Source organism: Haemaphysalis longicornis, unplaced genomic scaffold (genome assembly GCF_048455015.1).
Source record: "Haemaphysalis longicornis isolate Haplotype H1 unplaced genomic scaffold, Haemaphysalis longicornis Haplotype H1 scaffold_2, whole genome shotgun sequence".
In the NCBI taxonomy this organism is placed as follows: domain Eukaryota; kingdom Metazoa; phylum Arthropoda; class Arachnida; order Ixodida; family Ixodidae; genus Haemaphysalis; species Haemaphysalis longicornis.
This window is the reverse complement of record NW_027526295.1, coordinates 134204702-134276577: the sequence shown is the minus strand read 5'-3', so window position 1 is coordinate 134276577 and position 71876 is coordinate 134204702. Positions and strand designations below refer to the sequence as shown.

The 71876-nt window shown below is 48.4% G+C and overlaps 2 protein-coding genes across 2 annotated transcripts; one reads left to right on the top strand and one right to left on the bottom strand.

Annotated features, from left to right (window-relative positions):
- Positions 1-34786: 34786 nt before the first annotated feature.
- Positions 34787-59147, top strand: LOC144167398 (uncharacterized). The gene is made up of 3 exons (XM_077696669.1): positions 34787-35286; positions 54384-56053; positions 58321-59147. Exons 2-3 carry the CDS (start codon positions 54482-54484, stop codon positions 58705-58707), a joined length of 1959 nt encoding a protein of 652 aa, XP_077552795.1. The 5' UTR covers positions 34787-35286; positions 54384-54481; the 3' UTR covers positions 58708-59147.
- Positions 59148-59851: 704 nt separating this feature from the next.
- On the bottom strand, positions 59852-69850 carry LOC144169241 (leukocyte elastase inhibitor A-like). The gene is made up of 3 exons (XM_077698298.1): positions 69430-69850; positions 64162-64925; positions 59852-61948 (listed from the first exon to the last, which is right to left on the bottom strand). The coding sequence occupies exons 2-3, from the start codon at positions 64764-64766 to the stop codon at positions 61300-61302; spliced, it is 1254 nt and encodes a 417-aa protein (XP_077554424.1). The 5' UTR covers positions 64767-64925; positions 69430-69850; the 3' UTR covers positions 59852-61299.
- Positions 69851-71876: the final 2026 nt, after the last annotated feature.

The following is a 71876-nucleotide window of genomic DNA, read 5'->3' as shown; positions in this document are numbered from 1 at the left end:
CGCCGCCTATGTGGAACGCCGCTCAGCTTGTGGAACCTGACCTCGTCGCCGCCTCGGAGCAGGACCAATGTGGTCGAACGTTTGCCTAAGTGACCCGCCAGCAGGACGTCGCTCACCAAGCACGCCCACAAGACCACTGCCGACCCGAAACTCATGCTCCTTTTGCTGTAGCGTACTGTGACTTCACCAAGCGATTCGCTGACAACCCGTTCGGTTTCGTTCGCACGGCTTGCTAGCGCGTGGGGTTTCAATCGGGTTTATGCAATGCTCCGGCGTGTGTAATCCAGTGTCTAATGTTGATGCTTCTAACGGTGCCATACCGACGAAATATAAATAGCGACGTGCAAGTTCATATCGATGTACAATAAACATTCAACTGCTCCTATGAACGTACAGTTCATTTTCGTGTTTAACCGATTGCTATGAAAGAAGAATCAACCACATCTTTTTTTGTTTTTGAAGGGCTTCGAACTTCGAACTACGGGCGTATACGCTCATTCGTAAAACTGCCCTTTCGCGTCCCATACTCCGAGTTCCTCAAAACAGGTTTGACGCTTAGAACAGATTGATTGATTGTAGGGTTTAACGCGCCGACGCAACGCTGGCGATGAGGCGCGCCGTAGTGGAGGGCTCCGGATTAATTTTGACCACCTGGGGATCTTTATCGTGCGCCGAAATCTCGTACACACGGGCGTTTTTGCTTTTCGCCTCCATCAGAAAAGCGGCCGCCGCGGCCGGGAATCGAACCCGCGACCTCGTGCTCAGCAGCGCAACTACGACGCTTAGAACAGTTGTTGCAACTAAACACACGATTACAAGCAATGCCGCTCCCAGTAATTCAATTGGGAGAGCAGGAGGGAAGTCGGAGAAACTCAAAAACAGAGAACTGGGAGAACACAAGAAAGAAGAAGCAAAAAGATAACAAAAACGAAATACCAAGAAAGATTAAACAGCAAATTGCAAATTAAACAAAAACAAATTGGTCGCGTATTTAGTTACTTTGCTTCAAATTTCGTTCATTACGATACTTTTGGAAGTCGCCGCCGCTTAACAACCTTTTCTGACTCCCTTTCACGCTTACGCTCTTTCCCTTGACTGGAACTTCGCATTACAGCTGCAATGAAGGTTTGCTCAATTTGATTCAATTTTCCCGCGTTCGCAGTCCTCCCGCGCCATCTGTTGGGAGCTTTTGGTTCTGTTGGGCGTGGAGACCATCGATAACCAGTTCAAGCTTACTTTGTGCAGTTGTTTTGTTTTTAAGTGCGAATGCACTTCTTAAGCGAGCCTGAATCGTCCGCCGCCGTAGTCCGCATAGCAACAGCTGCGGGTGCGCGCGCTCCTCGTCTTCCTTAGCAACCAACGGGAGGAGATGGGCGCGCGCTGCCTGGCCGCTGACATGGCACATACCCATGTGGGGGATTGGCCAGGAATCGGGCGTGAGAAGGGCTAATGCACCCGTTTAAAGGAGTACTGATACGAAATTTCAAAGATGGGCGCGCGCTGCCTGGCCGCTGACATGGCACATACCCACGTGGGGGATTGGCCAGGAATCGGGCGTGAGAAGGGCTAATGCACCCGCTTAAAGGAGTACTGACACGAAATTTCAAAGCTGAGATCCGCTCTAGCAATCAAGTACAACGACAACACAAATAGGTGTCTGTGAATAAATGCATCTTTTTAAGTGCGAATGCACTTCTTAAGCGAGCCTGAATCGTCCGCCGCCGTAGTCCGCATAGCAACAGCTGCGGGTGCGCGCGCTCCTCGTCTTCCTTAGCAACGGGGGGAGATGGGCGCGCGCTGCCTGGCCGCTGACATGGCACATACCCACGTGGGGGATTGGCCAGGAATCGGGCGTGAGAAGGGCTAATGCACCCGCTTAAAGGAGTACTGACACGAAATTTCAAACATGGGCGCGCGCTGCCTGGCCGCTGACATGGCACATACCCACGTGGGGGATTGGCCAGGAATCGGGCGTGAGAAGGGCTAATGCACCCGCTTAAAGGAGTACTGACACGAAATTTCAAAGCTGAGACCCGCTCTAGCAATCAAGTACAACGACAACACAAATAGGTGTCTGTGAATAAATGCATTTCAAAGCTGAGATCCGCTCTAGCAATCAAGTACAACGACAACACAAATAGGTGTCTGTGAATAAATGCATATTTCTTTGTAGTTGTGTGTGTGTGTGTGATCTCTCTTTCGCGAACATTACCGAACCGCGCAAATTCAACTCGTGCATTCGCACTTTCACATTCTTCCCCTCGGGGAAATGCGGGGAATTTTTTATCCCACCCCACTTCATACAGTTTTGAGAGGTTTTCGTATATGTTGTCCGAAAAACGAATCCCACATCCATTTTTAATCAAAAAATGTCGTGCTTTGCATCAACTATGCCTTACGTTTTCTTTTTTGCTGTGTGATGTAGACAGGTATAGGCGCAGCTTGCTGAATACGCTTCGCAAGGACCAGTAATAGAGAGAAGCGAGAGGACAGGCTCTGTGTCACCCCGAGCCATAAAGACCAGTCCTATGACTAAGATGTCACCATTCGACGAGAACCGGGACAATATAGACGAGTACCTTCAACGATTCGAAAGAATGGCCACATGCCAGTGCTGGGAAAGGTCAGAATGGGCTACAATGTTGAGCTTGCTGCTGGAAGGAGAGGCATTGAGTGTCCTCGAGCCACTGCAAGCGTCAGACTCTAATGACTACGACATAGTAAAGATTGCTCTCCTCCAAAGGTTTCGCCTAAGTGCAGAAGGGTTCAGACAAAAGTTCAGAAAGTGCAAGCTAGAAGATACAGAGACAGGCCAACAATTTGCTGCCCGGCTTAGCAACTACTTCGACAGATGGATGGAGCTCTCTGGCACAGACAGGACCTACGAGGCAATCCGAAATAGGATCATCGTGGAGCAATTTCTGGATTGTTGTAATGCCGATTTAGTGGAGTTCGTAGAAGGTAGGCGACTTCAGTCTCTCGACGACCTGGCCGAGTCGACAGACGCATACATCGAAATGCAGGGCTTGGAAAATTTGGGTGAAATGAAAGTCAAACCAGACAAGAAGCTGGAAATCATTGCAAACAGTCCAGAAACAAGAGATTATCCTACAGGTTCCCACCTTCCTAGAAAATGTTTCTCATTTGATGGCGTTGGGCATTTGCCAGAAGATTGTCGCACTCATAATGTAGGTGGCGAAGCAGACGTTATCTGCAGCGTTTGCTACAAGACGGAACACAGGACTGAAGACTGCAGTTTTAGCTCGAAAGACAAGGCGGGGGGTAATGTGTGTACGCAGATTCGACCAGCCGGTGAGCAGCCGAATTATGAGGGAAGCGAAGAAGGCATTAGCCCTTCTCACGCCCGATTCCTGGCCAATCCCCACGTGGGTATGTGCCATGTCAGCGGCCAGGCAGCGCGCGCCCATCTTTGAAATTTCGTGTCAGTACTCCTTTAAGCGGGAGCATTAGCCCTTCTCACGCCCGATTCCTGGCCAATCCCCCACGTGGGTATGTGCCATGTCAGCGGCCATGCAGAGCGCGCCCATCTCCCCCCGTTGCTAAGGAAGACGAGGAGCGCGCGCACCCGCAGCTGTTGCTATGCGGACTACGGCGGTGGACGATTCAGGCTCGCTTAAGAAGTGCATTCGCACTTAAAAGTTTATGCTCCGGATTTCGTCCGTCCGACAATTAGCAATAACTCCTAGTGAATTGAAAGAATGGCAAAAGCACGATCCATCTCTACGGGGCTGCTATGTGCAAGTAGGAACTCAGTGGGGACGGAATCATACACTATACGAGTTCCAAGTAGTAAATGGACTAATGTACAGAAGGTGCCAATTCAATTCTCGTAGAGAAGCCATGCAGCTGGTTGTACCGCGAGAGGCAACAGCACATGAAAACGTGGTGGCGGGCATCGAAGGTTAAATCCAACTATTACAAGAATCACCGAAGAGTTCTTTTGGCCCAACATACAAAGTGACACAAGGCGCTATGTAAAATCCTGCCAAGTTTGCAAGCCAGCTTTACATAAGGACAATCCTCCCCTTAAAGCAGAGCCAAAGGTTATGGCACTCTTCAAAAGAAAGGTTGCAGGCACTCTTCAATGGCAACAAATTAACGAAGAACGAGAGGTGTTCCCCAGGAGACTATCCAAGTACAGCCGGACTTACAATAGGGGAGTATGCACAGCGCAAAGGACCCTAGTATACCAGAACGGGAACTACGTAACTACGGCAGGAAATAGTTGTTAAGAAGAGTGAGAATGCCGCGTGGAAGATTTCGGCAGAGAACATCAAATGAAAAGATAGTACAGGTGCGGTATTGCACGTGCGGTGGATTTCGTAAAATGGAAGTATGAGTGGGATGACTTGTGGTTCGACGTGTTGCATTGACTGTTACTTCAGTATTGAGCTACATTGTTTTTAAGGCCTCAGAACTGTGAACACGTGCGAACTTCAGAACGCTACGGTGAACATTGTTTGTGAACTGTGTTTCTTAGTCTGTTAGGACTTTGTGGTGCAACCACGAGTGTGAGAAGGTAGTGTACCAGTCAAGCGCATGGATTCTTCACGATCAACCAGGTCGACAGTTTTTGTGGAGTGACTGAGCCGTTTTTTAGGAAAAAACGCTTAAAAGGGGAGGTAATGTCATGAGCAACCTCCCGTCGGGGTAAGAGCATAGATATACGGGAAGAAGAGGAGGAACGAGGCGAGCGTGGGGACAAGGAAGAGGATGCTCTGGCGGGAATGGCATTGGGCGGTCCAGTAGTGGAGGTTCTGCCGCCCATTTCCCTCATAACTTCGACTCGCTTCCGTAGGCTGTGTTTACTCCAAAGTCTGCCTGATTCTACCTACGACGACTCGGAGCTCGAGCACCTCCGGTATTCATGGAAGTGCAGCATAAGCCAGTCGCGAGCTTGTGAAGTAACCCTCACTAGCTTTCGCTGTCGCGTGCCAAATTTAAATTATTACTTGCACCGCTCTAATCTGGCCCTGTCGCCGTTATGCGCCTTTTGCAAAGAACCAGAAACAATCGACCATTTCTTCTTCTCCTGCCGACGGTTCTCCTCGATAAGACGAAGATACCTAGAAAGTACATGCAGCCGGCTAAACCTCCCCCTGTCTGCTACAGTTATTTTGTCGTTCGGGGCGAAGGAACTGGGATTCTGCCACGGGGATCTTTGCAGTGCGTTGCACTCATTCATCCTGGAATCAGGCCGTCTGCCGTGCTAGACAGTATTTAGCTTAATTGGATTTTCTTGTCAAGAATATGCGCGCCAAGCTCACTGCTTCGTCTGTACCACTTTCTTCGTTTTTCTTACTTCCAATTTTCATTAAATGGTGTTCGTTGTTACCTTTTTTTCTTTCTTTCTCTAATCTCCTTACTTTTATTTCTCTACTCATCTACTGCTAATCCATCCTAATAATTAAAATTTTTTCTTTCCCTTCAAAAATTACCTAATTTCTTTCGGTAAGGCGCCCATTTCCTGGCCAATCCCCCTGAGTGGGTACGCGCCATTGAACTGGAACCACCACCACCACCACCACCAGGCGATGCTCCTGGAACCGACCCCAGCGTGATCGGGCCTGACGACGCCTCAGGCATACTGACTGGAGCTCCAGGCTGCGATCCTGGAGGGAGACCCCGCGGCAGCGCGCCGTCGGCAGCTTCAGGTTACCAACTAAGCTACAGGTGGGGACGTCCGGGCTACGCTGCGACGCCAGCTCCACCAAGCAACTAGGGCTACGCTCCCTTGGCTGTTGGCAGCGTCGGCTGGGCCCACGTCCTGCAAGCCTCTTCGAGACGCGACGAGACGCATCGACTGTAACGTGAGGCTGCGTCACAATTGAAGATTTAAACGCGACTCAAACCGCCAGAACGCTTCCATGACTCTTTACCGTTTGTCTTGTGCTCTAATACCGTCGCCATCGATTAAACAATTTTTTCTGTGTGTCCAGTCCGCTGGATGAATTGACGTGACAGCGTACCCGCAAACTTTCCCCTCATTTTTTCGCGGTGCTGCCATGGTTGCAGACCAGGACTGCCCTCCTCTTTACGGACTGCGTTTACGGGCCTCATACGTTTGTAGTACCTCCCCTAGGGATGAAGCGAAAAAAAGAGAACGAACTGCCTTTACTTTTTCTTCAGTCGTTCTTTCAACGGTTATCTGGGTTGGATTGAGTGGTATAATGACAGACAGACTGACACAAACACAGACAGACAGACACACAGAGAGACAGCCACACAGACAGACAGATATTTTGCATTTGGGCAGCCCAAGAAAGACGGTATCTTGCCATCTTTAAAACTTCGAGCTGCCGTTGCCGTCTTCTCGTGACTTTCAGATGGTTGTGTTCATATAAAGTTCTCTTCACGGCCATTACAAAATGGCTGATAGTCTTGGTGGAAACAGGGGTCTAAGCTGCGTAAGTGAGTCATCAGCACATGACATGCGACCTAAAAATAATTATCAATACTCCTCATTTGATGATAGGCCGAGCTAGTGGCCTTTTTCCATCCTCACCACCTTCCCTTTCCCTCTTCTCTATCCCAGCTCTAGAACGTAAGGAGGAACCGCGGACCCCTCCTCTGCGTACGCCGATGGTTTATACAAGCATTCAAACAATTTGAGCCTACCTCCCGCATGGATTCTCTTGAAACCAGAGTTTAAAAACGCAAAACGAAGCACAGCGCAATCATATGTTGAAAGCATTTCAAAGGAGCCAACGACTATTCCAAAGAACCTTTGTTGGTGCTTGAAGAAACCACCGCTGCACTGAATTCCCATAGAATTTCAAAAAAAGAATACGTATATCCGAACTCAGAAGGCGCACTGACGTACTTTCTCATGTAAAGGAGCAGATTTATATCTGCCTCAAACTTTCTATATTATTAGTGTCGAGCTTTTCAAACGAAGACTGGTAGTACAAACGATGTCACGTTGCTTGCAAGAACACATTGGCCGGCCAAGATACTCCTCACTAACGCCAAATGCTGCGCCAAATATAGCAGATGCTCGTAAACACGAGATCTCATCGGAAATTACTTGTTTGTAAAGGAAAATGCCATCGAATGTTGGCCTGTATCACTCGCAACACCGCGACGTAACCGTATCTTACCTTCTAAACTACGTTTCCCCAGATGAAGAGATGTCAGAAATTACGGCTCTAAGTCATTTCGTCCTAACCTATGCAATCTTTCTCATTATCCACTGCAAGTACTTGACTTCCAATGACCTTCGTTTTAACAGCGAAGCTGCTCAGCAAATCTTAATTTTTCCTGTCCCTAATTAAAAATACCAACAAAATGCCAAGCGCGTGTCTTGTGACGACCGCCCAGCAGCTAAAAAACCAAAGAAATGCCGAGCCTCGTTGTGTGCGTGCCTCGCGACGACCGCCCGGGGACCCTGGCGCAAGTTTGTCAAGCCAAGAATTCCCACATGTGGAGATGGGCCAAGACTGGCCAAAAAAAAAAAAAAAATCTCCAGCGTTCGCCGTAATCGTCGCGACACCTGCTCGGAACAAGAAAGACCCCAACGTTCACCGTAATCGCGGCAGCACTTGCGCGGAACGAGAAAGACACGTCATAGCGTTCGCCTCTCCAAGGTGATGCCCAACGATTATCCTTCCAAAAAAATGGAGGAAGCTCAGGCTTATAGCAACAGTGATGGGGTAAATGTCGTTGCGGCACCGAAGAAGAAGCAAATCGGCTGGAATTGTGGACTTATACCGTGGTTATGGTCATGAAGGTTGCGTACAGCTTCGCTACATCTTACGCGTTAGCGTGAGCTTCCTTAAATTTTTTTATAGAGCCACGATTTTTGTGTTCTTTACGATTTTTTTTTTATTTTTCGGCCTTTCATTCATATTTGAACTACCTCGAAACCTTCCTATGGCGTTAGCGTAGAGCAGTGATTGAGTAACTTGCTTGTCTCCGATATTCCTCGCTCTCTAATGTTGCTCCTATTACGATTTTAAAGCGAAAGCTTTCTTAGTGGTACCCATGGCAACCTGTCAAAAAACTCATGCATTTCCCCATAGTCCTGTCGGCCGACCGAAAAGCTCTGATAAGATCTCTGGACACACGACGCGTGCGTAAAACCTGGCTTCTATTGTGTCAAAACAACTACTAGAAAATCGCAAAAAAAAGGTATTGTTCTAGATACGACAATATACGCATTGCTAATGAAGAAGGAGTGCAAGTGTATACCTCTATCTTATAAACTACGTATCGGTATACATTTAGACCGTTCGTATATAGATGCGTGTACTTAGTGCGCTAGAAATGGCCACATGTGTTCGTTCTTCATTTGCGATTTCGGTCGGTTTTAAGGTAGATTTGACGCACTTTCAGCGAAAGGTGGACGCACTTTTAGAGATGATTTTGAAGAACTTTTGACGCGTGCAGTTTTCACGTGAGAATGCTTTCGCGCTCCTCTCAACTTTCCTTGGGAAAGGACAGTAAAGTTTTTTGTTTTTTTTTTTTAAGTTAGATGACAGTGCGCGGCTTGTAGATTTACTTCGCCGTCCGATGAGGACACCGCCAGGCTTTTAGCCTCATCAAACATCTGTCGATTTGGCATAAATAATGGTCACCGGCCGATGTAACTATTTGCTAAAAATAAATTGTCTATACGTGCTCCTGTCTGCTCAGCTTTTCAAAAATCATATTGATGGGGCGTACATGTTTTTCCGTATGCATAAACGCGCCCGTCATCTCCCACCATTGCCCATGTTCTCGCCATTTTATTCGGAAGAGTAATGCGCAGTTAATTTTTGCTAGGCTTAATGATCGTTTCAGACCACTGTGACAAACTTCGTAGCGATCTCACGTTCAGAAGTACAAGAATGTTGCGGGGAAATGTCATTGCGAGAATTTCCTAAAGCGCCATTTTCTCTGCGCCGACGCGGTTTGCGCTACTCTAGCGAGCCGCGAACATCGAGTTCCAGCAATATGCACACGGTGGTTAGCCTGCCGGCTACGTGTGATTCAGTTCTGTAGCTTACGCACGTCCTTGGAGTAGTAATAGCGAAGGACAACGCAGAGACAAGGAAGGAAAGACATAGATAAAGAGAGAGAGAGAAATGCACGCTTTTTTTATTTTATTTATGCTGAATCACACAAGACGTCGTACAAACGTACGCGGTAAGGTACGCCATTCTTCGTTAGGTTCTTCGTGTTTTTGCTTTGGGTTTTCGTTTTCCTTCAACCTTGGTTGCCCTCGAGGGAGGGGAAATTAGCAGCGCTTTTTCGTTCTCCTCTTTGACGGGGCGGGGTGCGTACGACACATTCCAGCATTCATTCCGAGGAAATGGGTTCATTAATGCCCCTGTTGCAAGTCTTGGAAACAGCACGGGACGTCTTCGGGCAGTGGACGGGTAGCACTCGTGTAATTGCCGTTGCGAAATAACTCACACGCAAAGCCTGCCACATTTAGAAGACTCATGCGTCAGTCGCCTACTGTAGTCATTCGGAGCGCGGGAAAGGCAGCTGCCTGTGTGCTAACACCGCGTCTCCCCGCCTACCTCTGAGGGAGGTGTAACCGGGCGATTGGGCTTCATTTTGTGAGCATGCTGAGTTGTGGTTCCTAGCAAACTTATCGCTTCTGGTGCAAAGCTAAGACTGTACGAAATTGTTTTTCTGGGCGTTAGTTCGTCGTGCAAAAAATAAACATGTGGCTACACTACAAAGAAAGAAAACCTTCGTAAGTTTTTTTTTGTTTTGTTTTTTTATGTACTTAATTTTTAAACAAGTTCCTAAGGTCATTGACGAAAATAGATTATCCTTATTTATATTCAGAATACACTCAAGCACCTCTATCCGACGGCCGGAGGCAGGCCGTAACGTCATTGAGCGGCTCTGCGGTGCGTTTGTTTAACCTCCGCGTTATCTGCGATAATACTATGGCCTTGAATAAAAAATATCTTTATTGACAGTTGTTAGGTGCGCGTACAGAGACACTAAAAGATAACTTCGTGATCTACTCCAAATCACAAGTTTATGTTCCCATCAGAACAAGCCAGAAAATATTACTACTTTGTGTATCAGCACCGATTGCTGGTGAAAGGTTGATGAAGGTCGTTTAATGCGATTCTTCTTATCAGCTCAAGATAAGAATCTTATACGGGTGTTAGTTGTCTTTTCACCAACGTCCTCAATACGGATTAAAGAACGAATCCTTTATAAACATCTACCACTTTACCGCTTTGACACGATTGTGCCTAATATTTCAGATGCGTTTTAGAGCGATTGGAAAAAACATGTACACAGGTTTATTTCTCTATCACAAAGGCGGACTATATTCTGAAATCAAGAAAAGTTATACAATATCGTGCAGTTAACTGTCATCGTACGTGAATCTGGCTACGTCGCTATTTTTGTTAGCATGGAATTGTACACTAATGGGCTTTAGGCAGGATATTTTTAAGACATTTCTGGATACCATCTGCACAAATAGGTCAACAATGTGTCGCCGTTAGCTTTTAAAGTAAGAACATCTAAACTTTTTTGGTATACTGGGCCACCTACAGGCAACTAGAGAGGCTAAAGAGCAAATTCCAGAAACAAAAACTAACATCAAAATTTACTTTACCCATAAATCTTCATCATGGGGTTAACTCCGAATGATTTTAATGGAAGTAAAAGTTCGCATATTACCGGGCAGCCCCAAAATCCACTTCGAGTGATACAGTGATCGAGTGACGCATGTGAAACACGAAAACGCCCAAGTGTCGATATTTTCGTGCCCGTTCAATATCCCGAAGTTGTCATACTTATGTGTAGCCATCGGACTAGGGCGCGCCTCGCGACCCACATGAAACCTCGCGGCGAAAAAGGCCAATTTGAACTCGGTAGATGTTGCAGTCATTCAATGGACTAGCACAGGAAAGTAGCGGCGAAAGCGATACAGGCCCCTCGTGTGTTACGAATTACGAAATTGGCGCTAACTGGACATAGAGATGAAGGAAGACAAACAATGCGCATTCAATGCGCATTGTTTGTCTTCCTTCCTCCGTAGGTCCAGTTAGCGCCCTTTTCGGACCAAGGAAGACAAACAATGTGCATACAATGCGCAATGTTTGTCTTCCTTCCTCTGTCCAGTTAGCGCCAATTTCGTAATTCATAATGCACCAACTAGCCCAACAACACATTTTACTAAAGTACCCCTTGTGTGTGCCACTAATTGCGTGCGGAAACCTCACGCAAACACTCGCGGGACTGCAAAAACGCCCACTGAGGAAATTCAGCGTGGCCGTCTGGTCACACATAGACTGCCCTCCCTGCCTGTCCTGCTGGCAGGACAGCTTCGGCACGGCTCAGCCAGCGACGTTGGCAGTTTTTTTAGGTTGAGTTAATCTCTTCACTGCTTTAAATGGCGGAGAATTTTACAAAAAGCAAATACTTATCCGATCGGCTTTTTGTATTTGATTTAAAAAGTTAGTTTCGCATTTTTAGGAACTAGTTGATTCTGCGAGTGGCATTGAGTTTCAGAAAAACGTCGATACAGCTGCTAGTGCAGGCTTTATGCGTTTTTCCCGGTGCAGGAACAAAACTAGCATGGCAGAAGGGCAACACAGACAAACTAAAACGTATCGAGCCATTTCATTCTGCGAAGGTGGATGACCAGCAAAACTCTTTAGCACCCGCCGCGGTGGCTCAGTGGCTAAGGCGTTGCGCTGCTGAGCACGAGGTCGCGGGTTCGATTCCCGGCCGCGGCGGCCGCTTTTCTGATGGAGGCGAAAAGCAAAAACGCCCGTGTGTACGAGATTTCGGCGCACGATAAAGATCCCCAGGTGGTCAAAATTAATCCGGAGCCCTCCACTACGGCGCGCCTCATCGCCTGCGTTGCGTCGGCGCGTTAAACCCTACAATCATCATCAAAACTCTTTAGCACGCAGCACACAGGTGACACCTAGTTTTGAAAGAAGGCACGAACTGATTTATTGTACACTAATTAAGACAAGCAAATGAAACTCGGCGTAGTGACAGAGATGTCTCAGCGGTCAATTCTCCCGTAACTCTTCAAAGCACGTTTTGGTATAAACAAGAGTTTCAGCCGTTTTCTGCTGAGCACCTACCATAATGTTGACTTCGCCACATTTATTGTGAAAAAAGGAGAGTTTAGCAAACGATAATATACAAAGGAAGGTAAGTGTCATGAAAGTAAACTAGCACTGAACAATGTGTTATCATTACCGTGAGCCCTTATGGCCACGCCAAAAGTACTCCACCACCTGATACGACTGAGACGGACTTATTAAGTGACGTTATTAATGCTGTTACGAATCAGCGGGACGCAATGCTTTAGGCTTTGTGCAATACTCCTCGGCTGTGTGGCGAAGCCTCCACTACGTGCGCCTTTCGAGCAGGCCCCGCTGTCGGTGACTCACGCTTGCAGCCGACGGATTCAAACGCGTCGCTACATGTCTGGATCGCAGGCGCCTCGCTATCGGCGGTAGAGTGAACTAGAATACTTGAGTAGTGGAAAAAGCGGCGTCTGCTCCCCACGGCGCCCTTGAAGCCAAACGTGATAACCGCCACGCGTGGCGCTCGTGTGCCCCGCCCGAGGAGATCCCAAAGCGGCGCGCGTTGATCGACGTGCCGCTATGCTGCTGTTCGGTGATTCCCGCTGTGTTTTGACGTTTTTTAACCGCCGCACATGGTCTTTTTTGTGTGTAATTACAAGAGGAGCCTTGCAGGCACTGCACTGATCCTTAAGTGTTCTTGATTCTGTCTTTTATTGGTAATACGGGCAGGGTGTTATGCGTGCGACGGTTTCTAATTGCAGAAGGGTCATGGCTCATGCAGTTTGAAAGGATTGTGCAGTATTGTGGGGTGGGACTGCACCCCTAATAGATTTATGTGATTGCTAGAAATATTTTGTATTTGCGATTTGTTTTACCCTGCTTTTATTTGTTGAGTTCCTAACTGTTCATAATTACCTTACGTCTGCAAGACGTGGGCAGCACGTTTCATGAACTTGTGCATTTCTAAAGCGGTAATTATTTTATGTTAACGTGCAACCAGCGTTCCAATGAACTGTGTACTTTTAAAATGATCGCGCGATAAAGTGTGCCATGTGGTGCTTTTCTTAGAACTACGTACGGTTGCGAATGTTGATGCTTTTCGCTGACTTGAGTGGAGTTTTTAAAACGTATCGTGTGTGTTGCGTGGATTAGTGCACAGCAAGGGCCCGGGGCCAGGTAGCACGCATTTTCTCGGGCCCGGGCCAGGCTCGGGCTTCAACAAAAAATATTTTGGGACGTGCTTGCCCGAGCGCATGCATGCAGTGTCTTCGTGATGGTTGATGCTAAAATGTTTCCGCATTGATCATTTAGCGTAAATTAAAAACAAAAAAATCAAAGTGCGAGGTCACTGCGGCGCCGTTAAAAATATCTTCCGCTGATACTATACTCAAAAAATATTTTCTATGTTAGGATATATATATATGTATATATATATACATATATATATATATATATATATATATATATATAAAAGTTTGTGTGTGTGTTGTACAAAGCTCGGTCCAAGTTTAAGAAAATTAAATGCGATATATCTGTATATATAGTTGCTCTGGGTTGAAAAGGCCGATTTTTTTCGGGCTCATACTCTGTCGGACGCGGGCTGATATTTAGAAACAGTCTGGCGGGCTCAGGCCTATTTAAATGTGTGTGTGTGTGTGTGTGTGTGTGTGTGTGTGTGTGTGTGTGTGTGTGTGTGTGTGTGTGTGTGTGTGTGTGTGTGTGTGTGTGTGTGTGTGTGTGTGTGCAGGCACACTTGCACACATACACACACACACACACGCACACACCCGCGCGCACACGCACACACACACACACGCGCACACACACACGCACGCACGCGCGAACACACATACACGCACACACGCATGCGCGAACACACATACACGCACGCATGCACGCACAGACGCACACAACGCGCGCGCACACGCACGCACGCACGCGCACGCACACGCACTTGTCTGGGGCGGAACTTCACATTCAGCAGCAGCCCGATATAAGTTCAGACAACGCTGCATGCAGCATTGCAAAAAGCGACAAGAGGTTAATCTTCTATGTCTGCGGGTACGTTGCCTAGAAAACTGCCCTCAAGACAGAGTGTGAGGAATGCTGTGCACTGTTACTCGCAGGAAAAGACACCATTTTGAGGATAGGTGCAGCTGAGTACACAAGGCTTCGGGATAATGGATGTTTGCTTTACCCCCATGGTCGACTTTACAGATTCATCGAACAGTTGGAGAATATTTTCACGAGCTGCTTAAGCACTCACGAGCTGCATCACGATAGTGTCATAAATGTGGTGGCTATCATCAAACAAAAACAGGAGAGTGCTATTGGGTGTGATCAGCACTCCAAGTCACTTACAGCCCAGGTGACAGCCTTTTATGTAACCACCCGTTTGCACTTTTTTGTAAAGTCGATCAACCACTCACAAGCTAAAAAGAGGGCGGGTGCACGCTACTTGGAGTTAAGCCGCTGCACATGATCTTGCTTTACACTGCAGGAGGATCGAGCCTAGCAGGCACCACATTTCTTTAAATACTCTCGGTTCTTTTTGCTTGTAATGTAGATGTAAATGATTAAATGTAAATAATGTATTATGTTGTGTTAGCAGGTGTTCACTGCGCCGAAAAAGTGCGCAGTTTTAAAATGATCGCGCAATAAAATTATGCCGTGTGACTTGGTGCTTTTCTGAAAATTGCGGTTGCGAATCGTGTATTTGCGCGCTTTTCGTTGACTTGACTAAAGTTTTAAGACATCTGTCAGGTGTGCTGCATGGGTCAAATTTGAAAAAAGAAAACGGGAGACGTTTGCGCACGCACGACGCAGTTTGCTCGGTATGCAGATCTTGATCGAAAAATCAGCAAGAAAATAAAGAAAAGAAAGCAGAAGTGACGTATGCTGGCTAGCCTAAAGCACGCCACTCTTTTTTCAGTTGACACAATACGATAGCAAAATCATCAAACAACGAAGAAAAAAATATCGGCATGATAGCGAGCTCGATCGCTAAAGCACGGCGCGGTCTGCTCGGTTGGCCAAATGGGAGGAAGAAATGAGCAAACGTTAAATACACGACGTAGTTACCTTTCCCATTAAAACCCTGGTACATTAATCGCATTATCAACGGTTTTTACACGAAAAAAGAACTGTAGCCCCTCGGAGACTGCCCTAACGCACGCCTACCCGCCGTTACCCGAGGTGAAAAAGCGCTCGGGTGGCGCACGCGAGCGCCACCGCGCGGGGTTGACACGAAGTGCCTCACTCGGCGGCGGCCGCTTTTTCCACTACCCAAGTATTCTAGTTCACTCTAATCGGCGGTATCAAACTTCGATGGCGGCCGACGCAGCCACGGATGGGCTAGAGCGGCGGCGTGCGCTGTGTTGATAGGGCTTTCGCAGCGGCGGCGAGAACAATGCAGACCAGTCTCGACGGAAAGTTCCGCCGCTCTCCGCGTGGGGGCTGCGGGTGCCTACCCTTGCCTGGCTCTTGCGCGCTTGCGTTTGAAGGCGGTTTTACGCACGCGCGGGCAGTTTTCGCAGCGTTCGTGCTTATATTATGTATCAGAGATCATATCGGAGCAGAATTTCGTACTCCGTTATGTTATTCCGGTGAAACCTGCATGCTGGACGCCGGACTTCGACCAAATTTTTGTCAGAGACAGACAACGCCGGACAACCAACGATATTGACCACTTATTTGCTTTCAGGGGCGGATTTGTGGGTGTGCCCTAGAAAGGTGGGAGGTTTTTGAAGGGATTACGATGATACACTAGACGATAACACTGATATTAATATTATTAACAATATTTTATTATTCAATCGTGTTTTCATATGCTCCCTGGTATTGCTAATGGACCTTTCTTGCCACCGCCGAAAGATCGTTAATACTTAACATTATTATAAGGATTATGCACATTATTGTATTATTATATTGTAGTAAATAGCGCAGGGCGTCAATTAGAAATGGCAATTCGATTGTTTGAACAGTCTATTACTTAACCAATTAGTCGGACGTGTTCATTTATAAATGGCTTAGTAAGGGGCCATTTTCAATGGTTTTTGCTATTGGATTGTCGATGCTACTGAATACAGGTCATTTTATGCACTCAATGTTAACTCGGCCGTGCAGTTGTGGAGGGCGAGAAATTCGTTGAGAATTCGATCCGACAGCAGGGAGTTTCTTTTTTTGTTGACAGTCATCCCGGCTGTGCGGATCAGCACAGCGGGCGAGCGTGTGTTGAACACACGCTCGCGTTGAGGAAAGGAAGTAAATGGGATTAAAAATGGTGTTGAGATCAGCGGGACGCACAGCAGCCTTTTTTACAATGGGTGCTAGTTTCAGAAAGGAGGGATTTATAGGCATGGCACCCTTATAAGGGATTGAGATTGTTGTTGGCGCTTGGCTCGCCTGGACTTCAACTAATTACCTGATTTATAAACATAATACCGACTAGAACATTAATCTATTAATCGGAAGGTTAATCGACCAATTGCCCACCTATAGTAATAAGAAAAGCCTTTGCTACTATTATAATGTACAAAAGAACGCAGTAACAACATTCGGGGACATGTCTACGAAAACAAAGAGTGAACTCGCGTAGCCACTGCTTCTATCCGTGTAAATAGCAGGGCACAATTATATGTTATGCGCAATTCACGATAGCACGTGTACAACAAATTAGACACAGGAATTATCAAACGGCTCTCATACCAAACGATCATAGTTTCAGACAAGCTGTCATATTGATGCAATTTTCATGTGTTGCTGCGAGTCGCTGGACCTGAATTGGTGGTCAGAATTAACAAACTTGACGGAGCATAGCTTCAAGCAGTCGGCGCTGCGAGGTACCAGAATTCCTCCACGCCAGAGGATGACGACGTACCCGACTCTTTGTGCTGCTCATACTTGCCTCACGTTCAGGGTTAAATCGCGACGCTGATAGCTGGCTTGGGGTGTGAATCTTTCGCCCCAAATAAACTATCCGAACAAATTCATTTCCAGTGTGCCTCGTGCCCTGCAGTTCGCAGGTTGTAAGCCACCGATGCTTTTTTCCGGCATGGTATTTTAACAGCTGCTGTGCTACTTCTAATAAGTAACCTCTGACAATTACAGTATCATTTAAGCAATGTGCTCCCAACCTGCATACGAACCCGAAACATTGAAACTAGCAAAGACGAATGAGTTACCAGTTGAGAGCAAGATTAGTAAGTTTTCTGCGATTAATCTGTTGCACTCAGTGGCGGGTGCCCACAACAGCGAAGTACTCAGGATTTCAGTTCGGGGGGAGGGGGGACCTGAAGGACCACAAAAGCAAATAAAACAAAACAAGCGAAGGAAAATTTGATTGCTGCATTGATGTCGATGTCAAATTTTTCTTCTGAGAAACGTACTGCGCCTTGGGGTTTTCCCCTAAATCTGGCCAATTAATATAAAACAAAACAGCATGAGGCAAAGGTAACAATTTGTACAGGTGAATCCCTGCTCTGTCTCATTTTCCAATAATTTCAATAATTTATTTAAAGAAATTGAATGCGTACATCAGAGCCGCGTATGGCTGGTGCGTAGCGGGCGACACAAAAATAATTATCGGAAGTCATTCGCTGATGAGCATAAAGTTGGTGTCTTCGCCGGTCGCTTCCTACCCCATCACCCTTTACCCTTCCCCTTTTTTGCGTAGGCCCGTAGCCAGGATTCTAGCGAAAAAGAAAAAGAAAACACGAGCAGCAGCGGCGCATAGCTTGCCCGTGGCGTGGGAGACGCGAGCATCAGCAGAGTGGGCTCGCAGCGCCGGCTCCTCGCAGCGGCCGCACGCAGGAACTAGGCCCCTTGGGAAGGCCGTACCAACGCGCGCACGCCGCCGCTGTAGCCCGGCCGTGACGCAATATGCTTCAACTTGTCCGAAGGACGCGGAAGCCGCTGCGGAGACCTCCTTTCTCCTCTCTCTCGGACTCAGCGTGCGCCGCTACTACCGACCGCTCACGAACTCTGGAAAGAGTGTTGTGTGTGTCTGCGCCGTTCCTGTAGTGCGCACAATCCAGAGGGAACGCTTGTTGGACCGTTAGCGTTTTGGGTATACGCCTTGAGCTTCGCGATCGCTGCGCCGCCTGCCGCCGCTCCTCCGCGGCGTTGACGGGATGTGCGCTGCGTGGCTGATAGGGGATCGTGCAGTGTTTTGGTTCTGTTTCGCTTATTTTCGCCTTTCCGCGCCCTAAAAAACTTGTATGGTGACGTCTACAAGCAAAGAATAAATTTAGGTCGCTTAAAAATCAGCTGCGTCTTCGTAGAGCACGCGATCGCCTGCAAGAGCTACCCGGGGACGCGGTTCTGCGCGCATCGTTGCCGCTCTTCTGGGCGTCGGCGACGGTAGCAGCATATCACCCCTGTCACCTCCAAATAAGTAAGGCCCCGATGAATTCTACTGTCGCCTCGTTTAGACCTGATACTAGCACAGTGAGAGGGTGGCTTCATCATGCAGCGTGGTCAACGAATGCGGCTTCGTTTCGAATATATACGTCGCAGAAAAATATGTTTCGGGCATATGATTAGCTAATCCCGGACAATAACTTATGCCTTTTATAATAATATAAACCATGCAAAAATATTAAGTATATTACAAACCTGTACACTGTTAAATATGTTACACGCCTTAAAGCAAGAACCAAGGCAATCTAATATGAACCCACAAAAAGTACATGCTGTGGAAGTACGGAAGAAACATAATAGCTATAACGGAAATGAAAAAAAAAATACGGTGCAGCTTCTGACATGCTAAAGACGTTCGTCGAAACTCAAGCCAGGTAGGGCTCACCAGACCAACTATACGCGAAATGCACTGCTATTTCGCGAGACATAGGGGGGGGGGGGGGAAGGGGCGGGGCGGGGCGGAGGGAGACGCTGTGTACATATTCGGGGCAGAATCAAGCACTGAATGTTTTAGTAATCACACAAATCTCGCGTTCACTGCCGTTTTGTTTTTCGACTTTAGAGAACAGATGATCGTTCGGCGGACGCATTTTTGAAGTATACAGGGTAGGCAGTTCACAAGCGATGAAAGGTGTCGTTGGAAGAGTGTGGTACGTGATAAGGCCCTCTGATTTCAGTTTCTCCTTTATTCTGCAGGCTCCTTGTGCCATGTGACGGTGTTTGGAAGAGGCGTTTAGTCGCGGAAGCTGATTTTTTTCTTAGCCCGTCTGCACACTGCACGCAGAGGGTATATGTAGCAGGTGAATGTTTGCGAGCTCTCACCTCACGACGAGAAGACTCTTTGTCGTGTACTGATCCCCGAGTATAATTCTGCATTATCCGTTGTACTTACGTTGAATATTCCCGAAATTAACACACACTGGCTTGTAAATAGTGGTGATCAATATGTGAGGTATATTATTGGCAAAAGTGACTGGCGTGCTGTCAGTTATGAGTGTTCCGCTGAATATGTAAGCGCACGAAACTGATTTACATCGTAGTGTATAGCCCTATCATGAACATCTGAGGACACGGCGGTTACGGAGACACTGCTAGTAAATTCAGGGCAGTGTACCTACAATCAGGTCCATGCATACGCCGGTTCTGCGACGCTGGCCTGTGACACACACCTGGCGCCTACACAGACCGAATATACCACACTAAGATAGCGTCAGAAACATTTACACTCTCGTAAAGACACCCCATTTGCGAACAGAGTGACTGCTCCACATAAAGATGGATTTCCAACGTCTGCAAACGCTAAATCTCAGTCGTGAACATGCCGCGAAAGCAGCGGCGACAATGGGGAGCGGGACGGAGACTCCCGCGCCTGCTTTCGAAACGGGCCGCTAGGGGGATTTCAGTGGCGCCCCTATAGGCCGCGCTCGAGGCGTATAAACTAGTTTTGTACGGAATGGCGTTCCTGGAACTAGTTCCTTTTTGGAGGAACGAAGGAACGCCACCGTTTCATTAAAGGGCTGGTGGAGAGCTTTTCAAAAAAAGTTTGTTGGGGGCATTACATTATGGTTTTTCTGAGGCTGAATTCGAAAAACATGTGTATTTTAGGTGTCATACACCCAAACCATTTTTTTGGTCAAAGCAAACGAACCCTGCCCGCGGGCACGGTGAGAGCCCTGGCTGCCTTTCGCGATTGGCTGGCGGCAGATGACGCCATATTCGGAAGTGCCGGCGCTGCGGGGACCGCACGGCCTGAAGATATCATTCTGTTCCCGTTCAGATACGGGCTGGAAGGTCCTCTGGTGAATGGAGGGCTCACACAATCTTTCCTTAGAATAGGAGAGCCTGAGGGAAGTATAAACAAAACAGGTTCGCTCGCGGCGAGTTTTATAAAGGGGTTCTCCCCCGACGAGTCATGGCCGACTTTTTTCTCGGGTGCAGGCAAGTTTCGCAGATAATGGTTCGCCGCTTTCACTACCAGCGCTAGCCCCAATTCCTAGCACAATTTTTCAACCCACCATCATCCCCATCCTCGAATGTGGAACTTTGTTTTTACATTGGACAGGCGGCAACAAGCTCTGTGCAGCGGCCTGCGATGCGCACAGGCAGCGCGGCCACCGCCGGTCGCCGCGTCGCGCAGAGGTGCTGGTGCCAGGTCGCTGCTCGTCCGGTCAGCGGAACGTGGCATTGCTGCACATACGCATGTTTTAGAATAGGGGAGTTGAACGTTGGTCGCCCCCCAAAAAGTAGAGGAACCCAAGCGCAGCACGCTGGTCCCCGACGAGCTTCAGAACGCCTTCCCCAACAGCTCCAGCCGGCTCAGGTTGCACGGACGGCCGCTGATGTTGGGAACTTTAGGCTTAGCACCAAGGGAGATAGTTGGTCGCCGCTATCTCTACAATTGCGAATGACTATCCTCACACATTATCATCCCCTTTCTCGCATGTGGAACCTTATTCCCACGTTGCTAGTCATTCTAGCGATCGGTGCTGTGCTCATTCTTGCGCGCAGGTAACGCCATCTATCGGCCTCTCGCCGCATCTCTTGCTCGGGCAGGCCCGTCGACGAGCCTCCGCGACTGGTCGGCGCTCCTCATCGCGATACAAATTCGACCACCTCTTTCGAAATCACCTTGGATGACAATCCCTAGCACAATTTTTCACCACACTATCATCCTCTCTTGCACGTTGACCCTGCTTTTCGCGACGGCCTTGATTCTGGACGGCAGCGAAGAGCGGTCGCAGCCGCGGCATGTGTGGTGCGAGCCGTTTCGTGCGCCGTACGGGCATGCACGACCGGCCAGTGTGCGAAGGGTTTCCGCGCGCAGAAAACGCTTCATGCTTTCAGCTTGCTTGATTTCTTCTTAAAATCTAGCTATTAAGCTAAGCTGTCGTCACAGCCAACAACGTTGATCGGGAAAACGAGCAAGAAGTTAGGGAAGCCCAGAGCGCGGTGGTCCCACAAATTTTCTAATTCCCTTATAATAATGGATCAGGAACTTGGGGTACCTCCGTATTTGTTTGAGCCCGTCGCTTCGCGTATGAAGCACAGAGCAGCCGACGACACGGCCGACCCCGCGACTACTCGTGAAGGCAATGTGGTAGCCACGGGCGCTCGGGTAGGAAATCTCTGGTATCTAGGAGTCGCTTTAGGGAATCGCACAGTAGCATTACGGTTAAAAATCGACGCGGAAGCAACTTAAGACAATGATGATTAATAAAGTGCAGATTACACGCCTGCTTAATTCGGAACTTCGCCCAGAAAACTGGGACACAGCGAAGCGGCGGCGCACGTCGCTGGCTGACTTCGTATATGACGCTACTTCCGGTCGCTGCCTCTCAGGTCCTCGCTCTTCCGGCGATGCGGCAGGAAGCAGTGGGCGGGGCGTAGGGTGAACTTTAACGACGAATACCGCTGTCCCCAAGCTAAATATGACCAAAAAAACTTTACAAGCACAAACTGACCAATGTAATAATTGTAAAAAGTACAGTCTTGCCCGGTTTTAAAAGTGCTTCAGTAGCCCTTTAAGGGTCGGTGGAACTGTAGCGGTAACTCGTTATGTTTATGAAGGAACGGCAGGATCGGGGTTCCTTCTACAAGCGTTACATCGCTAGTATTTGGCTGTTTTTGATGCAAAGGCTCGACAACAAAAATCCACAAGTCGCTACTGTGTTTCTCTTCCTATAAACTGGCCAATTTTCCCAACCTTCAGGGGAACGCGCTTCCTCGAAGGTCAAAGGCAGAAGAATAACCACGCAATGGGCCCCAGCTTGAGCTTGCTTTCATGCCGGTTGGGCTTACTCGGCGTTCGACGGTGAATAGCGCAGCCGCAAAATCGCTTTTCACCTTTAAAGGAGCCATGAAGAGAAAATGCAAGTTGGTTTTATTCGAAAGATTTCGTGTTTTATAGTGCCCCCAGCGCTTGTCCGGATACAAACGGTGCTTTATTCACTGAGAAATTAAACCGTTTAGGTTAAAATTTTGATTGTACCCGTCAATCGTGCGTTTTCTTGGTCCCAAATGACATCACAGGAACCGACCGCTCTGCAGCCTAGAATACCTTCATTCACGCATCCGCCGTACAGGGTAGAGACACGTATACGCTGGCGCCGCCATTTTCGGTTGCTCGCTCGCCGCCGAAGCAAGTCATTGTGTCAAAACCGCGCTAAAATTATCGCCGCAACGCGGTTTACTGAAGAAGTTTGAATCATATTGTCTGTTTCGCTTTGCTAGGTCTCGTGGGAAACGAAAAGAATAACGCGTTGAGCCCGTTGGCCCAATTGCGGCGGCACGGGACCGTTCAAAGGTGGTCTCCACCCTGTACAGCCGTGTTGGTTTGTTCCCGCGTTTCTTTACGTTCCGTAACCTAGATGGCGCCACCATACCGTGGCAAGCGTTTGGTTTGTTTTTGCCCGCATTTAAACCTGGCTTGTTTTTGTTCTGGTAGAAAATATTCGTTCCCTGAAACAGTGCTCGCTCGACAAATGGGGTCACGTAAGACACCGTTGCTTGCGTCAATCGGCCAGTGTCGTCTGAGACAACCCCAAGCCACGTAGTGCTGTGCAGCTAAACCAAGCATGCTGTGCGCAGTACTAACAGCAGAACGCATCAGTACTTCTATGTTTACATGTGCTTTCGTAACTTCCACTGTTTGTCCCATCATTCTTATTGCTTTGTAAAGAATGTGCCCTAAATTTAAGCGCAAATCGCTCGTTCGTCTAGTTTGTAAGCTCTAGCTAATTTGCGTCTGCTTCTGCCAGCCTCCGCCAATCGCAGAGCTTAGCTCATGTGACATCATAGGTTCTGTTGCGGGAAATGAGCTGGTGGGTCGCATGACCATTCCCGTTTTTGCTAATTATGTAGCTTATTTGAGCGAAGTTTACGTTAAAACTGGTGTCAGTATGATTCTAACGAAACAATGTTTTGAATGAACCAAACTTGTGTTTTCTCTTCATGGCTCCTTTAATCGTTTTTCACAAGGCCAGGATGCGCGTCTGGCCGATAGAATTGTTCCCTGCCAGGGAAAGGATGCCTAAGTCCGAGCGGCGCTGCAGGTCCCTTGTGAAACCACCGTATCTGTAAAGTGTCACAAGTAATTACCGCAGTAGTGCGCGCGAGGCCCGGGTGCGTTGTTGTCGGCGGAGTTGCGCTCGCTGTGAGGTTGTTCAAAGAGTTACCGGCCCAAGTACAACACGTCAGCACCCTCAAGCGCTTTCGTGGAACGCTCTTCAACATTGCCAACGAAGTGCTGGCGAAAGCTGACTCCAACATCGATATGCAACTCTTGCCGTGTTCAAACCAGGGACTCTACTAAGTTGCCACTATGCATTCCGAAAGTTTTTTTCTCACTAATTGTTTTCACAATTTTTCATTAATTCTACATTCATTTTCACTTCAGCGATATCCTGTAACTTCGTTATGTGCACAACTTTTTCCTGCTTGAAGAACCGAAAAATCTGTCTTTTCGGTCCCACAGCACAAGTTTTCTTGTTTTCTGAGTACTTTTTATTTATATATTGTTTTTTCTTTTACTTTTTAGTGTCGCGCTTCGTGTCCGACTATATGTTTTACAGTGTAAATTTTTCTTACTCACGTGATTAGGTTCCGCGTTATTTCCTGTGCTTTTCTCTTATGCGCATTCCTAACCACAGCAACTGATTTCTGCGTCGCGTCCACATATTTGGCTGTCTTTGGTTGTTTCCTTTACTACCCTGATTGTGCTCGGTATACTTTGTAATTCTTGTGCGTAGATTTCGTGTGTGACTACACGGTTGACTTTTATTTTTTTCTTTTTATCGGCTTCCGACGTAAACTTGTATTGTGAACCTCGTAGTCATTACTTGTTCTTCTGTGTTGCTTGTTACTCGCAAACTAGTGCTGTATGATCCACAAAGCTTCACTTTTCTAACTCCCTCACTCCATTTGCTGCAAAGGGAGCTGTAAGGTTTTTAAACTAAACTGTGATATTGAATCAGCATTCAACAAAGGCCTGTGTACTGTTCCTTTCGTTGCGGTTTCTTGTGCAAGAAATTAAATTCTGTTCTTGCATGTGAGTAACTTTGTATTTGCACATCTGAAGGGCAGCAACCTCAATGCGCATTTGTAAGACCCAAGTGGAAAGTTCCATATGCGTTGCACCTATAATAAACGAGCACCAAAGTCGCAGTTCTAGACATGTCTGGAGTGTGTCTGGTGCCTCTGGAAAAATTCGTCTAGGAGCGTTTCTTTGGATTATTTTTGTCTCCAGATGATCTGGTGCTGGCCGTGTTCACATTCGTCCAGCCTTGCGCCACAGGACTTACAAGATCGGAGGCAACATTGCTGTATCGCATCCGAACGGGCTCAGCGAAGACCAAGCACTGCTATTCAAGGTGGTCCTCGTGCGATCGCCTGTGTGTTCGTCATGTGCAGTGATAGGGGATGTACACCCCTACGTAATGTGTTGCCCAGATCATGATGTCGAGCGGACTGCAAAGCTCCAAGTGATTCAAAAGCTAGCAGCCCCACACAGCGCTCTGGACCACATCGTATTTCCAGGGGGCATTGGATGTTCTGCAGAGACGTGTCGCGCCTTTTCCTATGCTTCCTTCAGGAACTGGCAAACTCGTGATGAAAGAACACTACCATTGGCTAATATAGGAGGAGCTTGGGATGAGCAATTGCCGGCATATCCAGCCAGGCTAACCCCGCCTGATCCCACACAACAACCACCACTACCACCACCACATTCGTATAATATACGTACTTCCATGTGTCTTAAATTTCGTAGTTTATTTCGTCTCAGGATTGTCCGACACCGTATTTTGATTTAAAAAATTGAACTTAACGTGAATGTAACGGCACGTTCCAATGTTCGAAGTGAAACTGGAACGCGGTCCGTTCGCAATAAAGGAATTTGTAACGGGAACTCGTTTCAAAATTGGGAAGGAACGAGGAACGAGCTTTCGTTCCTGTTTTAGAGGAACGTGTGCAACGCTGGTATAAATAAGACCCCCCAGTGCTGCAGTTAATTCCTGTTTGAGCAGTGAATCAGTGCTGTCACTCTGCTCGAGTCCTGTACTGTAAGCTCACCCGTCGGGGCATTGTTCTTTGGCTTCGGCTTATCTCTCGCCATGAAGTAAACAAGTTACGTTTGCCTTCAGCTTCTGGTCTTCTTCAAGGCAGCAACATTGGCTACCACACGCATGTCGGAGGTGACGGAGCTCGGTTCGCGTACGCCTTCCCGTGTGCAGCAATGGGTTGTCAGCGGTGGGATGACAATGTCGCAACAATGCGTAGCATTCTTTGCCGATTACCCCCACAGTCACGGCCCATGACCGTGTAACGCCCTGCAATTCCACAATAATGCAGATTTTGTGGCAGTTCCAGCGGTAATCGTTATCCAGCGTAAATGTAGATAATTGGTGGAACAGAATTTTGAAAAACTAAAAAGAAATAACAAAATACAAGAAATATGGAACAGTTTAAAGCCCTGTAGTTCAAGTTTAACAATGATGCAGATTTCGTGGAAGTTCCACCTGTAACCGTTATAGTAGCGTAAATGCAGGTAATTGGTCGAACGGAATTTTGAGGAACCTCGCCTGCACTTCAAAATCTCTCTCTTTCTCTCCCTCTCTCTCTGTTTCTGTAGTGGTAGTAGTTTTTACTCTGCCTACATTAAAGGGGCACTGACACAAAATTTTGAAGGCGAGATAACTTCGGAGATAGATTGGTGGGAACACACATACATCATCTGCAAAATATCAGCGGCGAATACAGCCTAGAACATATTTAAAATCAGTTTTGAAGTGTGCGAAACGCGACCGAGCAGCCAGCAGAGGACCACGCGCCATTGTAAATAAACAACATCCAAACACGTCACGAGTTTGTGTTTGCCGCTTCCGCACTACCGGCGTTTTGCGCCGGCTCGCGCGGCTCGCCGCTCCAATCGGAGGGCCGGAGGGCGGAGCTTCTGCTCTCGAGAACGAACAACCCGATCGTTGGCGGCGGAGGCGCCGTGATTTCGTCAGCTAATCGGGCAGCTGGCCGCGACCAAAGTTCTACAGCGATTCCAGGCACTCTGTTTCTATTACTGTTTATTACCATTGGATGCGAAAACGCGCCGGAGGCACGAAAAGCTCACTGAGCTAGCCGCACGGTCGCTGTGCAGGCGGCGGCCACGGCCGCGAAGTGGCCCAGGCCGGCGCAGGTAGCTCGAGTGATAGCTTGTTACCGCTGCACGAATTGTCCCCAAGTCCCGACCATGGTGGCTTACGTGAGAAAGGAGTTAATGATGCGATGGCGGGTTGCATTAAAAATTGTCATCTGCACCGCTTACGAGAGCGGCACTGGAATATCCGCCGCAGTGCTGAGCCGAACACATCTGTAGGCGGACCTGTAGGCAGACGGGCCGGCTGCTCCCAGCGCGCGTCTTGCCACCCACCGTCTCGAGCGTCGCGCGTCGTTCTTTAGCCGCGGTAGCATTTGCACTCGCAGCGCCTGCGTCACATCCACAGTCACTTTTTAATTAAGCGCCTCACGAGATCAGTACGTGGGGGCATTCGCAGAAACTGCCGTCGATGCGGATTCGACAGTGCTACGGCGGCTCTGCTCTGTGATATCCCTCCGACGGTCACGTGGTCAGCTTTGTTCACACAAAATCCACAAAATCCATCGTTTCGCGGCACTCGCTGAAACCGAAACTGCGACTGGCCGCATTGAAAATGCCTCTAATTAAACAACAGTCGCACGCTGAAGCAAATGAGGTTTCTACAGGTTATAAGTAGGTCACTAGCTACTTATCGCAACAAAAAAAACAAGATGCAAAATTTTTGTGTCAGTGCCCCTTTAACTCTTATGCCAGTGTTTCCTTATCATCTGTACCTTCTCCTCAGTGTTGTTTCTGATGATGACACCACTCATTATTCCCTTTACATAGTCACCATCACCGTTTGGGTTGTCCCACTACCCGAGCGTCTCAATAAAAGGAGTGGAGTCTTCGGCAAGACACTCTTCTCATTCTATGGATTAAACAACCTCGTTCATTGATTCGAAGCGAATATTTCATGAATCTAGGAATTGCAAGGTAGTAATAATTAAACTTCGATGTAGAATTTCCCCATTAAATTTTTATCTCTTTAAATCTGGCCTGACTTCATCCCCTCAATATCCTTTCTGCAGTGAACCAGGAACTATAGGACAATTTCTTTTCAATTGCCACAGCTTCTCCTCAATGCGACATACGCATGTAGAAGCAACTTTTAATATACTTCCCCTCTCTCTTTCCACTTGTTAGGTTGTATCATTAGGTGCTGCCGCATTACAGCTTGCCACATGGGTATTGTATTCGCCCTTCATTCTTACGCTGCGGTGACAGGCATGTTTTTGTGCAAGGCAGCTACTTCTTCATATATATGTTTTCCTACCACACTATACTTTTCCATTTAAAAATTCCATGCTCCTGTTTCCCTCATTAAACTGTTATCTCAAATTATTTATGTTACAACCTAGGTTGGCAGACACCTTATTGGCCAATCCCCCGAGTGGGTCCATTATCTGAGGCAACCAACCAAGCAACCTAATTGTCCTCCGAACTGTTCTCTTTCAATAAATATAAAACCACAGCAGCCAGCTCGAGATAATGCAAGAATACCTAGAAAATAACCACCATCGCGCAGATATTGCAGCCATTGGGATGATACAGCAGGAAAGCATTGTCGGCGTGGAGTTGACGAATACGATACCTGCAAACTGATACCTGTCATCCTTAGCAGTCACCTTACACAGTATGGTACTTTCTACAGGTCTTCGGCCATCTGAGCACCTGAAGCTGTATCCTCATCGTAAAGTCTAGCAAAACCTCCCTTGCCCAACCGGCAAAACATCTACCCCGCGTTTTTATCTCCTGTGTTCGCGATACCTCCTCCGAGCTCTTAGAGGATGAATACCTGGCCCAACTACAAATGCCTGAGCTATACATGTCTACACCGATGGTTCTGTGACTGACTCCAGGTCAACCGCGGCTGTGGGGATTCCAAGCCTGGGAGTAACCTGACGTTTCACACTCGACCACAAGACAACCTCTACTGCTACAGAATTGGTAGCCATCCTCGAGGCGATTCGGTTAGACTCTTGTGATCCACCTCAACCCTGGACCCTCTTATGTGGCTCCAATCTAAAAACTAGATTATTGTGACCAAGGCTTCCGTGTGGAAGCCGAAACGTTAATTTCTTTTAAACTCGAAATAGCTCGTGGTCGCGGTCCAGGTCTTTTTTCTTCAAAATGCATCTCGGGCTTCCAGGCGGGCTTCCGTCATACCCTTGACCTCAAGAAGTGGTAAAGCTATGCTCTTTTTCGGTGCAGCAAGGCCGTGTTTTGACAATTCAGTGGGTTCCAGGCCCCTGTGGGTTGGCGGGCAATGAATGGGGTGACGCGGAGGCGAAAAAGGCTTCAGCAGGTGCAGTAGTCGTCCGCCTTCCCTTCGCAAGACCAGACACGAACGCTCTTCTCACCGCTGTTCTCCGCGACGCCATGATGAATTACGGGGCCAACCCTGACCCCCACCCCAGAAGGCTCCATCGACTGGACCACGATTGCAGGTTCCGGATGCCCCCAGAGACTCAGCGAAGCTACGCGTCGTTGTTCCATCGACTGCGGCTCGGCGTAGCTTTCACTCGTCGCTACCAACACCTCATGGGTGGTTCGAGTGAGCCTGACTGTGAATCGTGTCACATACCGGAGACTATTAAACATTTTCTGCGCAACTGTCCCTGCTGCGCGCATTACCGTAGAATTAGCCACGTCGTTGGCTTGGTTAGACAATCGGGCGTTATCTGAGGACGTCCTGCTGGGACCCTGGCCAGACCCGCAGTATTCAAACAACGCCTTCAAGACAGTGCTGGCATTCTTAAAAAGCAGCGGTTTGGCAGCTAGATTGTAGCTCCATATCGTGGTGGTAAACTATTTAAAATAAACTGTACATAGCATCGGCATTTTGCATATACTTATACTATCACCTCCATGTCCATCATCATACCTGTCACCCTCTCTATCAATGCTCTTTCCCCTCCCCCCTACAGAGTAGCAGGTCAGAGACTATACGATCAGGCTGACCTCTCTGTGTTTTCCTCACATTCTAAAAATTACTCTCACTCCTTACGCTCCCTCCGGCCGCATAGCACATCACAATCTGGGATACCCCTCTCTTCCTAAGAATCAACTTCACTAACCCCTGCCGCCTGTTTCTGCCACAAGTTCAAGGTGTCCGCAATTCCAAAACCTATGCATTGCGCATACAGCCAAGGAAACCATGCGCTGTCGAGACCACCGCTTTGGCGCAATCTATCTGCCGCTACATGTCTGTCTCTCACCTGCCCTCCTCAGTCCCCACCACAGCGGCAATGATCTATTCCTCAGGCTCTCTACTCACGGCTGTATCCTACCATTAAGCCTTACCCTCCACGGCATAAGCTCTCTTCGTCACCCATGTCGCGACGACAGCCACTACCTCCTCGCATCTTACTATCTTTACAGACTTACAACACGCCTGTCGTTTACACCAAGTTCTCGCTCTCCTACCCCCGTAGCAATAGGGCAAGCCTTACCACCTTCCCTCGTTCTTATTATTGTGTGGGCAACTCACCGTTCGTTACTTGTATAGTGAGCCAAGTAGCGTACGCTGCCGCCTGCTAGCTCCACTTCCCGGCTGCATTAGACTCCAGAGCTGACCCACACCTTCATCGTCTCATACAACCCTCACCCAACTTCAGCCTACATAAAGTGATACTCTCTCTCACTATGTGCACACTAGCGAAGCGTTTTCTGCCCTGAAGCCTCTACATAGATAAGTCGTCAAACTAAAGCTATTACCACACTATCCTCATAGACCTCGCCTTCATAGACCTCGCCCTCTATTAGACCTCATAAACCCTGACCCTCTATTCCCCAAACTGTGTAGACTGAAACTCTTCACTGACAACATACCACCCACTATTTTTCCTATCGCCATAACACTAACCCCATCCGCACACAATCTCGTGAGCGGCGGGAATCTGCGTTGCCGAGCTCCTCCGCAGAGATACAACGAACCTTTATATCAGCGCAGACTGGCGGCCTCCCTTACCCGTAGGCCCGGCCACAGCGCTCCTCTCCCTTTGTCGCTGTATAGTTCAATAGTGCTAACACTGTCTAAAAACAAGTAGAATACACTCCGGCAGCAGATACGGGCGACAAAGGGCAGGTTGAGATGTATCCATTTTCCCAGAGTGACATTTACCCAGATGCTTCTGTTTCTAGATACAAGAATCCGTGCTGAGCTATCAGCCGCCCAAAAAGATGCGGGGGAACTCAGGTCTGCTCACGTGGCTTGAGGCGGATGATTATTGATTATCAAAAACATTTGAACAGCGCAGCTGTTTAAGTTTGAGCTTGGTCCGGTGGCGTTAGCAAAAAAAAACACCGCCAATAAAAAACTGCGCCGCCTGTAAAGGATGCGCCACCGCAGACACTTATGATAACAGTGAATCTGGCTTTCACACCTGTTCGAGAGTGAGCACAAGGGGCATATTCGTGTACTTACCCCTCACAATACCATTTTAAAGGTGATAGCCTTTTTTAGGCTAAAACGCAAAAACAAAAATTAGCGCAGCTTGCACTATTGGTGCAAGGCCTCAGAAACTGCAGAGCTGTGAGTCGGCCTAGCTTCTTCCCCCTTGGGATCCACTGTCAGTGTGGGGGACCGAACGAAACGGCCTTGTAAAATCCGGCTAAACTTGGCCTCACCATTCAACACTTACCCTAGCCTAGCAAGAACATTAAAGAACCTAATAAAACTCAGCAAAACCTCGCAAAACGCAGCAAAACCAGAAGAAGCTAGGTCGACCCCAAGCTCCTCTGTTTCCCCAGCATTGCACCCCTGGTGCAAGCTGACCCAATTTTCTTCGCTACTTCATGTTTGCATCTCTTTCGTCTTTTTCTTTGTCGTTTGGTGCTAATTATTCGGACTGGTGGAGTTGAAGCACTTTACGGTGCAGCTTCTCCACAGTCAAAGCTTTCCTATGCGTACACCCGGTCTACGCACGTCGCGCCACATGCACCTATCACGGCGCACATATCATGCTAATTCCTATTCTAGTCTGGCCGAATGGTGGTTAAGCACTGTGGTTAGCTCAGTCGGCTGAAGCTCTGACGACCACGGTTCTAATCCCACAGGAATCCAATTTATCGTCTTTTACAGCACTGGCATTTTTGGTGCCCTTGAGACCGACTACGACGACGACGACGACTACTGTCACTTTTCGCGTTTGATGAGACATCCAAAACTTTCTGCTACCACCGGAACAAAAAAAACCCTAGGTTTCGATCGTAACAGTAAAAACAAATTTGAAAATACAGGACCACCTAGTAGTTTCTTGCCCACAAAAAACGAGAAAGTGACAAGCGATCCCCATTGCCATCATAACCGGCGCACGCGCCGCGATCAGCAGCCTTCCGCTTTTGGCGCGAAAGAGATCCAGCCGCACGCGAACTCGCGAGCCGTCTCGAGCCAACGAACGTTCCTGCAGCAGTTCGACAGACCCACAGTCCAGCTATCCGACATACCCGAGCTCCTGCTATAGGACTTCGAAGCGCGCACGGCAGAATGCAACGGCAGAGTGGAAACCGCAACGACCCGCCGAAGCCGACGGCAAATTTTCCCGCGAACCCTGAGAGCGCTGGGAATGGCGGAGCCCCGTCAACCCATCCGGTCGCCACGGCCGGCCCTGCCGCTGCTGCTTCTGCAGCCACAGCCGGAGTTCTCCCCCACCACGGTGGTCCCACGTCCAAGAGGAAGCTGTGTACGCGCTTCACCGGACCGGCTGCTCGGGACCACCACCCTCAAGCCGGCACTGGGGTTCCATTGAGAGCGGGAACCGAGGATAGCCGCGGTGAGCTATAGCGCGACGCAACCGGTTATATCCGGGATAATTCCTGTTTCTTCGCTTTCTGTTTGCTCTAAAGAATGCTGGGGGGGGGGGGGGGGATCAGTGATGCACAATTTTCTGTTACCCGGACCTAATCCGATAGCAATTATTCATATAACATAAACGTTTCCACGTCATTTATTAGAATTACTTACTCTTTTCAAATGCCCCGGATGGCTTTCTAGCTAAACGTTGTTCCAGTGATCAGGACAGTGATCAGGAAAGGGTTGAATGGTGCAATCAAAAGCGTAAGTGACATGCAGTGCTATATTTTCAATCGCACAGCAATAAACCGAAGCGAATATTTAAGATGCCATCCGGTATTAATCAATTCCAAATTACAATCCAGTATGAATTTTTACATGGACTGTGCCGCAGGTAATTCTTATTAATGCTTTTGAAAAATGCAGAGCAAAACTATTGCCTTAAAGTAAGGTACTAAAACAGTACAAATGCGGCCCGAGGTACAGTTTCCTGAATCCTGTTTCGACTTGGTCTGGACGTGTGTGAGTGTGTGTGTGTTTTCGTGTGCGTGTGTGCGCGTGCGCGTGTGTGCGTGTGTGTGCGTGCGTGTGTGTGTGTGTGGGTGCGTGTGTGGGTGGGTGCGTGCGTGCGTGCGTGCGTGTGTGTGTGTGTGTACTAGTGCCCCTCTCCATACTGACTTTTTGCACTCTGTACTTACTTTTTATAGGGATAGAAAAAGCAGTAATTAAAAATGGGTGTGTCTTTCCTAAGTCTCTATGATTCGGTTTACACCTACAAATATCAGACGAGGGTGAAACCACGACTGCTTTATAAATGAAGCCGTTATGGCGCCGTGCCCTGTATACGAGCACAGCCTCCAAGTTTGAGCCGACCCCATTATTTGTATCGTGCTCAACAGCTAACGTCTTTCCCAGTAAAGCGCGAGACACATGGACGACTGGTGCATGCGATTCGCATGCGACTGATCGTTACGACTGATCGTTAAGATTGGTTTTGGAGTCATTCGCTGGTTCGAGGAGGCTCACGACGTTCAACTGGCAAGACGGATGCAGTCGTGCCATCGTTGTGATCGTCGTGCGGCCAGAGCCAATGAGAGTCCGAAGGTGTCATCGCTGAGAAAGTTTCTTTCAGAGTCCCGAGGAGGCGCCATTGGCAATTCCTAGTATTTTATGGGGAGCAGCTCTACGCCGCCGCCGCCGCCGACCCGTGCGCAGATATTTCTAGAAACCATACGTGCCCTTTCCGCACGGGTATGCGCATGTTACCAGCGGCACCTACAGTATGGTCGAGCGGATACATGGGACACACCGGATACATGGGACACACCGCCGGACTCAACATATAAAAATGCAATGTATAACGTAATAGCAGCATTCCTTTTCGCTTCAAGTTGATAAATGTTTTGTTTTCCTACTCGAATTCCTCTTGCACATACCTAAATCGGCCTGAGTGCGCCTAAACAGTGAGGCAACCATGGAGCAAGTACAGTGGGCGGAGCAGCGACGACGGCGTATCGCACGCGCGCATAGGACCAAGTGTCTCAAATTCACGCGTATAGCTAGTCGTGGCGACAGTCGTAACAATCAGTAGCATGCGAATCGCATGCACCAGTCGTCCATGTGTCTCGCGCTTAAACCTCCATTCTGGTGTGAAACTAGCTGGTGCCAAATACAAACAATGGGTTATTTGGAACTCAACCTATTTTTTTTTTTGCGAACCGTAGTGCATGTCGGCATACTCTTACGCCATGAAAACCTAAGTGATGCTAATGCAATACTTCCGAGCGTTCGGCAAGGTTACAAAAACTGTTTTAACACCTCCTTATATACGATTACCAGGAATCGGAATGCCTTCTACCAAAGCCTAAAACCCCGAAGGATTGGAATCTGTTTCCGTCTTGCATTTTTGTTGTTGTCGGTTATATTAGTAGCTGGCTGTTCCCTTTGTTCAAAAGATTGCCCCATACAGAAGCTGACACCAAACTCCGATCCTCGCGCTCAGCACAGATCCGGCTTCTCAAAGAATGGTGCGGCGCCGGCAATGTTTCTTCCGTAGAGTTATCAAAAACTGTACTTTAAATCCCGCCTTGAGCTAGTGTAGGCGATTTTGTCTTTTGTTATGACAAGTTACGCACACGCAAAATCTGGTGCGGACAAGCATGAGAAGTGAACCGGGCGCGAGAGAACAGCAGTGAGAGCCATCCCGAGTGGAACAGACGACGAATGCGAGAACCCCTAAGCCGACGTCACGAAGAAGCGCTTCGCAGCGCCACCCGTGGTCGCGCCCGCAGCCAATACCGGAGGAGGAATGCGAAAATAGGCGAGAGGAAAACGATCACGTGTTCAGCTAACTAATGCGGCCTTGACTGCTCCCTGCTCCCATTAGGTGCCGAGCGAGGGGTTACGTCACGTGAACTTCAGCAATCTCTCCTACCGCCAACGCCTAGCTCCTCCGTTCCGACTCCCGCCGATGCGAGCAGATCTGTTCAAAAACCTGTTCTCTGACCGCCTGTGCGTTCATTACAGCAGCTGGCCCCAACGGTGCGCAACCGGAGTCCCACCAGAACACTGCCTCGCCGAGCTCCAAGGGAGCGGGACGGTCAAAGGGGACCACTAAGAAGCGGGCTCCCAGGAGCAGCGCAAGTCGCCGTCAAAGTGCTGCGCCCCCCGCAGCCGCCGGCGTCGCTTCAGCGTCGTCGCTCCAGCCTCTTGTTCCAGCCGACCCGCAGCAGCAGCCGGACGCTACGCTCAGCACTCCCAGCAGCGGGTGCTCGCCGGCCGTGTCTCCTGATGCGGCAGCGCTATCGCCGGTGCTGGAAAGTGCGGGACCAAGAGCGCCACAGCGTGCTCCCGGACTCCGCCGAGCCTCCAAATCCGCGAGAACTCCTCCGGCTAGCTGTATGCAAGAGCTACAGGTAAATAGAGTGATTGCGGGCGGGGGTCCTTCTATTTAACGAAGGAACTCAGAAGCCTGCAATCGGATGCGAATAACATTAAGTTTACGGTAGCCTTGAAATGGCTGGACGCTGTGTTGGTATCTTGCTCGTGCCTAAAACACTGGCCTTACTACTTACTACGCATCTGAACTGTTTTAAATGTTTCGGGCTGTTTACAAGGCTATCCGTGCTCTTTTTAAGGCTATCTGTGCCATTTGGAAGGATGTCCTAAAACCGACGTGTATGTTTGAGAATTTAGTGCACGCCGATACACGCCGCATACCATGCCAACAGAAAAGCAATATGATAAAATATATTCCTGACTGACGATTGGCGATGGAGGCGAGAAGCGAAAACGCCCGTGTGTGCGAGATTTCAGCGCATGTTACAGATCCCCAGGGGATCAAAATTATTAAGGAGCCCTCCAATACAGCGCGACTCATCGCCTGTCTAGCCTCAGTGCGTTAAACTTCATAATCAATCAATCAATAAATCAACAAAAGAGTGCGCACTATTGTGACGGCTACCTTTTGAAAACACGTTCACCAATTGGCACAACAGCCACGCTATTTTACTGTCCCCCATTCAATTTTATCTTAGTCCACCTTAACCCATGTTTTACACCTCATGCCCCCATAATCTGCTTTATTCCCCCATAAGCCATCTTAATCCACCTAAATCAACCTTATTCTCCCTGCTCTTAGCTCTCTTTAGTCTACTTTAATCCAACCTTACCATATATCAACCACTAATCAATAATTATTCCATCCTAACCCATCCTAATTCTGCGTAATCTAGCTTAATCTGCCTAAATCCACATTAATGACACATTATAACAATTTCTATCAATCACTAATTAATCATTAACTTCTCATTGTCTGTAAGCACATGTCATTACCAAGTCATGCCCAAACACTGGGGCTCCTCGATTTACAGTCTTGAATTCGGCGCGGACAGTCAGCGGGTAGTCCGAGGAGTCTCCGAAGCGGTAGGGATAGATGGCAAAATAGAATGCTGGACTGCTTCTAGGTGAGTCCGCGGTGAATCCGAGACTGTAAATCGAGGAGCCCCACTATTCATCAGTTGATCTTAACAATACAGCGCAGCAGAAACAAAGACATAAGCTGAGGCACAAAGGACGAGCGCTGACTTCCAACTTTTATTAGAGGAACAAGCCATATTTATAAACACACATGCACACACCTGCGATAAAACATTCGACCCGATAAGTAATCTATATCAATTGTGCCGAAAACATGAGATGCAGAACAACCCCAAAATGATTGCCACCCCCCTCGCGCTAAGCCCGTTAAGATGAATCACAAACTCGCCTAATGCTACACTCTGCTCATGGATGGGCATGCACGAGGCTAACTCTTGTTCTCTCTTATGCGAGTGCCGATGACGATAATGGTGATGATTGGTGCTTTATGGCGAAAGCCCGGCTAAGGCAAAGGGCGCCACAAAGAGTTGGCAAAATGCCGAGCTAATGCCGCGGTAGCGCACTTCAAAGCCAGCATTCTTTCTTGCGCTATTTAAGCGCGGATATTTTCGTCTGTCTGTCTGTCTGTCTGTCTGTCTGTCTGTCTGTCTGTCTGTCTGTCTGTCTGTCTGTCTGTCTGTCTGTCTTTCGATTCGGCCGCCAGGCCAAAATTAAGGCGTAAGGCTGTGGCTATACGTTTGTAAAGCCACAGCCATTTCTAGACATCCAAGTCTGGGGATAATGTACATACTTGTCAGCATTTTTGAACAAAAAAAAACATTTCGCATAACCTAGACAAAATATCAGCACATTTCTTTCTTAGAAATACATAAATTCCTGATTTAATAAAAAATAAGCCCAGAAAAACACAAAAGCGGTCTCCCGCGGCCCTCCTGGCGGCATTCCGAGAAGCCAAAAGGCAACAGTATCGAAAGGTACCAGTACGTTGCGCTTGGAAAGCGCATGGAGGTCCTCAATTCATGAACGTCGTCGCCGTACGGTGGCGCTGGTATCGAGACACCCAGCATGGAGCTGGGTAACGCGGTAAATTTAAATCTAAATTGGCGGGTTTACCGTCGGTGAAGCGACACTGGAGAGGAACAGCATGAGAGCTGAGGGGGAAATAAGGGAGGCATTTAGTTGGCAGAGGCGGCAGACGACGATCGTCTTATTGATGCCCGAAAATTCGATTTTTTGCTTAAGTTTGACAAATCATTTTTATGATCAAAAGAACTCCAGACATCACAAATATAAAGTAATGCTCCCGAGCAACACCGGGCACTTGCTGCTTCATACATCAGGTTAAGAACAATGCTACCTTGATCATCATCTGCACACTCATTTTAGGATTGAAGCCGAGACGTTCAGCGTTATCATTTCTAATAACAACGAAATTGCACAATTTCGCTTACCTGTCACGAGCCCATCGAGCCGACGGGCTGGGCGCAAGCCGACACGCATGAACAAACCTAGTTCTTTAGCGCACAAAGGTACAGGTCCACGCTGAAGTAAACGCAGCACGGGAGCGGTGGCCGAACTGGATCGCTGCGCCGCATATGGGCGCCCACGGGAACCAAGGAGCGCTGGTCTGACTTTGTTCGCACTGCCCCCGCCACCCTATCTGATATGTTGAACCGCCGCCATGCTGGCGCGTCATACTGGGCGTGACGGCTTTGAAAAGGCAGCGCTGGGCTGTAGCGGGGCGCTGGTTGCACTGCCGCTCGCATGCATCAGCGGTGACCGAATCCGCCGCTGCTGAGCTTGACGAAGCTACGCGCGCTCGGAAACGAGCCTTGTTGCGCGCTTATAAAATTGTAGGCCGCTGTGGTTTGCCATAACGTGTCCTTGCGATATAATTCATTGTAAGCCGGCAACATAAGTGCCCTGGACAATTTGGAGAGCACAGTCCCAGAAATGTTTGTTGTTCGAAAAAAAAATCCCGCTTCTAACGCTGTTTTTTTTTTTTTTTTTTTTTTTAGTTTTGAGTTTCTCCCAAGTTACTGCTGCCATTCAGTTCAGGTTTGTTCTGAAGGAAAGAAAATGCAAAATGCCTATGCGGTGGAAATTTCCTGTGTTAAAACAGGCCGTAAAGAATTGATACCATCGTTGTTTTCTGTTACAGCTGGCATCATAGGGGGCTTATTTTGTTGCCGCAATAACCCTTTCGCTCCCGTTGACGAGTATAGTCGTCTTGAGATTTTGTACGAAAATGACCAATGACGATTATGGTCGTTATCTGTTATTTTGGAGCTCTGACGGCGCTTTTTTGCAACACAGGTAAAGAAATAAAAGAATGTTATTTAATCGAAATAATGATGCCGTTTTCTTCAGAACAAGGATTTATTTATTTATTTACTTATTGATTGATTGATTGATTGATTGATTGATTGATTGATTGATTGATTGATTGATTGATTGATTGATTGATTGATTGATTGATTGATTGATTGATTGATTGATTGATTGATTGATTGATTGTAGTGTTTAACACGCCGACGCAACGCAGGTGATGAGGCACGCCGTACTGGAGGGCTCCGGATTGATTTTGACCACCTCGGGATCATTAACGTGCTCCGAAATCTCGTACATACGGGCGTTATTGCTTTTCGCCTCCATCAGAAAAGCGGCCGCCGCGGCCGGGAATCGAAGCCGCGACCTTGTGCTCAGCAGTGCAACGCCTCAGCCATTGAGCCACCGTGGCGGGTCTTCAGAACAAGGAGCGCTACAAATTGAGAGAAAAACATTTTTGGTAAATTTGGTACATTTTTCTTTTGTTTTTTTTCGAGGTATGAAAAGAGGTAAAATCAATTTTGTTATTTTGAACGAGCGCCTTCTATTAGTTAAGAAAATTTTACAGCTTTTAAACCCTTTCTCGCTGTTATCTTGATGGCAACTACAAAATATTAATTAGCTGATGCTTCGACACACAACGTTAGAAAAATTCAGTGCTCTTTCACTTTGTGAAGGATGCCAAGAGGAGCTGTGGTGTGTAATATTAGAGACATCTTAGCGGCTAATTGTTATATAATTTATTTCCCGATAGTGCCGATAAAACAACAGTCCCCGCTATTTTCTGAAACCAAACTTCCTCGGTAGATGGCCATTTAAGCACAGCAGACACTTTTTCTGTGTCGTTTACAACTTCACTGTTAACTCAGTAACACCAAATTTTGAGCCGTTTCCTGTAGTAGTACTTAACCGATGCGGCCAGACCGCGGTGCTCGGTTGGCTCGCGGTCGACTGCTCTTGTTCCAAGAACTCACGGAGTATAAACGTCTCGCCCGGTGCCCCTATCCCCGTTGACCACACTTCCCTCGCCAACGCTCAGGAGCGCCTGTAACAAACCCCCCAGACCAACTCCCGCGTCAGTCGTTGCCTTCTCCACAAAATCCATCCGTATCCATTCCATTCCACCTAACTGGTCCCCTCTGTGGCTCCCTTGATACTCATCCTCACCGTGTGGCCTGTCCTCTCAACACAACCCCCAATCTGCAACATCGAGACGTTAGAGGACGCGCTGGACAGCTCGCAACCGGAGGTGCAGAAACTTACGGTTTACCGAGCCGCCAGCATCGGCGCCAGCCATCGGCCGGCGGCCACCTTGCTTTGCTAAGCCACCTTGCTCGGAAATTAGATATTTCTCTCTGGCCATGCTCCCTTGCGCAAAAAGGCAATGTGAAAAAGCCAGCCTACAAAAACCAAACTTACAGCGATCTTTTGAAAGTCGGTTTATCTCTAAGCACAAATTCATTGTTAGAATAAATTTTCTTTTATTGGAAATATAAGCCGTCTTCTGTTAGATATCAAGGCCGTAAAACTGTTTTTTTTTTTTTGTTTTTATGAATTTTTTTCACACTGGGATCCGGTTTTTTCAGGGCGGGAAAAACGGTTCCGGAAGGAGCGTGACGCGATACCACACCCGACTGTCGTAAAGCCCACACTTACAACAGCTCCGCTGTAAAAACACCTTGCCTTGCTCAGTAGCAGCGCGAAAGTTATTCTAGTTTGACGCATCTTTCCGAGGGTACCTGAACCGAAATGGACACCGTCCCAAGTTTTGACGGTTCTGGACAACTTTTGTTTGGATATTTACGTAAGGCCACACGATAAAGCTTACCATTGCGCTTTCGTAAGTAATTAATTGCGGGCGTCATTTTCCTTTTCTATTATTTCTAGTTTTGGGGGTGCTTCGTATAATTTTGTTCTTAAAATTTTCATCATTATTTTTGCGCACCGCCACGAGTTCGTGGCGGTAACAGTTGTTTTACCGGAACTATCGGGAAATAAATTATGTAACAATTAGCCGCTACGAATTACGCACCACAGCTTCCCTGGTCATCCTTCTTCACAGAGTAGAAGGGCACTGAATTTTTTAAACGATGTGTGTCGAAGCATCAGCTAATTAATATTTTATTCATTTTACCGTCGACATGACAGCGCCAAAAGGTTTAATTAAAGCTGCAACATTTTCTTCGCTAAGAGAAGGTGCTCGTTCAAAATAACAACGTCGGTTTTAATGAGGCAACAAAATAAGCGCCTTAAGAGGCCCACTGTAATAGAAGACAACGATGGTATCTATTCTTTACGGCATTTTTTAACACAGGAAATTTCCACGGCAATGTCATTTTGCATTTTCTTTCCTTCACAACAGACCTGAACTGAGTGGCAGCAGTAACTTGGGAGAAACTCAAAATTAAAAGAAAAAACAGCGTTAGAAGCGGGATTTTTTTTCCGAACAACAAAAATTTCTGGGACTGTGCTCTCCAAATTGTCCAGGGCACTTTTGTTGCCGGCTTACAATGAAATATATCGCAATGACACGTTATGGCAAACCGCAGCGTCCTACAATTTTATAAGCGCGCAACAAGGCTCGTTTCCGAGCGCGCGTAGCTTCGTCAAGCTCAACAGCGGCGGATTCGGTCGCCGCTGATGCGTGCGAGTGGCAGTGCAACCAGCGCCCCTCTACAGCCCAGCGCTGCTTTTGAAAGCCGTCACGCCCAGTATGACGCGCCAGCAGAGCGGCGGTTAAACATATCAGATAGGGTGGCGGGGGGAGTGCGAACACACTCTTAGACCAGCGCTCCTTGGTTCCCGTGGGCGCTCATATGCGGCGCAGCGTTGCAGTTCGGCCACCGCTCCCGTGCTCCGTTTACTTCTGCGGGGACCTGTACGTGCTGCCCTGTCTTTCTTAATTTTTGAATGTCCGATTTGCTTTGTCTGCCAACAGGAGGCAATAAATGTACAAAAAACCCCAAAATACGAAAAAAATACTGTTTGGGTTGTTTCTCCTGATCAATGTTGCGTATGAAAGGGTTACGGCGAACTATAACCGATTAGGCACTCGAAGAAGGGGCAAGCATCACACGGCATTTGAACGTTACTAAATTGTGATAAGGTGAGCCACAGTGAACCAGAAGAACGCGAAAGCGCTTGCATCACGTGACGCAAGCGCTTTCCATTGCGCCGCCTGTATTCCACACACTCCCTTGTGGTCAAGATGGTAGCTTAAACTTCTGAAACTTGTCTGTTGATTCTGAAAGCTGTTAAACCCTCTTTGCCGAACACAGCCGTCAGTTTAAACGCTGAAAGTAGCAAAAACTACTTTTGCAGCAGCCGACAACAAACCATCCATCCATCCATCCATCCATCCATCCATCCTTCCATCCATCCATCCATCCATCCACCCATTCATTCATTCATTCATTCATTCATTCATTCATTCATCCATCCGTCTGTCTGTCTGTCTGTCTGTCTGTCTGTCTGTCTGTCTGTCTGTCTGTCTGTCTGTCTGTCTGTCTGTCTGTCTGCGTGCCTGCCTGCCTGTCTGTAAGATTACCTAACTTCCTTGCAAGTAAAAGATGGTAAAGCCTTTCATTTCAATAACTCCCTTACACTTAGTTCCTTACTACGAATTTTAAAACAAACGCATCTTCCCTTTCACCACAGACGAGACTAGAATGGCTGCATTGTTCTCGCGCTTGGGGATTTCAAGGATTTCAATTCCAAGCTTTGAAGCAACGTGTGGCGCTCAAGTTGTTCAGGGGGATTCCTTTCCTTGCAGACATTGGGACCGCGATAATCCCAGGGAAATGGAACATGTGTAGGAATATGACTAATGGGAAGGGGGGGGGGGTATTTCTTTGTCTGAATCGTAATAGAAAATAGCGAATAGTCTGGATTTGTTCTGCGAAAAAATCTGAGATTCAAATTCTGTTGCTGCAGGCCACGGAACCTTCAAAGGTTACACGCCGCAAGTCTTCCGTTCGATGTAAGTTAACTCCATCTCCTCCCTTACCTAGTGTATCCTGCCCTGTATGCACTGCATACAGGATGAAAGCATAATGTGTTCGTAATGTCAGGGAATGAGTATAGATTCCCAGATAAAAATGACTATAAGTTCACGCCACCATCGCGGCTCCGGCTGGTTATAACTTCAATGGCCACCAGCTGTCGTTAAAATAGACACAAAAGAAAAAAGCGAATTGGCATGAGACGGTAGGCTACAGTACCGAATTTTTTTACATATTTACAATGCTTGGCATCTGTAGTCGTTTAATAACACATACAATTCTGGAACGGTGGGAATACGTAACGCCAGTGCGTATGCTGCCACTCGCCTGCGACGCAACCATTCGTGAGAGGCGAGTGGGACTAGCTTACGTGTTTGAATTATTCTTTAAAAACAGTGCTATGAGCAGAAGCAAATGTGAGACACAAAATGTATCTGTCGCCGGTTGCTGATCATCTAATACTTTGCCTTCCTTAAAAATCAAAGGACGTCACCGTATACAGCGTAACGCTGTTTCATTTTTCATTCATTTACTCGGTCCCCCCTGGTAACAAGTGCAGCGGAGACAGTCTGAGGTGCGTACGAGCTACCGTCACTTCGCACTATAAGTGACACCTATAACATCAGGCAGCGAAACTTTTAATTGCAGGTCACAACTAGCGGCATAAGCCGGCCGTGATGAAGATTAGAAAAAAAGTTAACCAAAGCTATATTTGGGGATTTTAAAGGATGCGTGAGCATCCTTCAAAAAGAGACAAATATTCAGTGGTCGCGAGCGTCCCCTGTGGAGGGCATCCTCAATAATTGCATTTGCTCGATTTAGCCACGACATTGCCTGTACCTGCTTTTGTTAGTGGTGGCTTTCGGGGTTTAATGCGCGGAAGCAACACCTTAGCTATGAGGCGCGCTGTAATGAAGTGCTCCGGATTAATTTTTGTGACCCGGAAATTAACGTGAGAGTTTGGGCAAGTTGGTACTGCATTGAATTAATGCTAACAGCGCGAACAATTAGACGAAGGACGAAATAGAGTGGCTACACACACAAGCGCGCACTTCCAAATGATTATTTATTTCGGAAAACACAAACACGTAAGTATTCACACATTTTCCCGGTTGCGCAAAAAGCAAGGGAACCAGACAGGCGCTCCGCATAATAAACATAACCACAGTATCTATACAAAAACAGCAAAGAGAACGGCGTGATTTAGCGCTTGGGGAGCACCGCCACATAGAACAGATAACACAGTTCTTTCCCTGAAAGATTTAGGGCCGGCATACTGACTCATGCTTCGCCAAGACGTGCCATTTCGGCGGCTTCTACTATTTTTCTTGTTAATTGATTGTTGCTCCTGAAAATGTGTGGCTTGATTACGTGAAGCCACTCTCTTTCGTCCATCGTCTAACTGTTCGCGCTGTTAGCATTAATTCACCTGGGGATGTTTAACTTGCGCCGAAAACTGGACGCACGGGCGTTTTCGCTTTTCGCCTCCATGTGAAAACCAGCCACCGCGACAGGGATCGAACCGACGTCCTGGGGCTCGGCAGCACCGCGCCTTAGCCACTCAGCCGCCGTGGTGGTTAGCTCGTTGTTTCCCACGAGTATCGGCATTTAGTCACCGTCATACGCATTCCTTTCTCTTGTTCCCTCCGCGCTGGCCGCAGACTCAATTCTGAACGCGTGCAAGCGGTGTCGGGAGTTGCAAGACCCGTCGCGGTAGCTAACAATCCGCTCCCGACTTGTGTGCCCCATGGCAACGTCCCTACTCTCCAAGGCAGCTCTCTCCACGGGCCGGCTCTTCCCATTCTGTCGTTCTTTCTTCCATTCGGGTCATAAACATTACCCTTCGCCAACGTAATGAACTACGCGACACCTTAACGTACGCCTTCCGTCAGATGGCGCGCTTCCTTCATCTCCGATGAAGGAAGCGCGCCAACAAAACTAGTATTGATTCACACAGACCGCTCACAGTAACGTCAGTGTTGTATAGATTCGTAATGCAGACGATAAGATCAGAAATAAAAGCATTGATAGAAAAAACTGAAATCCTTGGGGAACGGCAGAATGGATTTAAACAAGGCAGGCGATAGGATAATAATTTGTTCGTGATAACGCAATGCATAGAAATTGCCAAAATACAGAAAAAGGCAATTATGCATTGCGTTTTTGGATTCAAAGGAGCATATGATAACGTAAACAGAACCGCTGTGGAGAATGCTGAAACTTCAGCGATTAGATGACGAGTTAATACAGTTGCTTATAGCAATCTATAAAGATAATAGGAAGGAAGGAAGGAAGGAAGGAAGGAAGGAAGGAAGGAAGGAAGGAAGGAAGGAAGGAAGGAATACGTTTTTTTCGTCCATATGGATCAGGTATTGGGGGTGGAGGAGGCCCACAGGGCCGCCGCGACCGCCAGTTCCGGGGAGGTGGTCAGGAATTGGCCTGACTCCCCCGGGTCACGCAACATCTGCTCCCAGAGGTGAGGGGAGGGAACGGGGGGGTACGGGTCTGCGGGGCATTCGCAGAGGGAATGGTAGTGAGTGTCGACTGTCCCGCAGGCTGGACAGGTAGGGTCAGTAAAGAAGTGTGGATGACTGTGTATAATAGAGTGCACCTGACATGGGAAGGGAAGAAATGCGCACAGCAGGTCAACAGCCATCGGGGGCTGAAACAGAGCTGTCATTTTACCCCAATACTGTTTATGCTTTACATGGCAGGAGTTAAATTCACGATAGGATGGTGGTAATGTATGTGACCCGCTTTAGTAGATCGGTTGCCGATGCTCGAAGCGACGCTGAAAAGATGAAACGACGACTGGCTCGTGGTAGACGGCACGTAGTGAATTATGAGCTACTCCAAGTGATTGTACAATATGTACACTTTATTTACAATAGGCATTTACAACTCTCATAGCTCATGATCGCAGAAAGAGGGCGGGAAAGGCCCGCACCCAGCGGGGCTTTCGTTTTCTCCTCTCTCCTCTTTTGTCGCCCAAAGCATGCAAGTCATAGGTTTTACCCCTGAAACCCCGCCCACCAATAGGACGTCACAGTTTGAGAGAGAAGGTGGCCTATTCATTAACCAACACTAGGGCACTGATTGGCTGCCGGGAGAAACAAGCTTAGGTGAGGGAAAAATATTCACGTCACCAACCTCTCTCTCTCAAGCGGAAACCCGGAGGTATTCCGCAAAACACAGATATAACACAAGTGAAAACCAACTAACTAAAAGCATACCTAACGACGACCATCGGCACTCGGGCGGCTCGTCTTAAAGTATTGTCCATACCATGCGCACCTACAATTGTGCCCCACGCCGCCAAAATTCCTTTCCTTTGTAAACACGTCGAAAGCCTAACAAAGCCTGGTCGCCTACCTATTGACGCATCTCAGCCACCCAGTCACCAGGGCCATACGTGGGGCGAATGGGAACTTCGCCCAATAGCTTTCAGCACTAACCGTGGTGGACGGAACGTCTGGTGCCCTCTTGCTATACCTTTGACCCCTTGATTGACTTTCAGCTCCCGTCCGCTTCGGGCTTTCTCATGGCGGGAATCGCGGCCGCGAAGATGTCAATGCCCCCCACCGCCGGTCTTCCAAACCAACGAAAGGAAATCCTCTTTCAAGTGCTGGCATTGTTTCTAACTACTTTGCAGTTACCGACGCATTTGTACACATCCGCGCTCGTCCGGTGAACACAATAGCGCGGCGACCAAGAAAGAAGCTTGTGCGTGCGGTTTTTCCTCAGGCCAATCGCACCCAGGTCAGCTAGGCCGGCGTGCAACCAAACAATACAGGAAAGCACGCTATACTCCGCGAACCATACCTAGTTGCCCGGCATTATTAAGTTAGGTACCCTAACTTAACAACAACGTTGGAAGAGAAACTAGGAGAAAGTCAATTGGGGTCAACCGAACGCATATGTTGGAAGGTGAAGTGGTGGAACAGCGTATTCCGGGAATGTTATACGCAGACGACATTGTTCTTTTAGCTGATAACCAGACAGATATGCAGAACATCATAAATATTAGCGGTCAGGAAGCCACTGACCTCGGCTTAAATTTTAGCGCGGGAAAATCGGGAATAATGGTAACCAAAAAAGAGGCAAGGCAGATTGAACAGAATGAATACAGAGAATAAACCGTCGTTAGAGATTTATAAAGCTGAGAAATTGGACATCAGAAAGGAAGATTTCTACGATAATTCCAAGGCCGCTGCTTTTGTTTTCGAGGCTAGAGCAGGTTGCTTGCGAACTAAGAGCTTTGTGGGGAAGTGATGTGGTATGCGTGGTCTGCGGAAACGAAACAGAAACTATGCGGAACAAAGTGTTATAATTCAAGGGTATCCATCGAAATCTAGATGAGGGAAATATTCGGCTTCCAGAAGCCCTAGGGTTGAAGGGTAGCACACAGGGAGTTCTTCAAGGCTGTCGATGCGACGAAAAGAGAATTAGAATGCAAGTGGACGAAAAGCAGATAGGGGAATATTGCCTAGGACAGCTACCACCTGTAACAGAAAATACAAGTATTTTGTTCCTGCCGAATAAGTTTTTTGTGCCTTCCCTAAGAACAGCGCAAGTGTTAAACGAAGAGTATAAAACAGAGGTCTATTAGTTGTTTTTGTTTTGGTAAGATGACACGTGATCAACCTGATACAAAGGGGATACCACTAGCAATCAGCAATCATCATCATCGAAGTCTGCAGATTTCATTTACTTCAAAAAAGGAAACAAAACACTAACGCGAAGTTCCAGAGCTTATCTACACCAGAAAAAGCAAAATTTATGGCGGGCAAAAAGCCAACGTGCATTTTTTTAAATTGCGACAGTATGCCCTTTGGCATAAGGTCCAACGTTCATTTTAAGTGACCATTTTTACAGCCTTTAGTGCCTCGCTAGTGATAACTGAAAAAAGCCGTCCTCATCCTCGAAAATGAGTGCAGTGTTAGTTAGCCCACGTGAGTGTTTGAGGAGCCTTTTCAGAAAAATTGGACTATTGTAACTTTATCTCGCATATATGCAAAAGCGGCGGATCTTCAATTTCCGGTCGGATGGCAGTGGAAAAATATGTGGAGGCAAAATTTAACACTTCTCCGAAGACGAATACGGCGCATAAAAATTCATAAAACTTGTCTGTATAGTGACTTGGTGAAAAATGCACCTTCAAGGAATCGAGAGTAAAACGTGCTCTTTACAGACTGTATACAATTGGCCGCGTGACTTCCTGACCAGAGAGAAGCGACGACACTCACCGGGATCCTGAACGTATGCAGTGCGCGAACAGGAATATGCCTCGACGGCTTTGATAATTTCTTCGCAAATTTACAGTTCACTTATTCAGGAACGCAGTCCATTTCTCACAAGATTATTGAGGCGAAAGCTGTGTCTGTCTCATGGACTGCGAAACGTGATCGTCGTCGGCGGCGGAATCAACACCAACGGCACCAAAAGTAACGTGATTTCCGCTGCCGCAACTGCGTAGAGAACGAGGAGCGCGGCGGTGCTCCTGCGCCACTGCTTGGCTTTCCAACTCCTACACATTTTTTTTTTTTTTTCTGTTTTACGTTTGGCGATTTGTTACGGAAACGAGCAAACCCAGAAGTCTCCACCCCGCACAGACAATAACTACAAAAAATCCCAAACAGAACACGGATCCCTACGCATCGATATGAATAGAGGCTGACATATCATATTCTAATCGTATAAACAAGAATGGCAGCACGAGAATAATGAAAGCCCTTCCGCTCAAAGTGAAAGCTGTCGGAACCGCAGAACAGTGGTTTGCCGTAATGGGTGGCAGCGGCGAGTTTGGAACGCGCCATTTTTTCTTGCAGTCACTTTTTTTTCGCTTGCTGTCGTAAAAACCAACCCAACGAGTGTTCCCAACTAAATAAACGTGGGCGCTGCCGGTTAATTACGTTTATTTTCCTTCAAATGTACCTGAGTATTCTTTTCGCTAAACAATGGGGAGATGTATGACAAGCGCCAGCTGTTCACGAGTTCCGAACGCTTATGACCGCTTGGTTTTAAAAGCATCTGTGGGACGCCGCTACGACGGTACGCCATGGGGTTCTTCAGTCCAGCGAGCTAGCTACGACAAGCGAGCCCCTAAAGTGCTCTGCACTTAATAAGTAGCGCATATATTAAGGTCACGCGCCTATTTCCCTTGAGAACATATACGATAGGCTAGTTTTCCGGCGGCTACCACGCGTTCCTAGCCAACTTGCTTGGAAAATAAAGAGATTTCCCTGACTCGCTCTCGAGTGCCGCTTGCTCTATAAGGGACTTATGTAGTGCAATATTATTTCACGTGGCCTGCATAAGGGCTAGTGAATACAGCTAAATGTGATAGACTACGTAGTATCTAGTATAAACTTGGCAATGGTATGCAGAGCAACAATTTGCGAAGTGATGCTAACCGCCTGTTGTACGTGTTTAGCGCAACAAAGCGCGACAAAGATCTGGTTAGCGCGTCAGAGTGGATGGAGCGAGGTTAACGCAGAAAGGTCTACAAATTTATATTTCGTGGAACGTTTGGACCCTGCGGCCTCACACTGACGACAGTGATGCGCCACACGTCGTTAGCGTACAGGGCAGCGGCGCAGGACGTCGAATTTGAAGGGTCTGCATTCAATGCCGAATAATTTTCGGAGCTTGTATTTCAATTCTACACGATTTTTTAGCGCATTTGTTTAGACGTAGTGAAACGCTTATTCCTGTCCACTCGTCGACGGAGACGGAAACCACACAGACGATGATTGTTTTGGCATTTGAACAACCCGAGGTTTATTCGAACGCAGTGTCTACAGTGCCATCCGATGACAATCAAATTTTTAAGACTGAGCTGAGACGAGCCAGAGCGTCGCCGTTCTGGTGTAGAGATCCCGTTTTACCTTCTCGTTTCGTTGGGCTTTTCACTTTGTTTTTTTTTTGTGTTTTTTACATCCTTAGTTTTAATTAAAATTTTCCGTCTTAGAGGTTAGTTCTCGGTGTTTTAGATGATTTTTTTCTGTTCGTAAGCTCATGTTAGGTTAGTTTACGTAACGGTACGTTAATAGAGAGCGAAGTGGTGCCAGACGCTGCATTTTTGCATAAAAACGCCGGTGGGCGTCGCTTTAGAGGAGTGCTTATAGTACAATCGGACGACACTAGAGACACAGCCGTACTCGAAAGGGAAGCTTATTCCGCTCATCCTTTATACAATATTCTCCAACACTGATCTTCGAACATACCGCTCCAACATTCTCCGACTTAAATTCCAAAACTATATTGTCACGAAGCCAAAGAAGAGGCGGTCGTCTTGAAGAAAAAATTACGCCTACCTCCCCTCGCGGGAACCCTGGTGTGATGCGACGCTGAGGAGGGTTCAAGCGCAAGCGGAGAGCAACCGTCGACCGAAAGGCCGCCGGAGAGCGGCACACCGGTTATATGCGCAGCGCGCCCGAAGGAGAGGAGACCGCGGAGAGAGAGAGTACTGCACATGCGTAGCACCACGCGCAGCGCCGCCCACCGGCGGAGTGAGAGCGCGCTGGGCCGCACACCCGCAGATGTTGAGAGAGAGTGTTCGCTATCACCTGGGCACGCGCCGGCGCCAGTGCGTCTGCCGCGGTCAGCGCACGTTAAAGATCCCCAGGTGGTCAAAATTAATCCGGAGCCCTCCACTACGGCGCGCCTCATCTCCTGCGTTGCGTCGGTGCGTTAAACCCTACAATCATCATCGTCTGGCGCGGCTATGAGGCAACACATCCAACACAATCCACTTTAATCCAATCCAATCCAAATCCAAGCCAAGCCAAGCCAAGCCAAACCAAGCCAAGCCAATCCAATGCCCCTCGCGAGAGAGTGTTCGCTATCGGAGGGGAGAGGGGGTGAACGGAGGAGAGTGCGGACGCCGACGACGACGACGGACGCACGCAGGAAGGACAGGGCCGCCGACAAGAGATACTCTCAGCGTCACATCGAAAAGCACGTTTATTGGAGTGAACTTGTGCTCCCCTAACAACTCAAAAAGTACACAGGCGGCGAAGCAGCAGTCAACAAAGTGACGTGCGTCGGCGAGCGTCGGAGAGTCGAATTAATGCCGCGGTGTCTGCTCTGCAGGCTTTTATCTTTCGGCGCGAGTGTTTCTCAAACCGTCGATTTACATCCAGAACAAAGAAGATCATTCTAGGCTGTTCACGTTTGTTCGGAACGCTCTCCCTATCAGAAGAGATAACACATGCGGCATAGAAAAAAAGAATGGAACACGTGCTTCCCTTGGCACACATATAATACAGATAACACAGACCGGCGCAGCCAGGCGGTAAAAGCAAAACATAAATAAACAAACCCAATGCATGGTTCGCGGCCATATCATTCTCCGTGCAACGCAACGTGACTGTTTCACACATGACGCAAACAGACGCAAACATTTCACAGAAATTAACGATCACCACAAACCACTCCATCGAGCGCACTTCCTTTCGGGTGAATACATTCTTGCATAAAAAAGCGTTTGCGACTGTTTACCTCATACTACTATCTTTCTGCAGACTGTTTCACATCAAACATAATGGTTTCGCATTTTTTCTTACCGTTATTACCATCCGTGATTGACACCTTGGCTTTTTAGGGGCCTTATGGAACAATTAATGAAATTTAATCTCAGCACCAGATCACTCGCACTATTTTCTGCCACGTAACGTTCCCTTAAATTTGCATTATAACTCAAATGATGTTCTTCGGCATTTTCCCGTCCTTGAGCGACGCACACGTAGCTAGCAGTTATATAATCATTAGTCAACTTGTGCAAGTGTATATGCGATATGCAAATCCATGCGATATGCAAGTCTATGCTACGACTAAAAAAACGAAGCACTCTCCTTTTGGGCTTGTTTCCCTATGCATCATCAGCCGATATGACAACTATAAGCACCTATATTTAATGAACTTCTATCAGCCTATGCAAAGAATATCCGGACGGATTAGGGAACTTGAAGAGCTCGTGTTTTGCATTCCGCGTAGTCAAGCATGCAGGCGACGCTGGAAGGCCGGGAAACTAAGGTAATGTATAGTGAGTATAGGCAGGTGGGTACGGTATGGGTAGGTGTCTAAAGTGGTAGTAGTATAGGTAGGTAGACGGGTAGGAAATCTTCAGTGCAAGGCTTGGGGCGCGCTGCGGCCACGCGTTTCGCCAAAGCGTTGAAGTGCTTGTCGACGAAATGCTAAAAGAAGCCGGCCGCAGCGGGTGTGAGGTATGGCTACAGGGTTCTGATAGGGACATTAAGGCATGCGCAGACGACATTCGTTACAGAGGATTGGAGCTCCAGGCCTCTGAATCTTCTGAAAAGCTAGTTAACATGTGCAGGGTTTGGGTACCAGTCGGTTAGCGCTTGTAGTCTGCTTTCGCTTGTAGCGCTTTTAGGCTGTTTGTAAGTGTGCTTTCTTGTTCGTAAATAAGGTTGGTTTGGGGAACAAGCCCGCCGGCAGAAAACAGGCAAGAATTCAGTTGGTTTTTGTGTTGAATGCCTGTTCCGGCATCGCTGTCAGGTACTGTCCATGAAACAGTCTTGCTAGTGGATAATGAACTGGGGGTGCGTTTATTTCTTTCCGCGCGTGCTACGGATGATACGGTCGCGAAGGAGCGAGAATGTATTCACTGCTATTGCGCGTTTGTAAACAGCGATTTTGTGCTCGCATGCACACTTCACATCACTGACTTTTGACTGCTTGTTGGGGGTCTGTATGACTGTTGAGTAATTTGTGGCTGAATAACCAAAGTGTCACTGCTTCGTGCTGAGGCAGGCGTTTAAAGGCTAACTGCGCTCAAATTTTTATTTGTCCAAATAAGTAGTCTATGCTCTTAAAATCACCGTGGCGAAATCCTTAGCTTCGTAATCACAGAGAGCGTTAGGTACCGCCGCTCAAAGTACCTCCGAGCAGACGACGTATGCACCTGACGGAGAGTCGCCGTAAGAAGTTCCGAACGGCCTGTGACGGAGATTGGGGAACCTGTCCTGCAAAGCTCGCGCTTCTCAGGTGACTTGCAGGGCGCTCCGCCGGGCGGAGGGATGCGTTCGCCCAGCGTTTCTCTGCGACGCCAGCGCACTGTACCGCCGTCGCCACCACATGTCTAAACTAAGCGCATAGGCAGTAATATCCGCCTTTTTTTTTTCAATGCAAAAAAAAGATTAGAAGCCTACAAACTATTCACGCGCTTGCGAACGTCTTCGAGTTAGAAAAACTCTTTTTACTTGAAACTAATATTTTGACTAAAAGAAAAAATAGCGCGAAACGAGCACTTGCCTCACATTTGTCATTCCTATTGCATTTACCACAGAAAAAAATATATTTTATAAATTCTTGACCACTTGCACACCTCGCGTCCAATATTGGCCATATTTGGGCTGACCCAACGCCACCTACATCCTTTAGACCATTCCAAAAGTTTGACGACCTAAATAGAGTTGTTGTACACGCGGCTCTAAACATTCGTACGACTTTTGCCTCACTCTAAGTAAACCAACACCAGCCTTTCTCGTAGTAACTAGTACATCCGCACAAATATCAGCCGTCGTCTTCCCGAAGTGCGAAAACTAACGAAACTGCTCCTCTCCTAAATAATAGACTAGATTTTTGTTCAATTCCGAAGTGAAGTATTTACTTTGAGGGTTAGGTTTAGTTTATTTGAAAGTAAAATATTTTCAACAGCACCTGTCTCTGGTTAAAGTAGGAAACAGCGACAGATAGGAAATGTTTTCGTGCTTTAGTGCATTATTTTGCTGTGGAAGCTGGCTTATAGTTTCAGACCACTTATATAATTAGATTCTCGATGTGGAGCAAAGCGAAAAATACTGGGTCGATATTCACGAGGCTGTTTGCACGTAATGTATAGTAGAAATAAAAAACTGTTCCCCGCCCGCGTGCAGTTTGTTCCCTTCAAAAAGAGCGACGTGATAGCCGAGGCGTCGGCTATAACGAAAGCTGCTTTTCGTAACCATATGGGCCAGTAGCTTAGTAAATCAGGGTCCGCTTCTTTACTTGCAGTGCCAAAAATTGCTACTCCGGCAGTTATTATGATGGAAAAAAATTACTGTCGGGCGAACTACTTCATCTCCATTGATAGCAACGGGAAGCCGCAATTGCGCCTAACTCCATTATCATGGCTATACGTTAGTGAAAGTTCTTCTGTGGAAATTACAGAGCGAAACACGGCGCTACGGCGCGCATTTGAAAGCGGCTCTGAGCGGCCGCCGGTTCTGGCGCGGCGGCTTCCGTTCCATCACGTACGTCACGTGCGGCCGCCGCTATGGCCGCCTTTTATATTCAGTTTCGGTTCCAATGTCGCGAGCCGTTTCTGCCGCGCGCGTTGATGTTTGAAGCGGAGTATTTTGCATTTCGCAACTTTTTTCTATGTAGTGTTAGGTGAAATTATTTTTACGTTGTCAAAAATGTAGGTGCAGTTGGCCTTTAAAGTGCAGCACAGGCTCTGTAGACATGTTTTACGTGAACTTGTACATTTTAAAGACACTGCACTGTGCGTTTTGTTTATATGACGCCCAACGATGCGTCCGTGTGGCTGATGCATTGTCCCTTCAACATTGACCTCAATGGCAGCTCGGGGTGCGACCTGGCCAGTCATAAAACCATCCCCCGTTTGTTCTCGACCTTTAAGTGCACAGTAGTCGCTTGAATCCTGCGACTCCAGTGCTCATAAATTAAGGAATTCCAGGAACAACAGCAGCTGCTCATCTGATGCCCCTGGCATGTGACGTGCTCCCTAAGCACAGCACATTCGTCATGTAACGCCCACTTTTTCTCTTCTGGTGCAGTCGGAGGCACTACCTTTCAAGAGATCACCCGCTCGATCACGTCCTTTGTCGAGCACAACCACCACGCTGTTGTCCTCTTCGCTGCCGCGTTTTTCACCATGATCATTCTTTCCGGCGGATTCCTGCTCTTTTTCGTGCTGCGAAAGAGCCCGGTCCCCATACTGACCGACTGCTCGACGCTGAACTGCTCGCGCGCAGTGCGGGATCTGGAGTTGACCCTGACCGCAAGCGCCGACCCTTGCCGCGACTTCTACGGCCACGTGTGCTCCCGCCGCAGAGCGCGCGGCGTGGACGGCAGCTTCCTGGAGAGCGCCGGGCGGGACCTGCTGCTCGAGCTGAACGCCAGACTGATTTCGGTGCCGGAAGACCAGCGTGACTCCTACCGTCGCTTGTTCGGCGTGGCGCAGTTCTACCAGCTCTGCCACCGGTTTCTCAGGGCGCCCCACTTGCGGTTGCGAGACATGCTGCCGCACTTGAAAAGTCGGTACCAGGACCTGCTCGCCCTCTCCAGTTTCGCCCACATTCTCGAGCGCGTGGTGATGCTGTCACTGGTGCAAGGCATTCGCACGCTTCTCGACGTCCGACTCGTGCGCGTGATGAGGACTTCACCGAGAGTTCGCATCGGCCTGGGCCTCTCGCTCGCCCGCAAGTGCAGCGTGCTCTCCGCAAGAGACCTCATGGCCTACCTCAAGGTCCTGCTGGTTGAGGCGGACGTTAAGCTTCCGGATGGTCTCGATGCCTCGCACATTGTGGAAACTGACATCGCCGTCGAAGAGTTCCTGGCACGGACGGGCAAGGAGCAGAGCTACAACATATCGGCCCTAGGTTCGCTCACCCCTAAGGTCTCCACTCCCTGGTGGCTAAAGACCCTCAACGCTCTACTCCCTACCAGCAGCCGCATCACGGAAGCATCTCGAGTCTTTGTGGACAAGGCGGACGCCATCAAAGCGCTGCTAGGCTTCTTTGACGGCCTCCCGAGAGGGAATGCGACGGTTTATCTATACGCTCAGGTGTTGATGGAGGGTCTCTGCTTCGACTACATCCGCGGGCAAGGCGTCTCCAACCCTGAACGCACTGTTAAGCCATGTCTACGTGCCAGCTGGAAGGCCGTCATCGGCGCTAAGGCCCTAGTTTACGACCTCGTGCGGGTAGATGCCGGCGTGGTGGCGACCGTCCTCGAACACGTGCGTTCGCTGGTACTTCTGGATGCTGAGAGGTCCTCTTGGATGGGCGAGGCTATGAAGCGGCACTCCCGAGTGGTGCTGAGCGGCGTTGTTTTGCGAAGCCCCGAGTTCGCCACCCTCCCTAAGGCGCTTAGCAAAAGCGAGGGGCACACTGCGACCAACATCAGCACATCGACGCCGCTCGGATCTTTTCCTGCCCGGTTCATGTGGATGCAAGAGGAGCGGCAACGCTTCCTGCTGGTGAATCCTCCCATGTCCGACGAAGATGAAGAGAAGAGCGACCAGTTCTTTTTCGAGACTCGCGTTACGTACGACGTGCCCAGCTCGTTGAACGTGCCTGCGGCTGCGCAACGGGCGCCCGTCGTGTACCCGAGTGACGTTCCGTACGAGTTCTCGCTCGGGACCCTGGGCACGCTCATCGCCCGGGAGCTTCTTCGGGCCGCAGTGCCAAGCAACTTTCCGGAGTTGTGGACCAGCGTGCAGCAGGTTAGGTGCCCGTGCGGCGCTTTACTATGCCGCCCTCGTTAGTGTTTTTCTTGAAGCGGTCTTGCACTGAGACTATAGCTACGTTACGAAATTACGACAAAATTACAATTGGCTACACTCTGCATGTTTACTACAAAACAAATTTGCTCAACTTTCGTGGTGAATACGTGAACAATGATCCAGTATTTGGCATGCTGTGCAACAGTACCCATGTACAAGCAAACGACAGGTTCAGAATAAGGTTCAGTGGGCTCATTAAACGGAACCCCAACTGGCCGATTAGAGATGTTTAGTTTACGAGAAATTTCGTTTACAGAGAGATGTGTTCATTACTGCTCAATAAAAGATCCAGGTAATAAGGAGAGCGGTGAAATATGGCCATGAACTGTATTGCTCAAAAGAAAGCTGTGGATAAATTTTCAGCCGCTACGATTGCAATTAAAAAAAAAGGTGTCTGTACTCAATCTAGTCATTCCACCTGTAAAATACGGTAGGCACTGGGATTAAATGTGGAAGTGAAAAACAACTTTATATAGCCTATTTTAGCTCCCTGAGACGTTTTTTTTTATTGGTGGTGGACGATGCTCGACGGGCTGCGAAGGAGTCGTGGAGAACCTCTTCGTTGGAAGAGCATTTGACTGCCGATTACACCTGCACAGGTGTCACCCGAGCGAGGATTAGTGTCGAGGGTCTCTATGCTTTAATAAAGGCTCTAATAGTTTATCCGACCTAAACACGACTGCAGGCACACCGCGACGGCGAGCAAGCAATGCTATTGCGGTGTGAGGAGCGTGCAAGAAATTTGGAAGCTGCAGATATAGAAACCACCAATTTACGCGTATCGCAATGGCTCTGCGCTTTCCCAAGAAATTGCGTTTCTGAATCTTTTTTGGCTCCATTCGCGTGGGGGTCCGAAAATTTCAGTTCAAATTTTTTACACTGTCTTAGTATAAAACGAACCAACTTCAAGGCGTTTTCTGCGCTTAGGCCGTAGTCCTGTTCATTCAGTGTCCGTTTATCCAGATTATACTAAACCATCTGTCGCTGCTATATATATATATATATATATATATATATATATATATATATATATATATATATATAAATAGTATAAGTAAAGAGTCGGATACACAGCAAGAACAATAACAAACAATGTTTACTTACATAGCGGCAACGGGACTTGCCTTCATCAGAGTAAAGTTACATGATTTTGCTGTCCTTTATTCTTTACTTTACTCTGATGAAGGCAAGTCCCGTTGCCGCTACGTAAGTAAACATTGTTTGTTATTGTTCTTGCTGTGTATCCGACTCTTTACTTATACTATTTCTGCGCGCTTTGTGAGTTTATCTTTCTCTAGATATTTATATATATATATATATATATATATATATATATATATATATATATATATATATATATATATATATATATATATATATATATATATATATATGTATTCAAAATTGGGGGAGGGGGACATTCAGAGTGTACTTACTATAAGTCGTTTAGACTATAAGCGACGGCGCTTACTTATCTTTTGATGAGACATATAGCTGCGGGAAAATGTGTCCTGCATCGCGGCAGTGAATTCAGTCAAGGGTGCAGTGTTTCGGTCCCAGAGGATGATCGTTATCATAGCATGCCTTATCTATACGTACTCACACACCTTGCTTCCATCATGGCCCGCTCCTCGCTAAGCCGGAGATGGCTCACTCCTGGCAGGAACAGAATTATGATTGGGGTTCCTTCCTCGTAGGAGGAGGCAGTGCACCTGATCGACGAGTGGAAGAGAAAGAAAACGGTGGACAAATGTTTGCGGCGTGTCTGTGTGTGTGTGTGTTTGCCCTCACTTTAACCGTGTCCCCCTTTTCGCGCAAGTTTTTGTAATTATGGCGCATCAGCGTTCTCAGAATGCTACCCATATCAGGTGATATGATATGACATATGATACGACACTGCTATGACAAGCGATTTGCATTCTGTTGTTCCCGGGGCAGCGGCATGCCATCCACCGGACTGAGTCAGTGAATAAGTGAGTGAGTGAGAGGGAGGGAAAGAGGGAGGGAGGGAGTGAGCGAGGGAGCGGGTTAGTTGCACGTGAGTTTGTATGCGAGTTGAGTTTGAGCATGAGCCGGAGCGTGTGCGTGTAGGTGTGCACTTACCGTAGTCTACGTTCCTACCAGTTTTTTCCAATAGACATGAGCACTTACCCCTTCAGTGTTTGTGACCGCTTGAGAGCCGTGCCATGCGGTCTACTTTTGTGCAGACGGCCTTTCTGCGCTACGACCAGTGCGTGGAGGCCCTCGCACGCGGGGCGCTGAACGCGAGGCTGGAGCGGTCCAACGAGAGCCAGGCGCCCGAGTACTACTTCTGGCTGCAGGGCGCCCGCACGGCGCACGATGCGCTGAGCGCCGCGTACGCGTCCAAGCGCGGGGCCTCCAACTGGGACACGTACTGGAAGTCGGCGCAGCGCACTTTCTTCCGCCGACTTTGCCTGCTGTCGTGCGGAGCCAAGGAGCGGCAGGACCATGCCGCGCCGCACGGCAAGCTGGGCACCGCCATCAGCGGCTGCCTGCTTCCCGTGCTTAACATGCCCGAATTCTCGGCCGCCTTCGGATGCTCGCAGCCGGCGGCCAACTGCACGCTACACTGACTTCGGCGTCGAGAAGTTGGAGGCGAACTCAGTTCTCACTAACATTCCTCGCGCAATTTTTTCTGAATTTAGTGGCTCCTTGTAGCGGTGAATTGAACTGTACTATTAATCGCCCAGAATTGTATGCGTATTTTTGTGCCAAATCTAATTTACGCTAGTTCGTTTGTTTTTCGTATGTCTGTAAAAGGTGCTTTGCTTTTTTCGCAACACCACCGCTATTTGTTGCGTATATTACGAGCAGTTTGTATTGAGCTCGCATCCCGTTGGAACCTGCTGATAAATTTCCCATCACGCGCCGAATTCATCTATTTGCCGCAATGAAGCTTCTGTAGCATTCTTGTATACGAACCTATGCGGTGAATTATAAAAGTGTTCGGCCATTCAACCAGACAGTCTTCTTAATCGCGGCGAAGCCCTCGAAAATGCAATGCTTCAACGCACCGTGAATTTAGCAGTCAAATACTAAGCTAAGACCCATATTACTGCGACAGTTTCATCTCATATTTTTATGATCGCGAACCCTGAGTGCGTTGCCCGTCCCGCGGTGGCCAGCATTATATTCGCTTTGAAGGATGCAGGGGTGTGTAGTCGGTGGTCTGAAGGCAGTTCTTCGGCCCATGCGACGCATTCGAAGCCAGCCTGTGGCTACCTTTTGTGGTGCCTTTTTTGTTCCGGTATCAAGGCAGCCGACGCTGGTTCCTGCGATGTGAGCTTTCAGGCACCAGCAAAGCAAGAACCTCGTCTGCACTCGTTACAACTGGTAACAAACGCTTTAAAGACAGTCATGCCACCGGTCCGATCAAGGATTACACGGAACTATGCTTGCGCATGTCCACTGCGAAGGTGGCACTTACTTCCCGCTTGCGTCCTGCCATTTGGGGGCGTGATCAGTTATACGAAAGTCTTTTGTGTAAGCGAAGGCCCCAGGACTCTCGTGAGTTGCAAAGCTGCACCCCTGTCTGAAATTCATTGCGTAGTCCACAGAGACTACTCAACTTGTGCATCGATTCAAAATTCAACGTTGAATGCTCTTGGGGCACATTAAAGTAGTCTCGTTACATGATTCATGCTCAATTACCAAATACCGTAAATCATGCTTCCAAGTGCGACACTATCGTAGTATCAACGACATATCAAGTCCCAAGACATCTGGAAGGTTTTTATTACAGAGACATCTTTGGCAAAGTACAAGTACACATATAATGCACAAACGGCAATTTAACTTTCCCGTAAGCTTGACTAACAGTTAAAAATATCCGCTTACAAATGTATGCACACGATGGGAGAACACCTTGAGGACAACTGATACGTGATATTACGCTATGTAAAAGTTTGAAATATAACTCTGGGCGAAAGGATAGATCAATTCACAAAAAAAAAGTTTGGAGAAGCATAAGCTACAGGTTTATACACAGAGGTAGGCGGCCCAGCCGCATGGCTACTAACAGAGCATACAATATCAAAAAACATTTTGCGGGCGTGTCCAGCACTGACCCCGGCTAAGATCTTCAGAACAATACAACCCTAAATATATCGTAGGCAAGTTGAACTGCCCTTCAAGGAGGTTTGCAGTCCTGTCACAGACGCTAAGTTGACAGTCGTGGATCGTCGTTGCAGAGGTTCTTGAAACCGCATCGGGCTTCGCGCGTAACCCCACGTGGAACAGTAATTAGTGATTGATTCGTGTGACAATGTAATGATTGCCACTAAAAGCAATGTGGTTATCCTAGCGGCTGCCAACAAAGTTCAGAGAGAATCGCTGTAAGGTGGAAGGTGGCATAACTGAATGGTATCGGCACACATCAATATCCTTAGGCTGGGCTAAGACAAACCATCCGCATTGTAATCCCATTGACGCTAAAACGTTCCCCCACTCCGCACTTGCCCTGGGACGAGAGAGCACTGACCAATTTTAGCGTTCAGTTTTTCACTGTCCAGCCGAATTTCGACACAGATCTTTGACTTTGTGTAGGTAACTCCGATAAAATACATGCAATACGAGTAATTACATTTGCCACCCGACAGGGCTTGGTGTTGCTGAAACTTATGCCATCAGAAATTACGCCGTAAGGTTCCATGGCCGCCTCGCATCTGGCATGTATAACCTGCATTCACAACGCGCCTGGCCGCAGCGTGGGCGCCACTTTTGCTTAGGTTCCCCCTGCCCCCATTTCCGGTGCATTTGCACAGTCCGGCAGCTTCAACCATTCCGGCGCTAGTTCAAGTACATTTGCAAAGCTGTATTAGCAAATGCCTCAGTATTATTCTCGTTCAGCATGTCAATCTGAGGAGCTTCAGCACTCGGACAATCTATTTAAGCAACTTGTTTAATTGGAATTCCCTGCGGCTCCTCAAATGGCTTCAATTCTATAATCGGATCAAAGAACGCCTCGTAAATTACCTTGTTCGCCAAAGTGACCGGTGAATCCCGTCGCGCCAACAATGATTGCTACTTCTTGATCTCTTTGATTTGGGTTAGATATCGACCTTACGCAACTGGGATGACTGTACAGATCGAAGCCCACTAGCAGTCCCGCACATCTCCCCTTATCGGTTCCTGCCCTCCGCCTGTGAACACCGTAGACTGTCGCTTTACAGATCTGTGACGCGTCCTACGAACAGCAGCAGTCCCGTAGGTCGGTGCTTGATGGCGAACACGAACGGCCTGTCGGCCGAGAATCTGGGCGTACCGATGCGGCTCACTATGATGGCGACAGTGGAGCCACTCGCCTCGGTGCCTTTCTCGTCCACCTCGAGCGCCGCGCGGTGGTGAACGTCCTCAACGTAGAGGCCGCCCTCAGCCTGGATGCCCCTCAGGTCAGCGTAGCGCTCCGAGAAGAGCGCCTTGACGCCCAGCCTCTTGAGCGGCTCCTTGAGGTCGACGCTGGTGCGCACCGTCATCCTGGGAATCTCGATCTCGATGGGCCGCAACTCGGGCCTCGCAGACAGGAGGATCTGCTCGAGCCGGTTCTCGATGTCGCTGAGGTCCTTCACGGAGCGACGCCTGGGCAGCGCCAGCAGGAGGCTGCTCTCTCCGGTGTAGGGCAGCTCGAGCACGTAGGCACTGCCCTCGTAGGCCAGCGGGAACCTGCCCTTACCGATCATCATGCGCACGGGCGTGTTGCGCGAGAGGCCGCGGAAGACGCCGTCGAAGGAGTCGTTCGGGTTGAACGCCTTCTGCCAGATGCCCCGGAAGTGGATGGCGTTGAGGAGCAGCAGCTTGCTCATCGGGTCTGGCGACCTGCATGTGCGCCGATCGTTCGGTTATTCACACACCTGTGTGTAGCTAACTCAGGTTCGTAAACCCTACGTTGGGGTATACCTGCACGCATGGTGCAGCGTTACCAAAAAGAACATTAGCTACAAATTGTGGTAATTGTCACAAAGGGATTAATTCGGTATATCCTATGGCTAATTGTAATTATTGCTCAGTACTTCATTTACTTTTATACATGGGCCAAAATAGTCGTAATAAAAATATTTGTAGTTCTTCAGTTTCCTAATTCGTGTCTATATTCTTATGGGCGGATTTAATCTATGTACTTGCTCAGAAGGTATTTTTCCCAAACGTTGTTGACGTTATTTTTTATAAAAGCAACACAGAGAGCGTTTAATTCTCAATTGTTCCCGTGGTGTCTTCTTACATAGATCACTCGCTATAAAAACATTTTATCGTCTTCCATCGCGATGTTTCGTCTTCTATGTTCTATCGCGTCTTGTATCGCGATATCGCGATGCTTTTGCAGTTCGGTTGCCAAGTGGTCCTGCAGAACATCATGAAAAACGTCACATCGAACGGAAATGTGCCTAATGTGACGAGGGCTACACTCTAGCGTCTTCCTGATGCAATAAAGGCTACACAAAACCCAGGCGCCTTTGGTGAAAGCATTAATTAATGTCCGATTAAACCGCTTACAATGCTCCTTTGGTAAATGGACGTCGCAAGCAATGGAAATTAGTAAATAAGTCGTGAGCCGCTGAAAGCAGCTCTCATCGTAACTGGCCAATCCCCCTGAGTGGGCATGCTTGTAATGAGGGGTTGGTTATATTGACGTCGCAGCCAAATGAGAACTGGCGAGCGTTTCAAGACAGCTGCCATCGTCACTGGCCAGTCCCAATGAGTGGGAATGGTTCTATTGAATGGGTTAGTTATATTGACGTAGTGTTCCAATCAGAACAGCTTTGCTTTTGACAACAGCCGTCATTGACGCTGGCCGATCCCGCTTAGTGGATATGCTGCCGTCGAAGCTAAATGGGACTTCATGCTTCAAGATTCTGAAAATGTTTTGAGTAACAGCACCAACACCTTCTCTATAGTTCCCTAATTATTGTTTTCTCTTACAGAGTGACAGCGGTGATGATAGACTCTTGAAAAAAGAATACCTATGTTTCATGCTAGATTGGGGCACAGGCCTCCCCAGTTTTCAAGTTTGCTTATGCGGCGTCAACACCTGCCGGAACAAGCGCCAAAGTTTTGCTTGAGTACGGCAAGAAGGGCGAAACGGCTACAACGACGCAATCGCGTCTGACAGCATAAAATCGCGCAGAATACTTGAACCAATACTGGACAGGCTATATCAGCCTTTACCAGCATACGGCATGCCACTTCTACGCAAATGGGGCGTATATAGTGGTCAGATAAGTGCAGCCGCAAGAGCCAAATGTCCACAGCCCTTCCTCGAAGCTTCGTTCATGAGATGTCATAAACGGGCAGCGCAGCCTTACATTCCGTACACCGTTCTGTAATCAGGTTCACATGTTCCGCACTTTAATGTAAGGAGCGGTAAACTCAGAAATACTGGTTCCACGGCTGCCTTGGGCCAATTTTTATAATGTGTACTCACCCACAAGCCCGTGTTCTAAAATGCCCTCCGCTTTACTATGCCTAGCCATGTGTGCCGTTAACTGAACTATTAAAAAAAATACGTTGGTTCATTGAAAAGGATTGTTTTGTCCTGATACCAATGATGCCAAGTTTATCGCAAGCTTCAAACAAACATACAGATAATAAGGAAGACATATGAAGCAGTGGCAAGTTCCCGCCCACGTTCTGGCAACTTTTCTATGGTGTCGCAGAAACTTGTAGTGCAATTGACGGTCGCCAACCTAAGCCAACGCCAAAAAACATGACTGGGCAATTGTAGTCGGGGCTTCTAGCCCCGTTTGATCGTGTCCCTTCAATTCTAACGTGCAGTTTAAGCGCTAAAAAGTATGTGTTTATTGCTGGGTCATTCTACGCCACTTCTGTCCATAAAAGGTCACTGTTGCGTGAAATTTGAATGCTTTCTAACACTTTTTTCATTTATTTTTTGCGGTTATAAAACGTCTTCCGTGGGCGGAATGGCGCTGTGTGAGTCACCATAGGAAGGTCCTTTCGAATTAAACAGGGTTGTATTTTGTCTTTAAGGCCCCTAAACAGGGAATTTATGGGGTAAGAACGCGTAATGACCTCACCTGTGCAGAGCGTTCTGTATGCGTCCCTCGGTGACCCGGGACACCTCTCCGTTGACGCGGCTGAGCAGGTCTTCGGGGCGCGAGAAGTCCACCTCCATGACGCCGCCGTCCCCCAGGTACTGGTCAAGGTTGGCTCTGTACTCGGCGGACACGGGGTCGCCCACCCGAGTTAGCGCGATGGTGCTCGAGGCCAACTCGCTCGAGTTGGTCAGAAGGTGCCGCGCGAGCTTTTGCTGCGCGGCCAGCGCGGCCATCGGGTCGTCTAAGTTGTCCATGGCCAGCGCACGTGACAGCTCGGCGGCCGTCTCGTTGCGGGCTCCCAGCAGTACCATCGCGAGCACGCGACTCAGGCTCCAGGGAGAAAAGAAGATGTTCCCGCTCGAGCTCGAGTTTACCAAGGTGCGATACAGGGCCAGCCCGAACTCGTTGCTTGCCTTCGCCACACCTTCGGGCACGATGTCCGGCGGGCCCGGTGCCACACTGTCGACGAGGTTGTTGGTCTGGCCCCCGGACGGTGCCGCCGAAGAGCCGAACACGAGGCAGGAGCATAAGATGGCGGTGGCGAGACAGCCCATTCGTAAGGTGGGCGCGCTTGGGTGGGGCATGGCCGTCTTGTGAGATCCCAATGAACTCGGCGGTTCGAAGTCGATCTCCCGCTCTCCTGCTCCGGAGAATACACGCAGCAGGGCTCTCTCTAAGTCGCCGCGAAATGAGCAGACAACGTCTCTTCGGCCCGAATGGTTCCTTCTCGTGCGGGGCCCTCTCTGTCGAGAAAAGAGAAGCAGACACGCCACAGGAACGGTGTCAAGAGAGGCACGGTAGTCGCCGAGGTCTGACAGCCGCCGTAAACTGGCCAGTCCGTTAATACGGCAGGCGCAAAGCAGGGGGAGGGAAGTGTGTGGGAGCGCCAAACCGGTCACGTGAGACCGCCACCCCCCCCCCCCTGCGACGGAGCGCGTAGCACTCGCTTTTTGCACGCCGTGCCGCCACGCTGGACAGACAAAACTAGTATTTCCCAATGATAGCCGACGCCAACGGCGCGCAGGGGACGGGCGACGCTTTGGTGACGTCGAGGGCGTATCAGGGCGTTCCCCGAGCATCACGCGTCCACATACGTATTCCAGCGACGTCAGTGGAGTTACTTTCTCCTATCGCGTATGCCTGAAACTTGTCTGTCAGGCGCGATACGGACTCTACAAATAACGAGCTCGGCTGTTTGCAGGGCTGATAGATACGGACAGGCACAGACGGGGGAAAACCAAAATTCTCTTTGTGCTTTTCGCGTTCCACGGCAATAACGGTGTTGGGCCGTTGACACAAGGGCTGAAGCAATGCGCTCCTATCGGTCCAACCTCTACGCTCGTTCGTGACTTCCTGGCTTACTTTCTGCATCAACAGTGAGGTCAAAAGGGAAGAACGGTTTTCAAACCGAAGCTCTGATGAAAGATTCTCGTTTCGCTGTGGTTGGCAGAGCTCCCGCTCACATTTAACCTGCGCGATAACAATCGCCGTATACTGCCTTCTCAGAGCGTTGTCCTCATCGAAAACTTTCCTCGTTCGACAAACGCGGCTATACGTATGTATGGACTGCGCCGCCCGAAGAGTTTTTTTCTCTGTGCACACAATAGCGAACTTCCGCGGCATGCGCGGATGGGCCCTGTCAATCGAAGACAAGGAATGGTTGCAGCATCAGGCATTCGTATTAAGCTAATTTTTTCCTCCGGATGGTGAGTTCCGCGGCAGGGGAATACTCCATACGCCGGCGCAGTGTTTAAGGCCCTGAAAAGTTATCAAAGGTGATACGCTTTCCTGGGATACCTAAACACTAAAAAATTTGGTCTGTCTGTCTTTCTGTCTGTGCCTCCAGTCAGCCGCTCGGCCAAGCGTTAAAAGAACACTTCTACTAAAGGCATGTACAGGCAAAACCTTCCCAAACTACAAAATCTGGTAGCATACTTCATGCTTGTGAACATTTTTCTGCAAAAAGAACTCATTAAGCATATTACGGGAAGAACATAAATACTAATTAGTAGTAGCAGGGTGTTTTAATTAAAAATACACGTTAGCTTAATTTTTGGCCAAAAAAAGGAAAAGAACTCGACCGAAACAACATTTTCGCAAAACGGACAAAGAAAGCTTGCGCCGCAGGCGGCACCCCAAGCCCAACAGTAACAAAAGATCTCAACAGATGGCGCGTGAACAGTGAGATCACGGGAAAAGTGAGTTGGATTGAGCAAACCTCTATCCCCTTTATCATGGAAGTAGGGACGACGGAAGGAGAATGTCGCAAAGGGTGGGTAGCGGAGAGAGCAGCGGCAGTTGCATGGTCAAAATAAGTTTCGTTACGAATTGACAGACATTTCGCCTTCGCCTGTTGAGGAATATCGCCCGAAAGCGGCACACATTCGTGATTGTAATGAGCCGTTCAATCAACCACGGCGGTTGTTTGCTACTCTGGAGGTAAGGCTTCGCCAGGCTTCCGAGTGTGCAAACATTTCTCTTGTCACCGACTATTTAGTGCTCACCCTCCGAACGATTAATTGATTGATTGATTGATTGATTGATTGATTTCACTTCTTGACTGACAAAAGTGATAGTTGTTTATTAACTGTTTCATAGAGCACAAAGTGGTCCAATGTGCCACTGAACCAGCCGCGGTGGCTCAGAGGCTAAGGCGTTGCGCTGCTGAGCACGAAGTCGTGGGTTCGATTCCCGGCGCTTTTCTGATGGAGGCGAAAAGCAAAAACGCCCGTGTGTACGACATTTCGGCGCACTTTAAATAACCCCAGGCGGTCAAAATTAATCCGGAGCCCTCTACTACGGCTAACCTGGTCGCCTGCGTTGCGGCGGCGCGTTAAACCCTACAATCAATCAATCAATCAATGTACCACCGAGCGTTGTGCCACTGATTTATTGACTGTAGGGTTTAACGCGCCGACGCAACGCAGGCGATGAGGGGGCCGTAGTGGAGGGCTCGGGATTAATTTTGACCACCTGGGGTTATTTAAAGTGCGCCGAAATCTCGTACACACGGGCGGTTTTGCTTTTCGCCTCCGTCAGAAAAGCCGCCACCGCAGCCGAGAATCGAACCCGCGTCCTCGTGCTCATCAGCACAACGCCTTAGCCACTGAGCCATCGCGGCGGGTGTTCTAACACCGTCGGCGGCTTGATTGGGGTTGCACAGGACATGTAGGCCTGCGTATACCCTAAAATGACGATGTGAACGTGTCATCATCGCCTTTTTCCCTTCTGCGTATTTTCCTCCGTTGCTACTACCAAGACCCTTTATCAACTGTCCTTGTTAGGCCCATGTATAGACGTACCATTTGGCACCCCTAACGTTAGGCTTAATGACTTGTCAACTGACTTCAAGCTCACTATACGTCAAACTGCGGTACCGTTTGACACGACGATAGAGCTCACAGCGTAGCGACAGGGCAAACGTCCGGCCGTCCATACCCGCGTCACAACTGCCTTCTATCCCGTCCCGCTGCAGGCAGTAGTGCGGACGGCTGTTGAGCAACTATGACGCCGTTGCTAAGGCTTCGCCTAATATACCACAAATTTAGCTAGGTGTGATATGAGTGCTTTCGCACTACAAAACGCTAAAAGGTGCAATAGTAGCTTCAAAAGACTCTTGATTGAGCTACCCACCCCTCAAGCTTACAAACAAGAACGAAATGTGCAATTCTATTATACAAATGAAATCATTTTGCAACACCCGAATAATCATACAAGTAACAAAAAATATCCGCAATACAAAACGGGTCTCAGGAACGACACATTTGGACGACGGCATCTTCTCGTGGTGCCAAAAAAATACATACCTGTTAGATGTTCGCGTTTTGAGAGGAGCGCACGTATTATGTCACTCAATTCAAGTTAAACCTAAAAATGAAGCTATGGATTAAGCCTAAAGCCTAAACTATGATATTCATACCCCGCCACTATGCACCGATCTCCAGCCAAATCAGCCGAGGTGTTAAAGGCGATTAGGCGCCAGTACAGCGCCATCTAGGCAGAGAGAGTTTGTGGACGCTCGTTGCCTAAAAGGAGACGCGCCTTCTGACTCACAGGGGGAATGACACGAGTGAGGGCGTCGGCTCGTTCACCATGGCGTGTGCACTTTGAAAAACGCAAACGTAGTCGTCAACGCGCTATCGTAACCTTGACTGCCCGGTTCTACTGGCGCTGTCAGTCGCCGCTCGTCCTATCTAGTTTCAGTGCCCGGGTGACAAGCTCGAGATCTTTGCAGTGTGCGACAGGCAGTCCGAAAGCCATCGTGTACCCTCTGTTCTTTCAAGGCGCCGATTTCTCAAGCAAACAGCTCTTGAAATCAGCGCCTCGAAGCGATGGCATGTCACTTCAAGGATCTCTGCAACAAGGGCTGCATTCGCTGCATCAATGGTGTGTTGTCGTGAAGATTCACTTGGAGGAACTATTTGCCCCCATGCATTCAGGGCAGAGGGAGAGCGGTTGGAACGGCGTAGGTCTTCAGGCGGCAATTGCGACATAGTTTCGTCGTTTGCAGCCCCGACTGTAGCCCGCAAAGCGTTGTACCGCAATCAAATTCTGCTGTGCGAGCTACTTTATATGCTGACACGCATTTCTACGTGTTTGTGCGTGTGCGCATATCTGTTGGCAGCTGTCCCACGGTGATAACACAACGCTCTGCCAGCACTTACGAAATTAAAACTGACGCCATTACGCAACTGTTGCTTATAAGATAGCGCCGTAGCGCGCGATACGGTTTTCAGAACAAAATGGAAGCAGCAGCGCTTGCAAGGTTTTGCTTTCTCTGACCGCCTCTACGCTTACTAAACCTAGCAAGCTTCTCAGCTGACTTTTTCACGACTCTTTTTTTTTTTAATATTCACCCCCACGCTCCATATTAGCCCTCACTGTATTTCACAAATGACATGGTTTCGTGCAAGCTAGGTGGCGCGAAACGCCAACGCTCAGTAGCATTCTTCACTTGCATGCGAACGGAACGCTTGCGTGCGGACTGAGGGAGTGGTATGAACCGCACAACCGCGGTACAACCGTCTCTTTGCCGTAACGCATTACGAATGTCCAGACCAGTGGTTCAAAGGATGAAACATCATAATATTATACGGCGCATCCGCTAATAGACTGTCTTCAAGTTGCATGCCAACAGAGAGCCGACGGACACCCGAGAACAGCGACGGCTCCCGTAGTCTCCAATAACACGACTGTCACGCAACGTTATCCGAGCTAACTTACATACGTCTCCGGTCACTCACGTACCTTTATAAATGTGCCTCAGCCGGTTGTCGCTTCTTCCTACAATCTACGGATGGTCTTCAGAAGTAGCCGAAGCAGAACGTTGCTATACGAAGACGGCAGAAGCAGCTTGCAAAACGAGGAAGCAACGACGGACTACACCTCTGCCGAGATCTGCCGTGCAGGACGCGTCGCCAGGCCGCCGCCGCGCACGCAATACGACGACTACGGCGGTCAACCCGCGGGGAGGGATGGAGGGAGGGGAGGCCTGCAACGGCACAGGTGGAGTACGCCTGATGGCAGCAGCGTCGCCGAGAGCGTGCGTACGTACTACACCGACGAGTGAGCTGAGCTGGTGGCGTGCCTATGCCAGCGGGCGACCTCGGTGCCGCTGGGTTTTTCTTTCTCGGCGGCGGCCGCTTTTGGGACGAGGAGAGAAGGAACAAGTTTCCGTCCGTGCGCCACCGCTAGCAGCCGGCGCAGTCTTGTGCGTGCCAGCCCGAGGGCATGGCCGAAACGCTCGATTGTTTACCACTCCTCCCGTGAGGCAGCAGCTTAGCAGACACCTTTCTCATTCTTTCTCTCTTTGTTAGTTGCTCCCCGCGTAGTGTGCGTGCAGGTGCGTGTATGTGATAAAGAGTGGGAGAGAGAAATATCCTGGTGTAATTTTTACGCCCCTAGCGACGAGTAAACTGTGCAAGCACCCGTTGTACACGGCTGAGACAAGCGGTTTTTATAGGTTAGGAAGCGGATTGCCAAATCGGCGTTCTGGCAAAAAGAAATGCCGGGGAAAGTTTCCTGAAATTATGCTGCGAGCAAACAATCAAGCTGGCTAGAAACATGTACGCGGTGCACGTTTAATGACGGCACGAAACACACGGATCCGCTGCCCCGCGCTGTTTAGTGCATGAAAGCGGATGGGAAAGGGGAATGCAAAGATAGCATCAAATCAATTAGTGGTTTTCCTCGCTGAAACGGCACCTACTTCGAGGCGCGTGAAATCGGATGTTCCCGAATCGATTTAGAATGCCTATATTTAACATGCGCTGAGATTTCCTTACACGGGCGCTTTAGGTTTTCGCCTCCGTCACGAAAACGGCCATCGCGGAATGACTCTACGAAAACGTACTGAAACTACTGAAACGAATGAATCTATGAAAATGCTAATCAGGAAGCTTCTTACGCAAAGAGAGAGAGAGAGAGAAAGAAGAAAGAGAGAGAGAGAGAGAGCTTACAACTAAGAACGCGTGTGTGAGTTCAGGAACAATTTGCAGCTCATTTAAGCAAGTAAGTAACTTTTGTAATGACTTTATTGCCTAGACAGTAAATATTATACCAGAACAAGTATACAACGTGGGCGCTGTGCTCAGCGAATACTAGAGGAATAAAGACTCGAAAACTGTCGTCTTCTGAAAAGAAACGTGAAGAAAAAATAGAAACTGCTGAAATTCCGCTACATGGCATCCAAAAGCGACAACGCTTCTGATGTCTTACGTACAATGTGGTCCCACGACTTGCCGCCAAATAAGGAAGAACGTTGAGCACTTAAAACCGAGCATAAAAATGCAGGAAGGCCACACTAACGCGTAAGACTTGAAGGTGGCGAAGCTGTACGCGACCTTCACGACCACCAAGTCGGTTGAAATCCACGATTGCAGCCGATTTGCTTCTTTTTCGCTGCCGCAACGACCTTTACTCCATCTTTGTTGCTATAAAGGCGAAGAAGCAAATAGGCTGCAATCATGGACGACAGGAGGAGGGGGTCTTCTTCCATAAACGAACTACACGGGCGTACAAGAGCGCTAGGCATTTTCTTGGTATTTTTAACTGCGGACACCATACACAAAAGATTTCCTCAACATCCTCGCCGTTGAAAAATTCGCGATACAACCAAATACTTAACTGGCCGGCGCGATGGGAGATGGCACGGTAGATTTAGTTGCTGCATCTCATCAAAGTCTGCACGGGGCCTTAAGCGTACAGTAGGGATCAATTTGAAGGTTACCGCGACAGCGCCGACCGACCGCGACGGCAGCGCCTTTGCGCCACTTTTTAACAGCAGCCACAGCGAGATTATGCTAGGTTTGCTTCTCCCTTGGCTGTTCTATGCAGCGCGCGCACTGCCCTCAGAAACGATAAATGCCACGCTCGTTTCTTTTTTCTTTATTCTTTTCTCCCGCCATCGATATACTACACACTGATACGCAGCCATCTCCGGGTAACTATGTCGGCATACCGGGGCATTGTAGTGTAAAAAAACTTGTAATTTGCTGCCGCAATGTCGAGGTATCTTCGTTGTTATCAAATTGCCGAGGAACGAAACGCGGATACGTCACCCCAAAAGGAATGAAGAAAAAAACTGCGGCAGTAGGCCCTTGCAGAAGGGGGTGAGCGAATTCTATGCAAGAGCCAAGTGGTGAGGGAGGGTAGCATAATCTCATCTTCTCGAATGAAAAAAATGTGCCACGGAG

Excerpts from the sequence above, each read along its gene's own strand:
- LOC144167398 (XM_077696669.1), top strand. The coding sequence starts at position 54,482 with ATGATCATTCTTTCCGGCGGATTCCTGCTCTTTTTCGTGCTGCGAAAG. Across the intron at positions 56,054-58,320 it reads TGTGGACCAGCGTGCAGCAG|ACGGCCTTTCTGCGCTACGA; the intron begins GTTAGGTGCCCG and ends ACTTTTGTGCAG.
- LOC144169241 (XM_077698298.1), bottom strand. The coding sequence starts at position 64,766 with ATGCCCCACCCAAGCGCGCCCACCTTACGAATGGGCTGTCTCGCCACC. Across the intron at positions 61,949-64,161 it reads ATACAGAACGCTCTGCACAG|GTCGCCAGACCCGATGAGCA; the intron begins GTGAGGTCATTA and ends GCGCACATGCAG.